The following is a 71,564-nucleotide window of genomic DNA, read 5'->3' as shown; positions in this document are numbered from 1 at the left end:
ACAAGTGTTTAGGAAGAGACCTAATTTGCAAAACCAAAAGTTGAGCCAACATTGCTTAGCTTGACTACAATATATGAATATGTCAATTGTATCAACATAACAATGCACATAAGCAACTGATAAATAAATAACGAAATATACTAGATGTTTTGACCTACAATAGATAATATTGTACTTATGATAAACAAAACTCCAATACACATATTCCAAGACAAATTTGATTATAGATTTCATTTCTTTCACATAATTTTCACACATAAAAGTTTGAACATTATATCCACATGTGTCCCATGTATTCTTTGTTCGATGGATTTGGATAAACTTCCCGCACATGTTCTAAAATACAATCTGGCATCACTTCCCGTTTTGTCCATGTTGTGTTACGTTGACACTAAGACTAGGGTTCGTTTGAGTATGATTTATTAAACGGAGTTACATGCGTCAGCCAGCATGTTGTCCACTCGAGTCCCCACACAAATCATGACATCCCCTCATGACGTAATACGCAAACATAGGGGAGCTAACTCTAACCTAGACTGGGTTTTTAACCTGAACAGCAATAACGCTACAGTCCACACCAATCCTTCATCTGCTGCTACATTTAATATCCGTTTCTTCAAGTCAGAGTATCTACGATCTCTCCAAACACTTTGTCTATTTAGCTCAGTCCTGAAGTATCTGTAGCAATGTTTTCGATTCGACAAATTTCTGAAACATGGAGGCCGCACCATTTCTTAACTGCGATTGCCTGTGCTGTGTAACGCATGGTCGACAAAAGCAGTGTGAACAGACATATTCGGCTTCATCTGGTTCCACAATGAAATCTGGCCATGACACTGATACACTAATCCCAAGAATCGGCACTGAATTTGTCAAAGTTTCTGTTGCACTTGCAGGGTGGGAAGAGAGGCGCCATCTTGTTGGTTCGAGTTAGCAGTCGGAATGATGTCATCTTGAACTGGAACTTTCTCAACGATAAAGTCATTTATGTCAAAATCGAAATGACCAAATGCTCCCCTGATCAAATTAAGCGTCACACGAAAATGTTTTGTTGCTCATACTGAAGACAAGTGAACTTGCAAAGTTCTTGACATTTGTAATCAGCAATCCAACTCGGATGCGCTCATGAGGTGTGGTTGTTAGGACTTCGCTTGGTCAGAAAGGTTTTAGAAAGTAATTAGAAGAAATCTGCAGTGCAATCTAAAAATACCATGTACAGCATGTTTTTACATAAAAGTATTCACGAAAACATTTCTCTCCTAAAAATGCAAATTAATTTATTTATTCATCCCAAGGTTATAATCCTGAACACGTGGGTTGGTATTTCGAAGGAATCTTGTGATGACGCCGTGAGTGAGGCTGTGTGTATTACATTGTTGAAATGACCAGGAAGATTGTGGAGGCATTGACATTGACAGATGCTCATGGTTGATGGAAAAAAAAGGGCATCTGAGAGCAACATTGTTGCCTTATGAAAATCACACTTGGTATGCCAATCAATAGAGAATCTGGGTCACTGGGACCTGCAAAGTTTTATTGATTTGTGTCCAATACCAAGGTTCTCACAATGACATTTCCAGGTGAAGGCAAGACGAACACAACGTAAAAAAAACACACTGTTGAAATCACGATTGCTATTTATATTGTGAGAAAAGCTTTTCATAAACTGCAGATAAAACGTACACCACGATTGGTGCCGTGATACATATTATGTTTTTTTGCTCTTATTCATCACGATAAACATATTGTGTTCCCATCCAGAAAATAGCGCAGAACTAATTTGTGTTGGACTGGAATAAAAACATAAATTGTGGGCATTCCACAGTATCATTTTTTAAAGATGTGAAGTGACATGGCAGGTAGATTTTGAAACAAAGACCTACGCTTTTCTTGAAAAGTCTTGGAATCATTTGATGTTTATATTACCATGAAAACTAATGTCCTTGTTATCAAATGGCCCATGTGGATGAGTGTTTACATGACGTCCCCCGTTTACATATTAAAACAATGAAGTTTGTGTGTTAGCGTGACGTCATACTGACCTGTCACATCACTCGTACAAGCATGGAGTAATGGACAAAACAAGTTTTACTTTAAAGTAAAGGTTAAATCAAGGTCCAAATTTACAAATCTAAAGCAAATGGAACACACATGTTGAGCCCCACTACTAGCTACATTTTGAGGAAAGGTGACTGAGAAATGGTCATAAGAAGTTTCAGCTTTCAGTAATGGTCGTACAGTATTTTTCAATATGACTACTGTGGACACTGAATGTCAGATTTGAACCTCTTGAACAAATTGGGGTGTCATCATTGGTGGGAACAAGTATGTCAACATTCAGCTTCACTGGTCCAGTGGTTTCTGAGGAGGAGATGTTTACAACAGACGACGCATGACAAACAGACCGTGACATGACATTGATCAGTAGTATGCCAGACATCAATATTACTCTAGACTTGTGAGTATACACCATCATGAACGTCATTCATTCATCATTATTGTGTTTCCCTATGATAGGTATGAAATGACCTTGGTCCAAACCATTGAAAGTATCTCCGTCTTGGGCCAGTTCTCGTCATGGTCAAAGGACCACTGATCTCAAACTGACCAAACTGACTTGCGCTCAGTTGGATGGCTTCAGATGAGGGAGCATCCACAGATGAAATGGTGTCAAGGAGGACAAGGGGGATGCTGCACCAGTAAATACTCCTGGTCTCATAACCAGGGCCTGAAATAACTAACCGCCTGCCCGACTGCCTGCCTGCCTATCCACCCGCCTGCCAACCTGCCGCCTGCCGCCTGCCCGCCCAACTTCTTCCAAACTTGGTACATGTATGAACCAGAGGTTGAAGTGGTGCCTTTTGCTATTGTCATCTTCTGATGACTCTTGTTATTTTTAAGTAGTTGTTTGCATTATTTCAACTGAATCAAAATACGATTTGTCTCTTATTTTTTGTGAAGTTTTCAATATTATTAATGTCTGAATGCGGGTACGTAACTTTAAAGATGGGCATGCAACACTGATGCATCACCTGCCCTACTGCCTTGATGGGTTGTAAAACTATTTCAAACACTGCTCACTACAGATGTGTGTCCTGCTACAGTTTACAGCCAAGTACATCACTCTGTTAACATAGGAACAGTAACAGAAAACATGTTATATTTCTCACCTGGAGTTTCTGGTACTGGTCTGTAGCCGATCTCATTCTCATCGACAGGGACGACGATGCCTGCACCGTGGAAGCTGTCACAGACCACCTTCTTCTGTCGGCTCTTCATTGCCTTGGTACGTGTGTCCAGAGAGAGTTCCAGCACCCCGGCCTGCTCCCCCAACCTCTGGGACACACCCTCCAGCCACTTACGGTCCCCTCCACCCAGCTCCTTCCCCTTCAGTCTCTCCTTCATGTAGAAGCTGAACAGAGCACAAACATCAGCTGAATAGAGCACAAACATCAGCTGAACAGAGCACAAACATCAGCTGAACAGAGCACAAACATCAGCTGAACAGACCACTAACATCAGCTGAACAGACCACTAACATCAGCTGAACAGAGCACAAACATCAGCTGAACAGAGCACAAACATTAGCTGAACAGAGCACAAACATTAGCTGAACAGAGCACAAACATCAGCTGAACAGACCACTAACATCAGCTGAACAGACCACTAACATCAGCTGAACAGAGCACAAACATCAGCTGAACAGAGCACAAACATCAGCTGAACAGACCACAAACATTAGCTGAACAGAGCACAAACATCAGCTGAACAGAGCACAAACATTAGCTGAACAGAGCACAAACATTAGCTGAACAGAGCACAAACATCAGCTGAACAGAGCACAAACATCAGCTGAACAGACCACTAACATCAGCTGAATAGAGCACAAACATCAGCTGAACAGAGCACAAACATTAGCTGAACAGAGCACAAACATCAGCTGAATAGAGCACAAACATCAGCTGAACAGAGCACAAACATCAGCTGAACAGAGCACAAACATCAGCTGAATAGAGCACAAACATCAGCTGAACAGACCACTAACATCAGCTGAACAGACCACAAACATCAGCTGAACAGAGCACAAACATTAGCTGAACAGAGCACAAAAATCAGCTGAATAGAGCACAAACATCAGCTGAACAGAGCACAAACATCAGCTGAACAGACCACTAACATCAGCTGAATAGAGCACAAACATAAGCTGAACAGACCACAAACATCAGCTGAACAGAGCACAAACATCAGCTGAACAGAGCACAAACATTAGCTGAACAGAGCACAAACATCAGCTGAACAGACCACAAACATCAGCTGAACAGAGCACAAACATCAGCTGAACAGAGCACAAACATTAGCTGAACAGAGCACAAACATCAGCTGAATAGAGCACAAACATCAGCTGAATAGAGCACAAACATCAGCTGAACAGACCACTAACATCAGCTGAATAGAGCACAAACATCAGCTGAACAGAGCACAAACATTAGCTGAACAGAGCACAAACATCAGCTGAACAGAGCACAAACATCAGCTGAACAGACCACTAACATCAGCTGAATAGAGCACAAACATCAGCTGAACAGAGCACAAACATTAGCTGAACAGAGCACAAACATCAGCTGAATAGAGCACAAACATCAGCTGAACAGAGCACAAACATCAGCTGAATAGAGCACAAACATCAGCTGAACACACCACTAACATCAGCTGAACAGACCACAAACATCAGCTGAACAGAGCACAAACATTAGCTGAACAGAGCACAAACATCAGCTGAATAGAGCACAAACATCAGCTGAACAGAGCACAAACATCAGCTGAACAGACCACTAACATCAGCTGAATAGAGCACAAACATAAGCTGAACAGACCACTAACATCAGCTGAACAGAGCACAAACATCAGCTGAACAGAGCACAAACATTAGCTGAACAGAGCACAAACATCAGCTGAACAGACCACAAACATCAGCTGAACAGACCACTAACATCAGCTGAACAGAGCACAAACATCAGCTGAATAGAGCACAAACATCAGCTGAACAGACCACTAACATCAGCTGAACAGAGCACAAACATCAGCTGAACAGAGCACAAACATCAGCTGAACAGAGCACAAACATTAGCTGAAAAGAGCACAAACATCAGCTGAATAGAGCACAAACATCAGCTGAACAGACCACTAACATCAGCTGAATAGAGCACAAACATCAGCTGAACAGAGCACAAACATTAGCTGAACAGAGCACAAACATCAGCTGAATAGAGCACAAACATCAGCTGAACAGAGCACAAACATCAGCTGAACAGAGCACAAACATCAGCTGAATAGAGCACTAACATCAGCTGAACAGAGCACAAACATCAGCTGAACAGAGCACAAACATCAGCTGAACAGAGCACAAACATCAGCTGAACAGAGAACAATTTCAAATACTAATACTTAAGTCAAATTGAGCATCATAAGTTTTATAGGTGATAAGTAATCTGAAAATAATACTGCGTATAAAAAAGTGGAAATTTGGATTATTTTACTTCTTCCAAGTTTGAAGAAAATGGGGTCTTTGGATCCATGATGCAAAAAACAAAAACCCTGACCTTCCATGGGATTTATCCACCTCTTTTGAGTGACTGATATTTGGATTTGTCTGAATTAAGGACAAAAAAGAGCTGCCACTGGCCTTCATCACTTTCTGTAACCTGCAAGAAGTCTCGTCCCCCTATCAATGAATGGCATGTGCTAAAATAAGACAAACCAATCAGTGTTCGCATTTGACTTCAAGTACTATGGTCAAAGAATCCCTCAGGAATAATTTTTTATCTTACATATGTCTTGCATTTAAAAAAATACCCAAAATAAAGTTAAGTGTGCTCAATCATACTGTATCATGCCTTAAGTCCTGATGTGTTTTCAAAAGCATCTGGACTATATATGACATATGACAGAAATGTGAATCGTTATGCAACAAGGTGACAATTCTTTTAGCAATGCCCGTTTGTGCTTATATGGAACCCAGTCGCAAAAACAGCTAAGAGAGGGGCATGGGTCGCTGTTCGGTGTGACTGAGAATTACCCGAGTTGGTCACGAGTGGGTTAAATCCATGTTTGTCTGGATGAGTAATCAAGTAACATACCTGACAGCAGCAAACAGGTTGTCTCCCCTTGGTGTGAGGGTAAAGCTTGTCTTGGCAGCATTTGCTGCCAGAAACACTGGCATCTCCTTGGGGTCATCCCTGCAAACAACAACACACACATCATCCCTGCAAACAACAACACACACATCATCCCTGCAAACAACACACATGTCATCCCTGCAAACAACACACATGTCATCCCTGCAAACAACAACACACACATCATCCCTGCAAACAACACACACATCATCCCTGCAAACAACAACACACATCTCATCCCTGCAAACAACACACATGTCATCCCTGCAAACAACAACACACACATCATCCCTGCAAACAACAACACACACGTTATCCCTGCAAACAACAACACACACATCATCCCTGCAAACAACACACATGTCATCCTTGCAAACAACAACACACATCTCATCCCTGCAAACAACACACACGTCATCCCTGCAAACAACAACACACATCTCATCCCTGCAAACAACACACATGTCATCCCTGCAAACAACAACACACACATCATCCCTGCAAACAACAACACACACATCATCCCTGCAAACAACAACACACACATCATCCCTGCAAACAACAACACACACATCATCCCTGCAAACAACAACACACACATCATCCCTGCAAACAACAACACACACATCATCCCTGCAAACAACAACACACACATCATCCCTGCAAACAACAACACACACATCATCCCTGCAAACAACAACACACACATCATCCCTGCAAACAACAACACACACATCATCCCTGCAAACAACAACACACACATCATCCCTGCAAACAACAACACACACATCATCCCTGCAAACAACAACACACACATCATCCCTGCAAACAACACACATGTCATCCCTGCAAACAACAACACACACATCATCCCTGCAAACAACACACACATCATCCCTGCAAACAACAACACACATCTCATCCCTGCAAACAACACACATGTCATCCCTGCAAACAACAACACACACATCATCCCTGCAAACAACAACACACACGTTATCCCTGCAAACAACAACACACACATCATCCCTGCAAACAACACACATGTCATCCTTGCAAACAACAACACACATCTCATCCCTGCAAACAACACACACGTCATCCCTGCAAACAACAACACACATCTCATCCCTGCAAACAACACACGTCATCCCTGCAAACAACAACACACACATCATCCCTGCAAACAACAACACACACGTTATCCCTGCAAACAACAACACACACATCATCCCTGCAAACAACACACATGTCATCCTTGCAAACAACAACACACATCTCATCCCTGCAAACAACACACACGTCATCCCTGCAAACAACAACACACACATCATCCCTGCAAACAACAACACACACGTTATCCCTGCAAACAACAACACACATCTCATCCCTGCAAACAACACACATGTCATCCCTGCAAACAACAACACACACATCATCCCTGCAAACAACAACACACACGTTATCCCTGCAAACAACAACACACACATCATCCCTGCAAACAACACACATGTCATCCGTGCAAACAACAACACACACATCATCCCTGCAAACAACACACACGTCATCCCTGCAAACAACAACACACACGTCATCCCTGCAAACAACACACACATCATCCCTGCAAACAACAACACACACGTCATCCCTGCAAACAACACACACATCATCCCTGCAAACAACAACACACATGTCATCCCTGCAAACAACACACACATCATCCCTGCAAACAACACACACGTCATCCCTGCAAACAACAACACACACATCATCCCTGCAAACAACACACACGTCATCCCTGCAAACAACACACATGTCATCCCTGCAAACAACAACACACACATCATCCCTGCAAACAACACACACATCATCCCTGCAAACAACAACACACACGTCATCCCTGCAAACAACAACACACACGTCATCCCTGCAAACAACAACACACATCTCATCCCTGCAAACAACACACATATCATCCCTGCAAACAACAACACACATGTCATCCCTGCAAACAACAACACACACATCATCCCTGCAAACAACACACACATCATCCCTGCAAACAACAACACACACGTCATCCCTGCAAACAACACACACGTCATCCCTGCAAACAACAACACACACGTCATCCCTGCAAACAACAACACACACGTCATCCCTGCAAACAACAACACACATCTCATCCCTGCAAACAACACACATGTCATCCCTGCAAACAACAACACACATGTCATCCCTGCAAACAACACACACATCATCCCTGCAAACAACAACACACACGTCATCCCTGCAAACAACAACACACATCTCATCCCTGCAAACAACAACACACACATCATCCCTGCAAACAACAACACACACATCATCCCTGCAAACAACAACACACACATCATCCCTGCAAACAACACACATCTCATCCCTGCAAACAACAACACACATGTCATCCCTGCAAACAACACACGTCATCCCTGCAAACAACAACACACACGTCATCCCTGCAAACAACAACACACATGTCATCCCTGCAAACAACAACACACATGTCATCCCTGCAAACAACACACATGTCATCCCTGCAAACAACAACACACATGTCATCCCTGCAAACAACAACACACACATCATCCCTGCAAACAACAACACACATGTCATCCCTGCAAACAACACACACATCATCCCTGCAAACAACAACACAAACGTCATCCCTGCAAACAACACACACATCATCCCTGCAAACAACACACATGTCATCCCTGCAAACAACAACACACATGTCATCCCTGCAAACAACAACACACACGTCATCCCTGCAAACAACACACACATCATCCCTGCAAACAACACACATGTCATCCCTGCAAACAACAACACACACATCATCCCTGCAAACAACAACACACACATCATCCCTGCAAACAACAACACACACATCATCCCTGCAAACAACAACACACATGTCATCCCTGCAAACAACAACACACACATCATCCCTGCAAACAACAACACACATGTCATCCCTGCAAACAACACACATGTCATCCCTGCAAACAACAACACACATGTCATCCCTGCAAACAACACACATGTCATCCCTGCAAACAACAACACACATGTCATCCCTGCAAAAAACAACACACACGTCATCCCTGCAAACAACAACACACACGTTATCCCTGCAAACAACAACACACACATCATCCCTGCAAACAACACACATGTCATCCTTGCAAACAACAACACACATCTCATCCCTGCAAACAACACACACGTCATCCCTGCAAACAACAACACACACATCATCCCTGCAAACAACAACACACACGTTATCCCTGCAAACAACAACACACATCTCATCCCTGCAAACAACACACATGTCATCCCTGCAAACAACAACACACACATCATCCCTGCAAACAACAACACACACGTTATCCCTGCAAACAACAACACACACATCATCCCTGCAAACAACACACATGTCATCCGTGCAAACAACAACACACACATCATCCCTGCAAACAACACACACGTCATCCCTGCAAACAACAACACACACATCATCCCTGCAAACAACAACACACACGTTATCCCTGCAAACAACAACACACACATCATCCCTGCAAACAACACACATGTCATCCCTGCAAACAACAACACACACATCATCCCTGCAAACAACACACACGTCATCCCTGCAAACAACACACATGTCATCCCTGCAAACAACAACACACACATCATCCCTGCAAACAACACACACATCATCCCTGCAAACAACAACACACACGTCATCCCTGCAAACAACAACACACACGTCATCCCTGCAAACAACAACACACATCTCATCCCTGCAAACAACACACACATCATCCCTGCAAACAACAACACACACGTCATCCCTGCAAACAACAACACACACATCATCCCTGCAAACAACAACACACACATCATCCCTGCAAACAACAACACACACATCATCCCTGCAAACAACACACATGTCATCCCTGCAAACAACAACACACACATCATCCCTGCAAACAACACACACATCATCCCTGCAAACAACAACACACATCTCATCCCTGCAAACAACACACATGTCATCCCTGCAAACAACAACACACACATCATCCCTGCAAACAACAACACACACGTTATCCCTGCAAACAACAACACACACATCATCCCTGCAAACAACACACATGTCATCCTTGCAAACAACAACACACATCTCATCCCTGCAAACAACACACACGTCATCCCTGCAAACAACAACACACATCTCATCCCTGCAAACAACACACATGTCATCCCTGCAAACAACAACACACACATCATCCCTGCAAACAACAACACACACGTTATCCCTGCAAACAACAACACACACATCATCCCTGCAAACAACACACATGTCATCCTTGCAAACAACAACACACATCTCATCCCTGCAAACAACACACACGTCATCCCTGCAAACAACAACACACACATCATCCCTGCAAACAACAACACACACGTTATCCCTGCAAACAACAACACACATCTCATCCCTGCAAACAACACACATGTCATCCCTGCAAACAACAACACACACATCATCCCTGCAAACAACAACACACACGTTATCCCTGCAAACAACAACACACACATCATCCCTGCAAACAACACACATGTCATCCGTGCAAACAACAACACACACATCATCCCTGCAAACAACACACACGTCATCCCTGCAAACAACAACACACACGTCATCCCTGCAAACAACACACACATCATCCCTGCAAACAACAACACACACGTCATCCCTGCAAACAACACACACATCATCCCTGCAAACAACAACACACACGTTATCCCTGCAAACAACAACACACATCTCATCCCTGCAAACAACACACATGTCATCCCTGCAAACAACAACACACACATCATCCCTGCAAACAACAACACACACGTTATCCCTGCAAACAACAACACACACATCATCCCTGCAAACAACACACATGTCATCCGTGCAAACAACAACACACACATCATCCCTGCAAACAACACACACGTCATCCCTGCAAACAACAACACACACGTCATCCCTGCAAACAACACACACATCATCCCTGCAAACAACAACACACACGTCATCCCTGCAAACAACAAACACATCATCCCTGCAAACAACAACACACATGTCATCCCTGCAAACAACACACACATCATCCCTGCAAACAACACACACGTCATCCCTGCAAACAACAACACACACATCATCCCTGCAAACAACACACACGTCATCCCTGCAAACAACACACATGTCATCCCTGCAAACAACAACACACACATCATCCCTGCAAACAACACACACATCATCCCTGCAAACAACAACACACACGTCATCCCTGCAAACAACAACACACACGTCATCCCTGCAAACAACAACACACATCTCATCCCTGCAAACAACACACATATCATCCCTGCAAACAACAACACACATGTCATCCCTGCAAACAACAACACACACATCATCCCTGCAAACAACACACACATCATCCCTGCAAACAACAACACACACGTCATCCCTGCAAACAACACACACGTCATCCCTGCAAACAACAACACACACGTCATCCCTGCAAACAACAACACACACGTCATCCCTGCAAACAACAACACACATCTCATCCCTGCAAACAACACACATGTCATCCCTGCAAACAACAACACACATGTCATCCCTGCAAACAACACACACATCATCCCTGCAAACAACAACACACACGTCATCCCTGCAAACAACAACACACATCTCATCCCTGCAAACAACACACGTCATCCCTGCAAACAACAACACACACGTCATCCCTGCAAACAACAACACACATGTCATCCCTGCAAACAACAACACACATGTCATCCCTGCAAACAACACACATGTCATCCCTGCAAACAACAACACACATGTCATCCCTGCAAACAACAACACACACATCATCCCTGCAAACAACAACACACATGTCATCCCTGCAAACAACACACACATCATCCCTGCAAACAACAACACAAACGTCATCCCTGCAAACAACACACACATCATCCCTGCAAACAACACACATGTCATCCCTGCAAACAACAACACACATGTCATCCCTGCAAACAACAACACACACGTCATCCCTGCAAACAACACACACATCATCCCTGCAAACAACACACATGTCATCCCTGCAAACAACAACACACACATCATCCCTGCAAACAACAACACACACATCATCCCTGCAAACAACAACACACATGTCATCCCTGCAAACAACAACACACACATCATCCCTGCAAACAACAACACACATGTCATCCCTGCAAACAACACACATGTCATCCCTGCAAACAACAACACACATGTCATCCCTGCAAACAACACACATGTCATCCCTGCAAACAACAACACACATGTCATCCCTGCAAAAAACAACACACACGTCATCCCTGCAAACAACAACACACACGTTATCCCTGCAAACAACAACACACACATCATCCCTGCAAACAACACACATGTCATCCTTGCAAACAACAACACACATCTCATCCCTGCAAACAACACACACATCATCCCTGCAAACAACAACACACACATCATCCCTGCAAACAACAACACACACGTTATCCCTGCAAACAACAACACACATCTCATCCCTGCAAACAACACACATGTCATCCCTGCAAACAACAACACACACATCATCCCTGCAAACAACAACACACACGTTATCCCTGCAAACAACAACACACACATCATCCCTGCAAACAACACACATGTCATCCGTGCAAACAACAACACACACATCATCCCTGCAAACAACACACACGTCATCCCTGCAAACAACAACACACACATCATCCCTGCAAACAACAACACACACGTTATCCCTGCAAACAACAACACACACATCATCCCTGCAAACAACACACATGTCATCCCTGCAAACAACAACACACACATCATCCCTGCAAACAACACACACGTCATCCCTGCAAACAACACACATGTCATCCCTGCAAACAACAACACACACATCATCCCTGCAAACAACACACACATCATCCCTGCAAACAACAACACACACGTCATCCCTGCAAACAACAACACACACGTCATCCCTGCAAACAACAACACACATCTCATCCCTGCAAACAACACACATGTCATCCCTGCAAACAACAACACACATGTCATCCCTGCAAACAACAACACACACATCATCCCTGCAAACAACACACACATCATCCCTGCAAACAACAACACACACGTCATCCCTGCAAACAACACACACGTCATCCCTGCAAACAACAACACACACGTCATCCCTGCAAACAACAACACACACGTCATCCCTGCAAACAACAACACACATCTCATCCCTGCAAACAACACACATGTCATCCCTGCAAACAACAACACACATGTCATCCCTGCAAACAACACACACATCATCCCTGCAAACAACAACACGCACGTCATCCCTGCAAACAACAACACACATCTCATCCCTGCAAACAACAACACACACATCATCCCTGCAAACAACAACACACACATCATCCCTGCAAACAACAACACACACGTCATCCCTGCAAACAACAACACACACATCATCCCTGCAAACAACAACACACATCTCATCCCTGCAAACAACACACATGTCATCCCTGCAAACAACAACACACATGTCATCCCTGCAAACAACACACATGTCATCCCTGCAAAAAACAACACACATGTCATCCCTGCAAAAAACAACACACACGTCATCCCTGCAAACAACACACACATCATCCCTGCAAACAACACACATGTCATCCCTGCAAACAACAACACACATGTCATCCCTGCAAACAACAACACACACGTCATCCCTGCAAACAACACACACATCATCCCTGCAAACAACACACATCTCATCCCTGCAAACAACAACACACACATCATCCCTGCAAACAACAACACACACGTTATCCCTGCAAACAACAACACACACATCATCCCTGCAAACAACACACATGTCATCCCTGCAAACAACAACACACATCTGATCCCTGCAAACAACACACACGTCATCCCTGCAAACAACAACACACACGTTATCCCTGCAAACAACAACACACACATCATCCCTGCAAACAACACACATGTCATCCCTGCAAACAACAACACACATCTGATCCCTGCAAACAACAACACACACGTCATCCCTGCAAACAACACACACGTCATCCCTGCAAACAACAACACACACATCATCCCTGCAAACAACAACACACACGTTATCCCTGCAAACAACAACACACATCTCATCCCTGCAAACAACACACATGTCATCCCTGCAAACAACAACACACACATCATCCCTGCAAACAACAACACACACGTTATCCCTGCAAACAACAACACACACATCATCCCTGCAAACAACACACATGTCATCCGTGCAAACAACAACACACACATCATCCCTGCAAACAACACACACGTCATCCCTGCAAACAACAACACACACATCATCCCTGCAAACAACAACTCACACGTTATCCCTGCAAACAACAACACACACATCATCCCTGCAAACAACACACACGTCATCCCTGCAAACAACAACACACACATCATCCCTGCAAACAACACACACGTCATCCCTGCAAACAACACACATGTCATCCCTGCAAACAACAACACACACATCATCCCTGCAAACAACACACACATCATCCCTGCAAACAACAACACACACGTCATCCCTGCAAACAACAACACACACGTCATCCCTGCAAACAACAACACACATCTCATCCCTGCAAACAACACACGTCATTCCTGCAAACAACAACACACATGTCATCCCTGCAAACAACAACACACACATCATCCCTGCAAACAACACACACATCATCCCTGCAAACAACAACACACACGTCATCCCTGCAAACAACACACACGTCATCCCTGCAAACAACAACACACACGTCATCCCTGCAAACAACAACACACACGTCATCCCTGCAAACAACAACACACATCTCATCCCTGCAAACAACACACATGTCATCCCTGCAAACAACAACACACATGTCATCCCTGCAAACAACACACACGTCATCCCTGCAAACAACAACACACACGTCATCCCTGCAAACAACACACACATCATCCCTGCAAACAACAACACACATGTCATCCCTGCAAACAACACACATGTCATCCCTGCAAACAACAACACACATGTCATCCCTGCAAACAACAACACACACATCATCCCTGCAAACAACACACACGTCATCCCTGCAAACAACACACATGTCATCCCTGCAAACAACACACGTCATCCCTGCAAACAACACACACATCATCCCTGCAAACAACACACACATCATCCCTGCAAACAACAACACACACATCATCCCTGCAAACAACACACATGTCATCCCTGCAAACAACACACGTCATCCCTGCAAACAACAACACACATCATCCCTGCAAACAACAACACACACATCATCCCTGCAAACAACAACACACACATCATCCCTGCAAACAACAACACACACATCATCCCTGCAAACAACACACATGTCATCCCTGCAAACAACAACACACATGTCATCCCAGCAAACTACACACACATCATCCCTGCAAACAACACACATGTCATCCCTGCAAACAACATCACACACACGTCATCCCTGCAAACAACACACACATCATCCCTGCAAACAACACACATGTCATCCCTGCAAACAACACACATGTCATCCCTGCAAACAACACACACGTCATCCCTGCAAACAACACACACATCATCCCTGCAAACAACACACATGTCATCCCTGCAAACAACATCACACACACGTCATCCCTGCAAACAACACACACATCATCCCTGCAAACAACAACACACACATCATCCCTGCAAACAACAACACACATCATCCCTGCAAACAACACACATGTCATCCCTGCAAACAACACACACATCATCCCTGCAAACAACACACACATCATCCCTGCAAACAACACACACGTCATCCCTGCAAACAACAACACACACATCATCCCTGCAAACAACAACACACACGTTATCCCTGCAAACAACAACACACATCTCATCCCTGCAAACAACACACATGTCATCCCTGCAAACAACAACACACACATCATCCCTGCAAACAACAACACACACGTTATCCCTGCAAACAACAACACACACATCATCCCTGCAAACAACACACATGTCATCCGTGCAAACAACAACACACACATCATCCCTGCAAACAACACACACGTCATCCCTGCAAACAACAACACACACATCATCCCTGCAAACAACAACTCACACGTTATCCCTGCAAACAACAACACACACATCATCCCTGCAAACAACACACACGTCATCCCTGCAAACAACAACACACACATCATCCCTGCAAACAACACACACGTCATCCCTGCAAACAACACACATGTCATCCCTGCAAACAACAACACACACATCATCCCTGCAAACAACACACACATCATCCCTGCAAACAACAACACACACGTCATCCCTGCAAACAACAACACACACGTCATCCCTGCAAACAACAACACACATCTCATCCCTGCAAACAACACACGTCATTCCTGCAAACAACAACACACATGTCATCCCTGCAAACAACAACACACACATCATCCCTGCAAACAACACACACATCATCCCTGCAAACAACAACACACACGTCATCCCTGCAAACAACACACACGTCATCCCTGCAAACAACAACACACACGTCATCCCTGCAAACAACAACACACACGTCATCCCTGCAAACAACAACACACATCTCATCCCTGCAAACAACACACATGTCATCCCTGCAAACAACAACACACATGTCATCCCTGCAAACAACACACACGTCATCCCTGCAAACAACAACACACACGTCATCCCTGCAAACAACACACACATCATCCCTGCAAACAACAACACACATGTCATCCCTGCAAACAAAACACATGTCATCCCTGCAAACAACAACACACATGTCATCCCTGCAAACAACAACACACACATCATCCCTGCAAACAACACACACGTCATCCCTGCAAACAACACACATGTCATCCCTGCAAACAACACACGTCATCCCTGCAAACAACACACACATCATCCCTGCAAACAACACACACATCATCCCTGCAAACAACAACACACACATCATCCCTGCAAACAACACACATGTCATCCCTGCAAACAACACACGTCATCCCTGCAAACAACAACACACATCATCCCTGCAAACAACAACACACACATCATCCCTGCAAACAACAACACACACATCATCCCTGCAAACAACAACACACACATCATCCCTGCAAACAACACACATGTCATCCCTGCAAACAACAACACACATGTCATCCCAGCAAACTACACACACATCATCCCTGCAAACAACACACATGTCATCCCTGCAAACAACATCACACACACGTCATCCCTGCAAACAACACACACATCATCCCTGCAAACAACACACATGTCATCCCTGCAAACAACACACATGTCATCCCTGCAAACAACACACACGTCATCCCTGCAAACAACACACACATCATCCCTGCAAACAACACACATGTCATCCCTGCAAACAACATCACACACACGTCATCCCTGCAAACAACACACACATCATCCCTGCAAACAACAACACACACATCATCCCTGCAAACAACAACACACATCATCCCTGCAAACAACACACATGTCATCCCTGCAAACAACACACACATCATCCCTGCAAACAACACACACATCATCCCTGCAAACAACACACATGTCATCCCTGCAAACAACACACACATCATCCCTGCAAACAACACACACGTCATCCCTGCAAACAACACACATGTCATCCCTGCAAACAACATCACACACACGTCATCCCTGCAAACAACACACACGTCATCCCTGCAAACAACCACACACACGTCACCTGTTGTAGCCATTGTGGTACACTACTAGAAAGTCTCACCTGTTGTAGCTGATGTGGAACTGTGTGTCTCACCTGTAGTAGACGATGTGGAACTGTGTGTCTCACCTGTTGTAGCTAATGTGGAACTGTGTGTCTCACCTGTAGTAGCCGATGTGGAACTGTGTGTCTCACCTGTAGTAGCCGATGTGGAACTGTGTGTCTCACCTGTAGTAGCCTATGTGGAACTGTGTGTCTCACCTGTAGTAGCCGATGTGGAACTGTGTGTCTCACCTGTAGTAGCCGATGTGGAACTGTGTGTCTCACCTGTAGTAGACGATGTGGAACTGTGTGTCTCACCTGTTGTATACAATGTGGAACTGTGTGTCTCACCTGTAGTAGCCGATGTGGAACTGTGTGTCTCACCTGTAGTAGCCTATGTGGAACTGTGTGTCTCACCTGTAGTAGCCGATGTGGAACTGTGTGTCTCACCTGTAGTAGCAGATGTGGAACTGTGTGTCTCACCTGTTGTATACAATGTGGAACTGTGTGTCTCACCTGTAGTAGCAGATGTGGAACTGTGTGTCTCACCTGTAGTAGCCAATGTGGAACTGTGTGTCTCACCTGTAGTAGCCGATGTGGAACTATGTGTCTCACCTGTTGTATACAATGTGGAACTGTGTGTCTCACCTGTAGTAGCAGATGTGGAACTGTGTGTCTCACCTGTTGTATACAATGTGGAACTGTGTGTCTCACCTGTAGTAGCCGATGTGGAACTGTGTGTCTCACCTGTAGTAGCCAATGTGGAACTGTGTGTCTCACCTGTAGTAGCCGATGTGGAACTGTGTGTCTCACCTGTAGTAGCCGATGTGGAACTGTGTGTCTCACCTGTAGTAGCCGATGTGGGACTGTGTGTCTCACCTGTAGTAGCGGATGTGGAACTGTGTGTCTCACCTGTAGTAGCCGATGTGGAACTGTGTGTCTCACCTGTAGTAGCCGATGTGGGACTGTGTCTCACCTGTAGTAGCCGATGTGGAACTGTGTGTCTCACCTGTAGTAGCCGATGTGGAACTGTGTGTCATCGTCTCCCCTGATGACAGTGAGGAACTCTGGAGGGTCGTAGTAGTATCGCCAGTGTCGTAGGTAGTTGGGCTTCTTTCCCCGAGAGTTGTGAGTGACGCCTTCATGCTTCCCTGCCATGATGTCGAATGGACCGACCAGCTGGAATCCGAGCACCCTCTTGAACACATCTGTGGTAGAACAGCCTTCACAGTCAATAGCTTTCAATAGTCCTAACTATTCCACTGTTTGTTAGGACCTGTATACACCAGTGCTCCCTCTTGCTTGCCCCCGTGCCCTGGTTGTCTACATCTAATTGAAATATTTCACCCCCTGGGTGCCGTTATACAAAACAGCCTTCATGCTTCAAATGCCGTAAGTCTGCATTAGGCTATGGGAGTTATGATAACTTAAGTGCTAAGATCACCTTGTACGACGCCCTGGTCAATGACAGAGATGAGACACTGGAATTCCTGTGTCATCCTCTCACCTGTGGGAGCAGCAGAGTCTTCAGCCTTACAGAATTCCCAGAAATCATAGAAGTCCTGCGGCATCTCGACCAGGTACTTGTGTTGGATGTACTGCTTCAGGTTCATGGGCGAGGCGTCCACATCTTCCTCATCACTCTCACTCACTGGGGGCAAACAAACCATCCATCATCTCGGGTGTTCTTGTTATTATGTTTGTTTGTTTGTTGTTTAATGCCGCACTCAGCAATATTCGAGCTATATGACGGCGGTCTGTAAATAATCGAGTCTGGACCAGACAATCCAGTGATTAATATCATGAGCATCGATCCATGCAATTGGGATCGATGACATGCATCAACCAAGTCAGCGAGCCTGACCACCCGATCCAGTAAGTCGCTTTTTACGACAAGCAGAATCACCTTTTACGGCAATCTTGTTATGAAGTTTCATGGTTCCTTTGCTCCCCAAAATAACCCACCAGCCCTGTCATGATCTGTGATGAGATCAAGGGAGGCATGATGCACTAGACAATTCAAGACAGTACGCCTACCCAAGTTTCGATTCAAGTTTTAATTCTACAGTAAAGTACGTTTATAATGATGGTAATGAATTGACGGATATAATGAACTGACTTATTTTTGTCCTAGCCATTTTCAAAACACACTCCTTCAGTTGCTGGATCGGCCACATGTACCAGTATTGTACCCGACACCTGTATCCTACAAGGAGTCTGTACACCCAGGGAAACAAGGCTGCAATTCTGAAATTATTCAGAAGTCTTTTCCTGAGAAAAGTCTATATGTTCCTGTGGCTTATCACGACCATACCTTTCTGAAAATGATCCCTTTTTCATTACTGGTGCAGGGAAGGATATTTGCTCTATTCTGCAGCCCAAACCAGTTTTGTTACTGTTAAAGGTATCCTAAGGCTTGTAGAATTCAAAACATTTTGGGGTGTTACTATATGTTATGACTATTCGAGGGGGCTAGCAGACACGTGTGCAAAGTGCCTTACTATCTCTGCAGTATGTGACTTCAGCCACTTGTCCAAAACCCTAATCTAGAAAACTATTTTTGGGTCTAATATGTTCAGCCAAGAAAGTCCATACATTAATACCAAATCTACTGAAAATGACGCCAAGAGACAATTTTGGGCCAGTAAACTCAAAAGCTTTTGGCATAGGCTATTTCTGCAGCTAGAGTTTACACTGATCTTTTCTGCTAATTTGGTCCTACCATCCTCTTCATCCGCATTGTCCTCATCTGTTTTTTCTTCAGGGACTCCCTTGCTTGTGGTGTCTGGGTCGACATCCGACTTTGTTGGCTTGTCCTTGTTCGGGGTGTCTGGGGCAGCTCTTATCTTCTTTGGCTGATCCTGAATTAGCAAGTCAAACCAAATATACTCAAACAATCACAGCAATGTTCTCTGGGGGGAGTCTTGAATCCAGGAGGGATAAATATAGTTTGCATGTTTCTAGTTTTATTTAAAAAAGTACATATATTATACACATAGGAATGGGTTAATACATGGTGATTACTAGGTCACTTGGTTGGCACGGAGTGGAGACAAAAGGGGAGTCCCCATGCACAGATGAGCCCACTAGGTAGCTCATCATGGTATGTAATAGGGCTGCAACGATACAGGAAGGTCATGATACGATACGCATCTCAATATTCTGGTCACGATACGATACGTATCTCGATACGCAATGATAAAAAAACAAGACTTAAAGCATGTCAAGATTGAACCTTTCATGATTTTGGAACAATCAAAATTATTTTATAATAACAAGTTTACTTAAGTTGTTCAACTTTCTTTCAAAACAATTCAAAGTTCAAACACCAGAAAATAATTAATGTACTCCACCAGTGATACAACTTCAAAGAATTTTGATGCAATTGTCGAAGAAATTGTATCTGAAATTATTGTTTTATCAGGAATAATTTATTCCAATATCGCTTTTACTATATATATATTTATAATTATAAGAACCACAAGTGTAGCATTTTGGTACTGGTGATTGCTGTTGCAGAATATTTTTACGTATGGAACAATTTGACCAGTCACCCTAGGGACTTCCCGTGCTACATGTATTTCGATTGCGATAACAATATGTTGACATATATTAGCCAAATTGCCACAAATATGTCTTTTAACAAGTCAAAGTATGGCATTTTTAATATATGTATCCATTCTCTAGCAACTAAAATTCGTTTCAATGCGTCAAAAGTGGTAATCTGACCGTGGTTGCTGTATCTCTTCACACACGATTTCACATAACTTAATGAAAACAATATTAAATGAAATTTTGAATAAAATTAATAAAATATATTACAAACACAAGTCCAGATATACAATGAACACGTTTTAATAACAAGATAGTGTAATAATGGTATTGAATTGCGTACTTCAGTTCGGATTTGCTGACTGGTATTTTCGGTGTTATGTGCTTGCGGTGATAAGCTGATGTTTTATGAGATGGGGAAAAACATCTGTCGGTGTAAAACCTGAGCTTATTAAAAATGTAAGTACGTTTTTAGGAGCCATGCGTTATCGCGCGCTATAACCAAGTTAGCGGTTTATTGAAAGGCACAATAGCGAGGAAACGCTGTACTTGTGATTTGCGTTCCGTATCGTGGCGTATCGATAAATGGGCCCACGTTTACCATATATCGTATTGTGGGTCAAGTATCGCGATGCATCGGAATATCGGTGTATCGTTTCACCCTTAGTATGTAACCTTGTGGTGTGATGCAAGGAAACTGTACTTTAATTCATTGGTCAGTCAGACACAGGATGAAAATGAATACTACCGTATACTACGTAATAAGCGGACAGAGCACTCTCAAAATTAGAAATAGGGGACTCTTATTAGAATATTATTTTGCTGGAAGAAACAGAGTTGAAAGATAAATTTCGTGGTTTATGCTGACAGCCTGAAATCTTAAATACGACAGATATATTTTTCCAGAATTTAATTGCCCATAATTAAGGGTGCATATAACACACGAGTGCATATTATACGCGAATAAATAAGTCTTGTAAACATTGATCAATCGGAGGGGGTGCTAATTGGGATTGTTCAATAGCCAATATATAAGCAATTATCGCTGTGGGCGCTTATTAGAGCGGGATGCTTATTACGTCGAATACGGTATATCAGAAAGATGAATGTTATATCAGATTAGTAGGCAATCTAGCAGTAATTCCTTAATCAATAATCCCTTAATCCTGGCAATATTTGGACATTACAAGACTGATCATTTATTCCATCTTTTCATTTGCTCTCTGGTACTTCTGTCACAAGACCACATCTTGGTAATCACTTCTACACATGCATACATATTTCTATTCCCAAGAGAAAAGGAATCAATAATCTTTGATCTCATAGGTCGACACATTATCTCAGTAGTCAAGCACCCTTCTTATTTCCATTTCATATTTTAACCTAAAACTTTGTAGAATTTCGTACAAAATATTAAGTTTATATGATTTGCATTTGTGCATATATACGATTTTTAAGAACTCGGTTATTTCTAATACTCAGGAAATAGTTAAGTGCATTTTGCTTTGAGCTGCCGACTGTGACCCTCCTTTACTGATCGCGCGTTCCTCTTCGATCATTTGGGGTATTCGTGTTAGGGTAAGGGTAGGTTACCCCCCAAATTTATCCTTAGCCCTTGGATCCCCTTTACTGATCGTTAGGGTTAGGTACAATACTCTGTGTGTTTGAAGGGTAAAGCGTTGGGGGAGTGGCAGGGGGGACGTCCATGCAGCGTTCAGCTCGTAGTGTGCGACTGACAATTGCACGAAAACTAGATTTAGGTATGAGACAACCCACCCCGCCCCCAGTCTGAGAATCTGGAGTGTCTTCCTCGTCGTCTGCTTTCCTCTTGGGATGACTGTAGGCTTTGATGTGGTCAGCATTCCTTCTGTAGCACTTAGCTCCATATTTACACTTTGGCTTCAACTCTGTCTGCTTTGTTGCCATTTTCGCGGTTTCGCAATCAAATACAGGAAGTGGCTGCCTTTGTACCGCACAGTCTCCGGCGTCGGGAAAACACCGAATCGGATTGGCCGAATCCGGATGGCTTCTTTCAGAATCCGCTGTCTGTTCCTAGGCTCGCCAGCAAGTTTAATATCAACCCGCTGGATGCCGAGGTTTTTTTCTGACGCACATTTTCCTAAGATCGGAAAAGTGAAGCATGTGCGAGAACTACGCTCACGCGGCATTGGATATACTCCTGGCTATAAAATAACGCGGAGATGTAGAATATTAAATTTCCTGTCTGATGGTGTAAATGTAACTGCAAATATTAAACCAGTTTGAAAAATAGACACTGCTGTTGTCCGAGAAATTAACCTGATTTGAAAAACAAGAAATTTCTCCGCTTTTTATCGAACACCGATAAAAGTACTGTGCGACGATTTCTTTTTTTTTAGCAGCTTTACGGAAACTGTCAGCGAACAAAATACTGACTAATATCTAAAGATAAATATATATCAAATGAAGTTATATGCGTATGTATAACGATATAACTTCGATGCAAAAAATAGCCAGCCGTAAATGACGAAAAACTGATTTTCCTCTATGACGTCGGGGCAGAGGTTACACACGTACAAAGAAAAGGGGGCATAACTCCGCTATGCTTAGCACTAGTTTATTGTAACTCAGGTCAATTGGTGAGAATTAGCTGTGGGTAAGGACAATACATTTTCGTGGTGTTTTGTTCACAAGGAACCAAAATATTCCAACACAAAAATCGATATTGAAACTGTATTAGTTTAGGTATAAAACAAACAAATTATGAAATCGTACTTCATAAAAAACGAAGTAATAGCGAAATGGATGGCCCTGTCTAACCTATAAATTAGTCCTAAGATTCCAACATTCTCCTGATTGTTCATGTGTAATTTGACTAATGTTGCACCATTATTAATGAAGCACTATCCTTATCTTCAAATGTAATGAATTACTTTTACAAATGACACCCTTCTATTTGACGTCATAGCTGGTTTTATATCTTTCACAACGTCGGAGGAAGACGACACTGGTATTTTGATTAATAGATATCTCCCCTAATTTTGGTTAATGGTATGGAATTGCGGTCGGGTAGTCTAGTGGTTAAAGCGATCGCTCGTCACGCCGAAGACCCGGGCTCGATTTCCGACATGGGTACCATGTGTGAAGCCCATTTCTGGTGTCCCCCGCCATGATATTGCTGGAATATTGCTAAAAGCTGCTTAAAACCATACTCACTCACTCACTCACTCACTCACTCACTCATGGTATGGAAAATGCCGATGTGTTTAAACGGAATCTGACGCTTTTTCGACATAACATAAAATGACTGCTTTTACCATGTAAATATTGCCTTGAATAGATAAACAACTAGCTAGTTTACCGTGTATCTTTGGACTAGACACGCACCTGTTTGGCATCAATTTTACGTTATCAAATACTAAAAAGAATATTTCAAAACAAACAATGTATATTCAATATTGGACATGTATTTGTTCATTATTATGTGATTGTTTCCCTTCATCTTGTCTCAGAATTATACAATAAAAGATGCGAAGAAAGCTCTATTGGAATAGAATTATCAGGATAATCGTATAAGGTTCGACCAACGAGGTACATGGCACGGGTTATATTTTTATACTTTTTACAATACTTAGAGAAATAAAGTGAACAGTTTAATATCCTGTGTTCACAATATTTAGAAAAAGATGACCCCATTGATTATATAATGCAAAACGATAGGAATAATACGTTAATCGTTTAACTAACGCGCACCTGGAGAATCGTTAGACATCTCTGTTCTGAATATCAAACGACATTAAAAAAACAATTCAAAGACCAAGACAATTCTTCTAGAAATGTGTGCATGTATTTTAACGAAAAATATTATCATATAATTTTGTTTAAGTAATACAGATCTATTCAGATTTAGTAATAAAATAAAATGAAACGGTTATTCATGGGCATTGTTGAAATGAACGTATAATATTGACTATGAATTTCCCGAGAAATACGTACATGTTGCAGTTACATTTACATTTCATCTTGTAACACTTGTCCAAATTAAAGAAATATCGTATACGACACTATAAACTACGCGGATTCATACAGTTTGCTCATCGGTTTTTCGATTCATACCTCAATGAACCAACAAAAATACACAGTCAATCCTTAAATGAATCTTCATAGAGTGAGGGCCATACAAAAATTGAATGTTTGACCCTCACCTTATGAAGGTTCATGCTCCAATGATTACATTTTCGTTGTGTTCATTGAAATTCCTGCATTCTGATTAGCGGAATTGGTTACCCGTTATTGCATTAATTTCCCAATGAATGTAAAAAATTAAGCCACGCCCACCGAGGCGGACTACTTTTATTACTACGGAATGTCGGGGAATCCCAATATTACAGTCGAGGGAATTCCCTTTCTGTTCAATATGAAAACGAAATTTGTTATAGCGTTTATGACAATAAGTAGATACAGACAATAACAATCAACATGTCATCAAAGAGATAATTATTGATATTTGCTGGTTATGTTGGATTTATGCAAATGATTGAGTATTCTACACGCATCCTTGGGTCTACCCCAATGTAGAAGTTCAAATCACTCAAATATGACCAACAGTGTATTGATATTCTACGTCTAGCCATCAAACTCTTGGCAGCCATCTTGGAATTTTGGGCCATCAGGGGTTTCTGGTGACGGAGTTTCTTATCTAAAAGTGTTAACTAAACTTCAGTGAATTAGTGTGCCAAGTTATATGCATATAAGTCCTCGCACACTGTTTTAGAGTTAAAAGATTCAACAGTGTAAACACACATTTAGGAAACTTGTCGACCATCTTGAATTTTTGTAGATTTGTCAATAGTCGAAAACATTCAGTAGGTGTGAATATCTTTTTAGAAACATAATATGGCTATTTCGCAAAACAATACATGTTTTGGTGTTTTTTTTACACGCCAACAATGTCAGTAGCCAATCAACGGAAAGTAGGATCAAAACAAAGTTCATAGGACCTGTCAGTCAAGGCAAGAGGCGAGGAGAACTGCAACTGTCGGAATATAACGAGCCGGAACAAATATGCCCTGGAGAAGGCGGCTGATTCAAATGACATGATCAGTTACCGCCAGATTCAAACATAACTTCCCTTAGAACGGGAAGATGCAGTTGGAAAAGTGCAAGTCAGAAATGAAACCGGAAGACATGAAAGTTAAACCGAGGCGAGCGGGGAAAAAAGGGCGAGCGAGCCTGCACGTTTGCTGTTTCATTCCTCCTCGGCCTTCGGTCTCAAAGGGTTGTTTAGAAAATGAATATGTATGAACTTAGCTAAATGCCCTGTGCATGACGATATACGTAAGGAAAGGGAAAGGGAATTCCTTCGACTGTAATATTTGGATTCCATGAAATTCCGTAGTAATAAAAGTAGTCGGCTTCGGGGGGCGTGGCTTAATGCAATAACACGTGACCAATTCAGCTAATAAGAATTTCAATGAACACAAGGACAATTTAATTATACACTTATGAACGTCAATTTCGCGGTCAGGTGACCGACCTCTCGTCCAATTGAAAAAACGTGTATCGTGCAAACTTCAAATTAAAAAAGTTATACGATAATGGACAGATCTAACCTGTCAATCAAAACTGGCGCATGCGTGCGGTAGGCTTCACGATCAACCTGTCGCCACAATCTTCCACAAGACCTACGTCTGCTCAAAGGTGAGAATTTGCACGAATTTCAGCAGGTGATATTGCTGAAAGGGGACACACGAGACAGCCGTCACACGCTGAAAACCTATCACAGTGATCTGATTTCTGTCTAATATTCTTAATCTAGTGAATCCAAGAGTGTCCAGCTACCTTAGAAATGCAATTGTAATTTCAAGTTTATAAATCAAACTTGCATGTGGTTTCTGATGCAGTTAAACAATTATTACTTCCTAGTCATTAACTGTCATGATGGCAACATGTCGTTTTTTTTATAAAAGCTTTGAACTTAAGAGATATTTGTACCTAATTTACATGTAAAGTATACTCAACAACAAAAGTTCCTGTGACACCAATATTTTAGTGTATTTTTCAAACAAGTAAAGTTGGAGGTGTATGGAATCAAGTCACAAAAACAAACTGCTACAGAAAAGCATGCATTCCATGCAAAAGTATTCCATGCAATACTTTTATGCAAGCCCCATGCATTTCACTACCCAAGAATGGGTATAAAAACATGTGCGTTAACGGGATTCCATATGCATTGTTTAGTATCGTGCTGACAACAACCACTCAGAAAAAGAACAAAATTAAGCAATTATTCAACATTACGAAATGTCACGCCTGTCGGAAAATGAGCGTCTGCGAGCCATTGGTATGCTTGAAGCAGGATCGAGTCAACATGATGTTGCAAGACAATTTAACGTCCACAGAAACACCATTTGGTGTTTATGGCAACGTTTGCAACAGACGAATGCAGTCAGAGACCATCCTCGGAGTGACAGGCCACGCGTAACCAATAATCGACAAGACAACCAGATTCGAACAACACACCTACGGAATCGATTCCAGCCAGCAACAGTGACTGCAAGAAGCATTCCTGGCCTTCGATGAATATCTTCACAAACCGTACTTCGTCGCCTCAGATGTGCAGGGATTGTCGCCAGAAGACCCGCCAGACGTCCCATTTTGACAGGAAACCATCCCCAAGCACGTCTACAGTGGTGCAGACAGCATCTACGCTGGACGGCCATGCAGTGCACGTGGGGACAAGTTCTTTTCACTGACGAGTCTCGTTTTCACCTCAGCCACAGCGATGGACGGATTCGAGTGTACCGACGTCGAGGTGAACGTTACGTCAAACATTGTGTCATGGAAGAAGATCGGTTAGGGGGGCGGCAGCGTTATGGTATGGGGTGGGATTACAGCAAGGACCGGTTTGATAGTGGTAGAGGGAAATCGACAGCGCTACCGCGACAAGATCATCGGCCCTGTTGTTCTACCGTATTTTGCGTCGTCATGGCCCAGGCATTACCTTTCAACATGACAACGCCCGGCCTCATATTGCTCGACTTGTTCAGGATTCTCGTCAACAAAACAACGTGAATGTCATCACCTGGCCGGCTCGCTCCCCTGATCTCTCACCAATTGAGCACATATGGTATGAGATGGATCGGCGCCTTCGACGTCAAACACGTGTTCCACAGACACTCCAGGAACTTCGAAACATGATCCATGCAGATATGGACAGATATCCCACAGAACTTTGTGCGACGCCTGGTCCATTCCATGAGACGAAGATGTGTTGCTTGCATCGCAACCAGAGGTGGACACACACACTATTGATTTGTAAATTGACATATTGGCATATTCATATTATTTTTTTTTATGAAATCAGGCATTTTCTGAAGTCAGTATGGCAAATTAAACCATTTGAACACTTACAGGAGTGTTTTATCTGTTGCAAACCAAAATTGTTTCAGATTTGGTAAAAAACATAACGTTGCATTAAATCTTATTCAATGTCACAGGAACTTTTGTTGTTCAGTATACATGTTAATTTTGATATATTAAACTTTCCTAAATTTAGAGGTATTATAACATTGTATACACATATTGAAACTTTTGGAACAAGAAATGGGAAATTTACTGTCGATTGCTGCGGATTTGAAGCTGCTGTTGAAGAGGTTTAGAAACATCTCTGGTAGCATAGAGTGAAAAAGCCAAATCTCATGCTCCAGATTCTCAAACCAAAGAATAGTTCATGTTATGATTCATTTATTTAAAGAAAAAATGTTAATGAAAAAAATGTAACAGGGACAGGGAAAGATTCACTGTTTTTATTTTAGTAACAGTTCTTTAATTTATATTGATTAAAACCACTAACTCTATGCCTTTCAGATTCTTGGTTTTAATGCTTGCATCATATAAATGTTCATAACGTAGGCAAAGACTGTTGACATTCTACTTATATATATATATATCAAAATGATTTGTAACGGGCACGCGTACACGTGTTTGCAGTTTCCGTCACATAACGATGGACAGGAAAAGTCAAAATACAATTACCCTGTCCACGGATGTGTAATAAATTATTGCCTAAACAACCGCCGGTATCAAAATAGGTTAGTTCCCACGAAGTAGACAATTTGAGGGGTTTAAAAATAGAGTGGCCGTACAAGCAAGGGAATGCGTTCAAGGTCACGTGATCTCCGACAACAGGCAGTCAGTGTCATTACAAGCACTTGTGTTGTGTTAAAACACGAAGTAGTAGAACATTGAAATGAGTAAATGATGATTTAAGCAATTTTATTCCTATAACCGGGATTGGCAATACAACAATCAATACAGGAGCTGGCAATACACGTTAGTGCTACACATAAATGTGCAATACATAATAAAGTCCATAACCGGAAGGTTAAAACTCAATATTCTCTCCTAAGTTATGTTTCAATACAAGCAGAAACATTGGTTACCATAACAAGTTTGAGTTTTGAGTTTTGAGAAAGAACTTGTACACGACCTATGAAGAGAACAAACGAGTCTTGCCACGTACAGAAGAGCACAGCACAATCATAGGCGAGATATTAAAAGCCACGGCTGCTTGAAAGAGTCCCCTTACCAGCACTATCTTCTGAAGGAAAACGAAATACTTTGACGTGCCGTGAAGGACAGAAACTTATGAGACAACGCCTACAAAAGCAGGTTACTTTAAAGAGACATTTGACGTCATCAGGAGAGAGCATGTTGTTACTGGTGGGGGGGACAAGGCGGTCAATGAGGTCAACAAGAAGTGTGCAAACACACGACTCCCTAACTCTGTACAAATCTGTTTGTACCGAGCGCCATGCCAGCAACAGAGCCAAACAACAAGAGGACAACAAGTAAACCATATTGTCAGCGTCGAGCTGTGGAGCTCGGGTAACCTTATAGATACACCTCACTGTATAGATACACCTTACTGTATAGATACACCTTACTGTATAGATACACCTTACTGTATAGATACACCTGACTGTATAGATACACCTCACTGTATAGATACACCTGACTGTATAGATACACCTTACTGTATAGATACACCTTACTGTATAGATACACCTTACTGTACTGTATAGATACACCTGCCTGTATAGATACACCTCACTGTATAGATACACCTTACTGTATAGATACACCTTACTGTATAGATACACCTTACTGTATAGAGACACCTTACTGTATAGATACACCTTACTGTACTGTATAGATACACCTGACTGTATAGATACACCTCACTGTATAGATACACCTTACTGTACTGTATAGATACACCTTACTGTACTGTATAGATACACCTTACTGTATAGATACACCTTACTGTACTGTATAGATACACCTTACTGTATAGATACACCTCACTGTATAGATACACCTTACTGTACTGTATAGATACACCTGACTGTATAGATACACCTGACTGTATAGATACACCTTACTGTATAGAGACACCTGACTGTATAGATACACCTTACTGTATAGATACACCTTACTGTACTGTATAGATACACCTTACTGTACTGTATAGATACACCTTACTGTACTGTATAGATACACCTGACTGTATAGATACACCTGACTGTATAGATACACCTTACTGTATAGAGACACCTTACTGTATAGATACACCTTACTGTATAGATACACCTTACTGTATAGATACACCTTACTGTACTGTATAGATACACCTCACTGTACTGTATAGATACACCTCACTGTATAGATACACCTTACTGTATAGATACACCTCAATGTATAGATACACCTTACTGTATAGATACACCTCAATGTATAGATATACCTCACTGTATAGATACACCTTACTGTATAGATACACCTTACTGTATAGATACACCTTACTGTATAGATACACCTCACTGTATAGATACACCTTACTGTATAGATACACCTTACTGTACTGTATAGATACACCTTACTGTACTGTATAGATACACCTGACTGTATAGATACACCTTACTGTATAGATACACCTTACTGTATAGAGACACCTTACTGTATAGAGACACCTCACTGTATAGATACACCTTACTGTATAGATACACCTTACTGTACTGTACAGATACACCTTACTGTACTGTATAGATACACCTCACTGTATAGATACACCTTACTGTATAGATACACCTCAATGTATAGATATACCTCACTGTATAGATACACCTTACTGTATAGATACACCTTACTGTATAGATACACCTTACTGTATAGATACACCTCACTGTATAGATACACCTTACTGTATAGAGACACCTTACTGTATAGATACACCTTACTGTATAGATACACCTCACTGTATAGATACACCTTACTGTATAGAGACACCTTACTGTATAGATACACCTCACTGTATAGATACACCTTACTGTATAGATACACCTCACTGTTTAGATACACCTCACTGTATAGATACACCCTACTGTACTGTATAGATACACCTCACTGTATAGAGACACCTTACAGTATAGATACACCTTTATGTATAGATACACTTTACTTTTTAGATACACCTTACTGTATAGATACACCTCACTGTATAGATACACCTTACTGTATAGACACACCTTACTGTATAGATACACCTCACTGTATAGATACACCTTACTGTATAGATACACCTCACAGTATAGAGACACCTTACTGTATAGATACACCTCACTGTATAGATACACCTTACTGTATAGATACATCTCACTGTATAGATACACCTCACTGTATAGATACACCTTAATGTACTGTATAGATACACCTTACTGTATAGATACACCTTACTGTATAGATACACCTTACTGTATAGATACACCTCACTGTATAGATACACCTTACTGTATAGATACACCTTTCTGTATAGATACACCTAACTGTATAGATACACCTCACTGTATAGATACACCTTGCTCTACTTTATAGATACACCTCACTGTATAGATACACCTTACTGTATAGATACACCTTACTGTATAGATACACCTTACTGTACTGTATAGATACACCTTACTGTACTGTATAGATACACCTGACTGTATAGATACACCTTACTGTACTGTATAGATACACCTGACTGTATAGATACACCTCACTGTATAGATACACCAGTCTGTATAGATACACCTGACTGTATAGATACACCTGACTGTATAGATACACCTCACTGTATAGATACACATTACTGTATAGATACACCTCACTGTATAGATACACCTTACTGTATAGCTACACCTCACTGTATAGATACACCTTACTGTATAGATACACCTTGCTGTGTAGATACACCTCACTGGAAAGATACACCTTACTGTATAGATACACCTTACTGTATAGATACACCTTACTGTACTGTATAGATACACCTCACTGTATAGATACACCTTACTGTATAGATACACTTCACTGTATAGATACATATCACTGTATAGATACACCTCAATGTATAGATATACCTCACTGTATAGATACACCTTACTGTATAGATACACCTTACTGTATAGAGACACCTTACTGTATAGATACACCTTACTGTATAGATACACCTTACTGTATAGATACACCTTACTGTACTGTATAGATACACCTCACTGTACTGTATAGATACACCTCACTGTATAGATACACCTTACTGTATAGATACACCTCAATGTATAGATACACCTTACTGTATAGATACACCTCAATGTATAGATATACCTCACTGTATAGATACACCTTACTGTATAGATACACCTTACTGTATAGATACACCTTACTGTATAGATACACCTCACTGTATAGATACACCTTACTGTATAGATACACCTTACTGTACTGTATAGATACACCTTACTGTACTGTATAGATACACCTGACTGTATAGATACACCTTACTGTATAGATACACCTTACTGTATAGAGACACCTTACTGTATAGAGACACCTCACTGTATAGATACACCTTACTGTATAGATACACCTTACTGTACTGTACAGATACACCTTACTGTACTGTATAGATACACCTCACTGTATAGATACACCTTACTGTATAGATACACCTCAATGTATAGATATACCTCACTGTATAGATACACCTTACTGTATAGATACACCTTACTGTATAGATACACCTTACTGTATAGATACACCTCACTGTATAGATACACCTTACTGTATAGAGACACCTTACTGTATAGATACACCTTACTGTATAGATACACCTCACTGTATAGATACACCTTACTGTATAGAGACACCTTACTGTATAGATACACCTCACTGTATAGATACACCTTACTGTATAGATACACCTCACTGTTTAGATACACCTCACTGTATAGATACACCCTACTGTACTGTATAGATACACCTCACTGTATAGAGACACCTTACAGTATAGATACACCTTTATGTATAGATACACTTTACTTTTTAGATACACCTTACTGTATAGATACACCTCACTGTATAGATACACCTTACTGTATAGACACACCTTACTGTATAGATACACCTCACTGTATAGATACACCTTACTGTATAGATACACCTCACAGTATAGAGACACCTTACTGTATAGATACACCTCACTGTATAGATACACCTTACTGTATAGATACATCTCACTGTATAGATACACCTCACTGTATAGATACACCTTAATGTACTGTATAGATACACCTTACTGTATAGATACACCTTACTGTATAGATACACCTTACTGTATAGATACACCTTACTGTATAGATACACCTCACTGTATAGATACACCTTACTGTATAGATACACCTTTCTGTATAGATACACCTAACTGTATAGATACACCTCACTGTATAGATACACCTTGCTCTACTTTATAGATACACCTCACTGTATAGATACACCTTACTGTATAGATACACCTTACTGTATAGATACACCTTACTGTACTGTATAGATACACCTTACTGTACTGTATAGATACACCTGACTGTATAGATACACCTTACTGTACTGTATAGATACACCTGACTGTATAGATACACCTCACTGTATAGATACACCAGTCTGTATAGATACACCTGACTGTATAGATACACCTGACTGTATAGATACACCTCACTGTATAGATACACATTACTGTATAGATACACCTCACTGTATAGATACACCTTACTGTATAGCTACACCTCACTGTATAGATACACCTTACTGTATAGATACACCTTGCTGTGTAGATACACCTCACTGGAAAGATACACCTTACTGTATAGATACACCTTACTGTATAGATACACCTTACTGTACTGTATAGATACACCTCACTGTATAGATACACCTTACTGTATAGATACACTTCACTGTATAGATACATATCACTGTATAGATACACCTCAATGTATAGATATACCTCACTGTATAGATACACCTTACTGTATAGATACACCTTACTGTATAGATACACCTAACTGTATAGATACCCCTCACTGTATAGATACACCTTACTGTATAGAGACACCTTACTGTATAGATACACCTTACTGTATAGATACACCTCACTGTATAGATACACCTTACTGTACAGAGACACCTTACTGTATAGATACACCTCACTGTATAGATACACCTTACTGTATAGATACACCTCACTGTTTAGATACACCTCACTGTATAGATACACCCTACTGTACTGTATAGATACACCTCACTGTATAGAGACACCTTACAGTATAGATACACCTTTATGTATAGATACACCTTACTTTTTAGATACACCTTACTGTATAGATACACCTCACTGTATAGATACACCTTACTGTATAGACACACCTTACTGTATAGATACACCTCACTGTATAGATACACCTTACTGTATAGATACACCTCACAGTATAGAGACACCTTACTGTATAGATACACCTCACTGTATAGATACACCTTACTGTATAGATACATCTCACTGTATAGATACACCTCACTGTATAGATACACCTTAATGTACTGTATAGATACACCTTACTGTATAGATACACCTTACTGTATAGATACACCTTACTGTATAGATACACCTTACTGTATAGATACACCTCACTGTATAGATACACCTCACTGTATAGATACACCTTACTGTATAGATACACCTTACTGTATAGATACACCTCACTGTATAGATACACCTCACTGTATAGATACACCTTGCTCTACTTTATAGATACACCTCACTGTATAGATACACCTTACTGTATAGATACACCTTGCTGTGTAGATACACCTTACTGTATAGATACACCTCACTGTATAGATACACCTCACTGTATAGATACACCTCGCTGTATAGATACACCTTACTGTATAGATACACCTCACTGTATAAAGACACCTTACTGTATAGATACACCTCACTGTATAGATACACCTCACTGTATAGATACACCTCACTGTACAGATACACCTTACTGTATAGATACACCTTACTGTATAGATACACCTCACTGTATAGATACACCTTACTGTATAGATACACCTCACTGTATAGAGACACCTCACTGTATAGATACACCTCACTGTATAGATACACCTTACTGTATAGATACACCTTACTGTACTGTATAGATACACCTTACTGTACTGTATAGATACACCTGACTGTATAGATACACCTTACTGTACTGTATAGATACACCTGACTGTATAGATACACCTCACTGTATAGATACACCAGTCTGTATAGATACACCTGACTGTATAGATACACCTGACTTTATAGATACACCAGACTGTATAGATACACCTCACTGTATAGATACACCTTACTGTATAGATACACCTTACTGTATAGATACACCTCACTGTATAGATACACCTTACTGTATAGCTACACCTCACTGTATAGATACACCTTACTGTATAGATACACCTTGCTGTGTAGATACACCTCACTGGAAAGATACACCTTACTGTATAGATACACCTTACTGTATAGATACACCTTACTGGCCTATATAGATACACCTCACTGTATAGATACACCTTACTGTATAGATACACTTCACTGTATAGATACATATCACTGTATAGATACACCTTACTGTATAGATACACTTCACTGTATAGATACATATCACTGTATAGATACACCTGACTGTATAGATACGCCTCACTGTATAGATACACCTCACTGGAAAGATACACCTCGCTGTATAGGTTGGTGCACATGTCGCCCAGTCATCTAAGGCGCCGCGATTCGCTGTGCAGGGTTGCGTCCCTTGGGTTTGCCAGAAACCTATGATTTTTGGTTTGTCAGCACCATAACCGTGCTCGTGGGTTTCACCGAAGTGGTAAACGTCTGAGACCTGCATCACTTCGGGCTTTCCTCCCTCATTAAGCTGACACGCCGTTATACAACTGGAATACTGTTAAAAGCGGCGTTAAACCCAACTCACTCACTCACTGTATAGATACACCTTACGAAGAGGGGAATGTCCAAGTAACTTTCCATTCCTTAGAAATAATGGAGCAGAGGACACACATTTTTAAAGAATGGAGAGTTAGGAGGTTATTCCCCCAATTAAAGGACATCACTACTTTTACACTTTTCTCATGGAAAATATTTGAATATTAAACTAGAACTCTTTGAAGACTGTATTTATACTGTGTGAGTCGCCCTTGCGTGATGCACGAGAAATGCGTTCTCTGTCGCTGTTGCACGTGCACCAAGCTCCGTTGCGAGCTGGTATTAACAATGCATGGTACACGGCTCTTCATAATTTCGTAGGGTCCAAGACGAGAAGTTTATCAATCGCTTGCACATTGTAAATATATATGCTGACGGGGATTATAGGAAATATCGAGCAAGGGATATATATATATACACCCTAAGGGTAAGGGATATATATATTAACCTGAAGGTTGATCTAATTGCTATTAATATGAACATTGCAATAGTTAACCTGCTCTAGTGAGTGAGTATGGTTTTACGCCGCTTTTAGCAATATTCCAGCAATATCACGGCGGGGGACACCGGAAATGGGCTTCACACATTGTACCCATGTCGGGAATCGAACCCGGGTCTTCAGCGTGACGAGCCAACGCTTTAACCACTAGGCTACCCGACCGCCCCTAACCTGCTCTAACACAACGTTATATACATAATGCATATTATTATAGGGATATTAAGCATTTTTGCAAAATTATGAAAATATCTAATAGTTAATTTCACACCATACTTTCATGTGTCGCCGTAGCTGAGGTCGACAACCACACGACCACAAATCACACCATGCGGGTTCGAACCCCGCTGGGGCGGTCGGGTTGCCTAGTGGTTAAAGCGTTCGCTCGGCACGCCGAAGACCCGGGTTCGATTGCCGACATGGGTACAATATGTGAAGCCCATTTCTGGTGTCCCCCGCCGTGATATTGCTGGAATATTACTAAAAGCGGCGTAAAACCATACTCACTCACTCAAACCCCGCTGACGACACGTTTTCCGAAATCATTCACTAGTCGAAATAATTCAAAAATAGTTCCGTCAATTCCAAGTGCAAATTGACTGAAATGGTGATTCAAGATAGTGTATACGTGACAAACCATTCTCCATTCGTGAAAAATACTGGAGCGTTTAAACAATACCATAACGTCACAGATGTGTTTTAATGTATAGATACACTTTACGGCTGGACTGGCACAGTCGGTTGTTTATGAAGTGTGCTGGTTTTATGTGTTATCACAATGTCAAATAAACTTGTCTTCACATGTATTATTACAAATTTGTTGTTTGCCAAAGCCCCCCCCCCCCCCCCCCCCCCCCCCCCCCCCCCCCCTCTCTAAAAACTTGTTGGACCAGGACAATGTATTACACACAAACATTGTTGGGGTCATTTACAGTGACGGAGTACATGAGACATGACACACATTCCCTGAAAGTCTTGTAGATTGTGCATGTTCCCTGTGAGATACTCACCCTGTAACGTGCACACCGGTGTCATGTAACACCCGAACATGACATTTAGATTATGATTATGAATACACAAGTCTTGAAATACTACTTAATGTCTCTTTGTTTAGGAATGAACGACTCTTTTTGCATATTATAGATTCACCTGTCGTCCTTGTAAATTGCAATGTAAAAGTAAATTATTGCATAAATCATTATTCGCCCAAAACACTGTTAAATAGACACGATTCTCACATTTTTACTTTTCCCCTATAAACATCGTTTCCGCCTCTGTATAACCTATATTTAAAAGAAGCACGGCAATAAGTCTCAGGTATTCTGAGACGGCAGCTGTCACTCAACTGTCACACTGACGTATGTGCCACAATACACCGCTCGCCGTCCTCGGACTTCGCTGTGCGTACAGCGGCAGTCACTCACACAGATCCTGAAGTTGACCTATCCGAAATGTCCCAGTTAAGTCTGCATTCCTTACATTCTGAAAAAGAGGAGATTATCTGGGTCTCTTAATCATCTTTAGTATCTTAAGACAATTTACAAAAACAAAATCCTAAAACACTACAGTGGTAAAACGGCATTATAACTTAATTGTTTTAATAAGAAACGTTTCCTGACCAAGTCAAAACACATTTCACACTTTCGAAGCGTGTGTGTCTGTGTGTGTGAGCGCGTGCGCCCGTGCGTGTGTGGATATCTGTTTCAGTGCGCGTGTCAGTGTGTGTGTGTGTGTGGAAGTGCATGTGGGTATGTGTGTGTTGGTGCCTGTCTTGTGTGGATGTGTGTGTTGGTGCCTGTCTTGTATGTATGTGTCATGTGTGTTTGTGTGTGTGGATGTGTGTGTTGGTGCCTGTCTTGTGTGTATGTGTGTTTGTATGTGCGCATGTGCGTCCACATTGCGGTGAAACAGGTACAAAACGCCGTTGCCATTTGAGTCGAAACACCGGTACATTGTTTCTGTGCAGGAAATAGTGAAACCTGATGTATAATATTTCAGGAAATTTTGGGCCGGTGTACATAATGCTTAAACTTATTAATGCCAAACCCCGTCAGTTTTAATGAGACATGGTTGTACCTCTTTATGGCGCGTGACAAGCATGAGGCATATACTACCCTCATTTGACAGATACATCAATCACATACATTTAAGTACAGTAACAAAAAATAGTTTTTAAATCCTTCTGAAAACGTATGTTCATGTACGTGTTTATTTCCTCTAAAGAAGCGTTTTGTTATACGAACTATATGCGGCGGGATCTGGCGTTACACGGTTTACAGTGGATTCATGCAATATCACTACTCCACTATAGTAGGAAGCCGAGTGAACGCGATGGGACTACTTATTGCATACATTGTCACAGGAAACAAGGAGTATAAACATTATTATCACAGTTGCAAAATACATCGTTACAGGTTCTGCAAGACGCACCTCACATTCAATGTATCAGTCTTGTGTGTAGATCTGACACCGGAGTCTGACATCTGCCCTGTTTTGCAAGACGCACCTTATATTCAATACAACAGTCTTGTTGCTAAAATACTTTGCGGAAATATAACATGCAGGTATCCGGTTTCAGCGACACGCCCTGCAGCTTTTCTTTCAGAGTGTTGTGGCATTTGGGATTTCGATACGGCTCTTGTACACTGGGGTTTGGGAACTGTTCTTTAACTACAAGTTGGTTGCATGTATTGATTTGACAATCTAGTTTCGAGCGACTGAACCGGAAGCTGTTTGGGGATATACGAACTATATACTTCGTTTCGATACCTGTAAGTTTTTAAGTTTGAAACCTCAATCTATCGCGTTCGGATTCGAATAATATTTTCAGTTATGGAATCTACGTTTGAAACCTCTAAATTGTTCTTCTCCTAAATGAATGAAGAATCTTGCATGACGAACTTTATACAGAGGGAGGATAGGAATAGAGAATCTGACCCGAGTGTCCTATGATATGAAGTATTATACATCAACACAACTCGATAAGAGTTTAAAACTCCCGGGCTTGCAAACATCTTTCAGTCGTCGGTTCCAAATGAGATTTCTGGATCTCAATTAATGAATGTTTAATAAAACCTTCAAAATTTATCTGAAATAATATTTGTTTTCTCAGATTCATGTTATTTGGAAATACCCTACATGCCACTATGAGATTTTCTGCTCCAAGCTTTTTAAGAGATTTAATATTGTAAGTTCAGAGCCTAAAGAATATGTGAAAACGTGGATTTCCCGATGTCAACCAGAGACATCATCGGCGTTAGTCTATTGTTAGAAAGACATTACATAACCATCTATGAGCAATATAATTTGCAATGATTTGAAACAATGCGTTCATAGGACGTCACGTTGCTTTGGGCCTTTTCGCAAACAATGAAAACAATCGAACCATTAGAATGAACTAGCCAATCAGTGTGAAGCGAAAATGAGGCAAAACTTTTAATGCTTAGTGAGAAATACTGAAACTAAGACTACCTTTCCTAGTGCCCCTTAAATACTATATCTGTTATCAAGGTGTCGGGAAGTCAGTACATATGTTCGTAGTTTCGTTTAAGCGTTCAGCTCTTGAATAATATATAGACTCTGCTGTGGATAAGTTGATGTTTTTTTATTACTTACAGGCCGACGTCAGATAGCTGCTGGACCTTTGCGGCTTCAAACAACAGACAAATGAAACAACATAAAGAGTAATAGTATTCAGCTTTGACAGATACAATGAGCATTACATTACCGAGTGACAATAGCGAGATTCCGAGTGTCGAATGAATTGTGTTTGTCAAACCCAAATAAACCTTGTGTTTTGAACTTCCGACCTTTTGTCACTTTTCGTCAATAAGAGGCCTCAGAGGTTACTGCTTGGGGTAACCTATTGGTTTGCTCGTTACTCCGAGACCTTGGTTGGATGTTCAACCTAGGTCACTGTTAAAAGCTCTGATGTGGCTGGAATATTGCTAAATTCTGACCTTCTGTCATACGCTGTGCATGTGTCAATGAGTGAACTGTCTGTTATGCTCGTTACTCCGAGACCTTCTGTCATACGCTGTGCATGTGTCAATGAGTGAACTGTCTGTTATGCTCGTTACTCCGAGACCTTCTGTCATACGCTGTGCATGTGTCAATGAGTGAACTGTCTGTTATGCTCGTTACTCCGAGACCTTCTGTCATACGCTGTGCATGTGTCAATGAGTGAACTGTCTGTTATGCTCAGCACACCTTCTTAGTCCTACTCGCATTCTATGAAAAAATCGACCACTTGCTGTTCTGAATTATTCACGTACAAACCTCATAATACACAGAACTTCTTACTCTGCTGCACAATGTATCCCCACCAACAGGGTAGGAATTTCAAAATCTTTTAAAAGGAATTGTACAGTTTTTCACATTTACTAATCTATCTGCGTTACATAATTTTAATAAGCAAGTCGATTACAAAAACTAGAATGAAGATATTTCTTTACAATTATAGCTTCTGGTGGAGACGCCGGTAACTGACGGAATGTTTACCCTCGTTGAGGTAAATTGAGCAATAAGATATACCCCTTCTAGGGATATCGTTCGCAAGGGTATTCTATGGGCAACACAGGTCTTCCCCAGTATTAACTGCGTATTTCGAGAACTTTCTAACGAGAATCAGCTGGTCACAATGAGTGACTTGTCAGGTTGCGTGCATCTCTCTCCGACGGTGCCGGACGTTGCTGCCAACAACTGTTCTTTCTGGAGTTATTGATGGACCGCCCGGATGTAGCTGGAATATTGCCGACTGGGGTGTTAAACAAATATTTCACTCTCTGGAGATTTCTGGGTAATACGTTCAAGCTTGTCGGAAGAGCCAAACAGAATGGTCATTGGTTGGAAGTATGTCGTGCCAGATCGTGTTATTGCACTCCGACTGTGTAGACTGCAACAATCAACTCTCGGATACCTGACAGTAATATAGCTGCAGTGATACAGACCTCAATGACCCCCCACCCAAACCCCCCACCCCACCCCGTGTCGACCCGGGTCAGAATGTGTCATCAGCACCCCACACATCGAGCACGAATTGGGCTACCCGTGAATTGGTCTTCAGCAACCCTGCGTAGATAGATGCTCATGATGCCAATTACTCTATTGACTGGTCCAGACTCGATTATCAATAGTATTTAAAGACCGCCGTCATATAGCTGGGATATTGCCCATATGTAAATAAAATAGGTTACCGACCGGAAGGGCAAACCATACATGACATAATTTGTCATAAGCCCCAGCATTGTTTACACAATAACGCTAGCGTGAGCCGAGAGCAGGGGACGGGGGGATGAAGGACTGGAATATATCAACAAGCTGACGTTTACTTCAAGAAAGGACATAAACACGTGGCTTTATAAATGAGAGGCGAGCTGACAGGAATTCCCATAAAAGCCACCAAAGCCATCATCTAGAACACCAACCGTCGTCCGGACCACAACAAAATTATTGCGCAGCCATTTTGAAATTTTGAAATTTGAACCGGACTGAAGTCGGTTGTGTTCATTCGCTGCTGCGGAATGTTCTTATTGCTGTTTTCTCTTGTGACGCTGATTCATGTTGTTGTGCCCCATGGGAGGATAATAGACCCCCCGGGGAGATCGACCATGTGGAGGTATGGCTTCGACACACCCCAAAACTACGACGACAATGCCCTTTTCTGCGGTGGTCGCGCGGTAAGTAGACAGTCAACCGTTGACAAACACATGTATGTATACATACAGCAGGGATGATGCAAACTGACGCCTCTACAGTATTGATTTCCTATTTGTAGGAAGATATTCATGAGGCTGCCAACCCTCTTTTTGGTACGCGGTATTCGGAGTGTATTTAGAGGGTATTCAAGACGCGGGACGCAAATACAATCGTAGTGAGTACGCAGATACAACATTAAAACATGAATAATGATGTACACTCTTCAAAAAGAGAAACGCAAAGGTAGTATGTTGTTCAGTGAACCTGACTTCACAAAAAAACGTATATAATATGGATATATGTTAATTGAAAATATTGGTTGCCTGATATTAGAGAAACGGTGCGTCAAAACGCAGCCATTGTCGATTTGCAATGTCTTAATTGTTACACACTTGTTAAAAAATGCCATGAAGGAAAACAGTAAAGCAAAATTCACGTGCAAGTTATGGCATTCGTAAGTCGTGATAGTGGCTATAAAAAGGCAAGCATAAGCTAATAATTTGTCATTCAATTGTCAACATGTTTGAAGTTCGAAAATGCGGAGACTCAGCGCTGCCGATCGGAACATCGCCATAGGACGTATCCAAAGAGGGGAATCGCAGTCTTCTGTTGCATGCCACTTCAATGTCCATCTTAGTACCATTTGCCGCCGTTGTGACCGATACACACAGTTCAATACTACTGCAGACCGTCCGAAAACTGGCCGAGAGTTACCACCCCTGCACAGGATCGCTACATTGGACTGTTCTACCTACGTCATCGCAATGCCACAGATAGGGAGGCTGCAGGACGCAACCCTGGTTTGAGGAGGATATCGGACCAGACTGTCAGGAACCATCTCCGCGAGACTTGAATCCGAGCATCGACAGCGACGCTTGCGTTGGTGCCATACCGTACAGCCTTGGAATTTGAGAAACTGGAGACGAGTGTGGTTTAGCGACGAATCACGATTTCTGGAAGACAACATGTTTATCGTCGTCGAAATGAGCGTTTTGCCCCACATTGTGTACGTGAATTGGGGGGGGGGGGGGGGGGGGGGGGGGGGGTCCCACACCACGAGATCTGACTTGGTTGTGGTTCAGGGAAATCTGAGAGCAAATTGCTACATCGCTACATGAATCAAATTCTTCAACCTCACCTTCTTCCAATCATTGACCACCAGAGGAAGCTGTTTTAACAGGACAACGATCCATCGCACACAGTTCGTGTCACCGTAAACTACCTTCATAATGCCAACATCAACGTTTTGCCCTCCGGATCAAACGAACACCTCTGGGATTTACTCAATCGACATGTACGTCAACGTCAGAACACGCCGCAGGCACTCCCACAAACTGATCAACGCGTGACAAGCAGAATTCAGCAGAATTCAGCAGGACAGAATTCGTGTACTTATCCAGTCAGTGCCGAGGAGATGCAGAGCCGCGATTGCTGCCCGGGGCGGTCACACGAGATACTGAGTTCAGCACAACCCTGTGGCCGTATGTGACATGACAATGAACAGTTTTCAATGCCTTTGTACAATGACAACATGTGACTATCGAACTCCAAAAGTTCATATTTGTATCTATGATATTAAATAAAATATATCGACTTTATTAGGTACAATAGATTTACTAAAAATCATTCTGTGAGTTTCTTTTTTTTTAAAGTGTACGTTACAATGTCTTTTATATATCATTTTTTTTTTTTTTTCGATAAATGTTTTTAGAAATTCATCTTTAAATTGCACCCTTTACTCAATGCTTTTGAGCTTTGTGTTAAACAGTATTCGGGATTACAGGGGTGAGCAATGAGGATCAGAGTGCAAACTTAGATGGTATTGGGGATCAGGGTTGAATGATGAGGATCAGAGTGCAAACTTTGATGGTATTGGGGATCAGGGTTGAATGATGAGGATCAGAGTGCAAACTTTGATGGTATTGGGAGTCAGTGTTGAATGATGAGATTCAGAGTGCAAACTTTGATGGTATTGGGAATCAGGGTTGAATGATGAGATTCAGAGTGCAAACTTTGATGGTATTGGGAATCAGGGTTGAATGATGAGATTCAGAGTGCAAACTTTGATGGTATTGGGAATCAGGGTTGAATGATGAGATTCAGAGTGCAAACTTTGATGGTATTGGGGATCAGGGTTGAGAGATGAGAAACACCACCGCATGCATATATTTAACGTATTTGTTGACATTACCATGTTTTCAGAATGCACACAATCTCCCATGCTGATGGAGTTCTTAATATTGTTTCATGTTTTTAAAAATAACATTTTCCCTAATCGTCACAGTTGTGCAGTAATTGAGAAGCGATATAATCCCTGTACATCACCAGGTGAACAAAGAGAAATATGTTTCGACAAAAACTAACAAGCAAATCCAGAAGAAAGAAAATACGAGTTCAGGTTTCAGGCTCGGCTATACGTGTTTTACTTCTAACAGTGAATATTCATGGTATCGGGGCAATGTGTATATTCTGACAGGTGGGGCTTTATTAGCTATTCTTTATTAACCTGTCCCTCACCTGTACGTTTCCTCACACGCAGTATAAGCCATTTAACCATCTGTCTTTCCATAAAAGACATCCACCATCTTGGTCCGCAACTCGAACATCCTGTCAGAATAACAAAAATGAAACTAGCCCTTGACATGTTGGCTTCAGAATGTTTCGTACATTCATGTACTGTGTTAGTGGAAGAAAGCAACATACGTCGGTATTTCGGTATAACGATGTGTTTGTTGCTTTGTTGTTTAACGCCGCACTCAGGAATATTCCAGCCATATGACGGCGGTCTGTATAATAATCGAATCTGGGCCAGACAATCCTGTGATTGACATCATGAGCATGGATCCTGGCAATTGGGATACGATGACATGCATCAACCAAGTCAGCGAGCCTGACCACCCGATCCCGTTCGTCGCCTCTTTAAACAAGCATAGTCGCCTTTTATGGCAAGCATGGGTTGCTGAACTTCTATTCTACCCCGGATCTTCTCGGGTCTTAATAATGCTGTGTTTCCAAAGAGAGTTTACATTATCAAAAAGAATCTCTCGGCCCCTGATTGACACGCGAGTCTTTCGTGTTGCACGTTCGACAAGTGCCGGACGAGCCTATATTTGCATATGGGGTTAATAAATAAGTTGGCCGTTTTTGTCGATGATGTTCCGTTTCTTAAGATTGGCAAGGTAGTCTTTCGGTCGTTGTGTCGGAAAATGTAATACATTTACGACAACCTCATAAACCTGTACTTACCTGATAGAGGTTCGGTTTTTGTTTTGTTCAATCCCATTTATAAGCCGCCGTGACGTAGTTGAAATATTACTGACTACAGCGTCAAACGACACTCACTCGATCCCTGATGTGTAAAGACTTACAATATTTCTACACACACGAGATAGATCTTATTTACCACAGTTCTCTATTAAATGTTTCTTTAAAGCAAACAACAATTCATTCAAATACAAGTCCCATGTTTATAAGGTGAGTTCTGTTTGAGGTGGAGACTGACCGACATGTATGTTAACAATGCCCATGACTGGTGCTCGTTCCACACCTATTTTTACAATAGGCACCTCCTAACTAAAACTGGAAGTTTGTATATAATGTTGGAGGCGAAGTCAGTGTAACAACTATTTAGGTGTAGGTGGGTTTGTTTGGGTGTGTGGACAGAATGATGTAAAGCGTTGGCAGGTAACGCAGTCTAACTGATTATATTTTGGATAACCTGAAAGCAAATCACCACAATCAAGTATATTGTTTTTGTCTCTATCAGCTCATCTATTTGGAGTTTGTTCATATATATCGTACGAATTTCCGCTGGCTCCATCAAATTTGTGAAAGTCTATAATTTATGTCCCCATGCCTTCCACGTTGAGCCGACATAGCGCCCAACCCGTAGTTTGACGCGGTGTATTCAACTATTCAACTGATCAATATTACACCTTGCCCACCGTCATGCAAACTTATACAAGGTGACCTGTCTCATAGTGTTTTCATTTTTCTTTCGAAAGCGTTGTTAATAAAACCATCTCTTATATTAAAGTATATTTAAGAAAGAAATACTTCAGCCATGATATGAAAAAAGGTTGACATTTACGATGCATGCTAAATACATTTCTGTACGGCCTCCATTGTGGACTGATGACACGGATGGCCCAGTCGTTTAAGGCACCGTAATTCACTGTGCAGAGTTGCGTCCCTTGGGCACATCAGACATCTATGATCCTGGGTTCGAATCCCGTTTCGCCACATTTACGTAACTAGGTTTATCAGCACCGTGGGTTTCACCAAAGCGGTAAACGTCTGAGACCTGCATCACTTCTGGCTTTCCCCCACATAAAGCTGACATGCCGTGATATAACTGGAATAATGTTCAAAGCGGCGTTAGACCAAACTCACCCGACTATTGCAGATTTAAAGAGAGACACGGTTACATGCATCAGGCGAGGGGTGCAGGGGATTTAACGAATGGAAAGGTCTTCTTCACTACGCGTGTACATTACGCGTGTACATGCTACAGGACCTTTTTTCGGCGAAATATTTGTGCTTGACAATATGACCTGTCCGGCCGGCATCCTTTAACTCGAATTGCAAACAGGTCAGTTGTGTCTCATCAAACATTATGACGTCAAGACTCGATTAATTACAGACCTCCGCCACATAGTTGGAATATTGCTGAGTGCGGAGTTAAACAACACACAACAAACAACAAACAAATTCTGTTTCGTAACGTATCAACGCGTTGTTTCAGCACCAGTGGGAGCATATGAACGGCCTGTGTGGGCTCTGTGGTGACCCCTATGACCAACGACCTCGACCTCACGAAGCTGGCGGCAAATACGCCAAGGGCATCGTGACCGAGACCTTTCTCCAAGGGCAGATAATCAACGTAAAGATCGAGGTGACTGCTAATCACGGTGGCGTCTTTGCGTTCCGCCTGTGTCCCCTACTCTGGTACATGGGCGAGGCCAATGAGCCGTGCTTTGAGCGGAACCAACTTCGACTTGTTGACGGGAGCAGCAAGTTCATCATCCCTCCCCCAGCTGTAGCCCGGGTGTACTCCATCCCCCTAGTGCTCCCACAGGGCGTCATCTGTACCAGGTGCGTCATCCAGTGGACGTGGACGACAGGTGAGGAGCAACAATAGATAATTACCATCACTTTGGGCTTCATTGGTCACATTACAAAGTGTTTTGATTTAAACATATTTTATTCAGATTGAAATGGATTGGGAACAAGTTATCCAACTTAGGACTCCCTCTCCATGGTATTTACAAAGCTTGTACAGTAAATCATATACAAGGAAAACAGAAAAGAAGATTAGTGTAAAGATAACAAGAAATGTTCAAAAGAGAGAGACTAGTATATGTAAATTAAAGTGTTACCCAAATCTCTTTGTATGACTTATAAACATTTGCACTGCTTTAAAGATGTGTTGATTTTCGATAATGGACAAACATTCATTTCTGTTTAACATCAAATTTAAATCTAATTTAGCATTTTTGTTCACGGCGTTCTGTAAAATGTCCCGAATTATTATTAACATAGTTTTTCTTTGGTGGACGTACAATGGACAATTTAATAAATAATGATATGCGTTTTCACATGGATCACCACATTGACATATTGGATCACATTTTACCTCTATTCTGTATAAATCATAATTTAACTGGCTTTTCATGTATCTTAATCGAGTATGATAAATATTCAACTTTCTAACACCATAGGAAAAATATGGAGGTGCAATGACTTGCTCTTTTTGTATGTATGTCTTGAATTGGGATGTAGATGTACAATTTCTACCTGCTGCAGGAATAGTGTTCCATAACCTTACAGTTGATGGAATAAAAGAACACGTTGAGTGTTTTAATCTAGTATATGGAATCCCAATATTGTCTGAATTTCTTAAATAATGTGATATATTTGAACCTACAGTGGTTGGTACAATGTCTTTAAGATAAGTTGGGGCAATATTACTTTGTATTTTGTAGAACAAACATAGCTTGCGTTTCCTTCTTCGTTCTATTAACGTTTCCCATCCTGTTACATAATACAGATGTGTGTGCGAAGTATACTTTGGGAGCCCAGTAACTACTCTGGCAGCTTCTAGTTGGAGATTTTCTAACTGAGTTGATAATTCTATATTACACCCATCCCACACTTCACACGCATATTCGAAATGGGGTCTTATGAAGATTGTATATACTTTATTTAGTGTATTTCTGTTCAATATGAATTTTAATTTTCTCATTGAATTTATCATTTTTGATGTTGACTTAATTATGTTATCTACGTGACAGGACCATTTACCGTTTGATGCAAACGTTATACCCAAATGTTTATGATTTTGAACATTCTTAACTTTACATTCATCAAAGTACAAGGTAATGAGGTCTGATTCATCTTTTAAGGAAAATATAACCGCTTTTGTTTTATCTGGGTTGTATTTAATTAACCAGCGTTTTGCCCAGTTACACAGCTTGCTCAGATTTAAATTTAGAGTTGATTCAACAAGTTGATTGTCTGGTGAAGAAAAGCCGAGTGCTGTATCGTCAGCAAAGAGTCTTGTTATGCAATCTAATTCATCAGCAATGTCGTTAACAAACACAATGAATAAAAAAGGGACCTAACACCGACCCCTGTGGAACGCCAGCCTTCAAAATCCTTGGCTTGGATAAAGCGCCGCTTACAAACACTGATTGAGTACGATTGCTTATGTAACTGGACAGCCATTCAAGTAAATTCCCTTTTATACCATACATTTCTAATTTGTACATAAGCCCTCTATGCCAGACACGATCAAATGCTTTTGACACATCGCAAAAAAACATGCAATATTTTTCTCTATTATCTAAAGATATACAAATTTGATTATACAATTCATTTAATTGATGGACAGTGGAATGGCCTTTTTGAAAGCCCGACTGGTATTTATATAACAATTTATTGTCATGAAAGTAGTTATAAAGATGCTTAAATACAACTCTTTCAAATACTTTACCTATACAACTAATGAGTGATATTGGTCTGTAATTTGTCACAACTGAATGATCTCCTATCTTATACAATGGCATGACATGCGCTCTTTTCCATTCTGTTGGATATGCATTTAAAGCCAATGAATGATTGAATAACATACATAAAACAATACTAATGCTGTTTACTGTTTTCTTTAATAGGTTGTTACTTATTCTGTCTGGACCAGATGCCTTGTTAATTTGAAGACATTTTATAACGTCAGATATTTCATTTTCTGAGACAGTTAATTTGTCAAAAATACTCTTAGTGCGTTGATTGAAATATGGTAATTCTTCCCGTTCTTCTGTTAGGGTAGATATGGATTGGAAATATTCATTTAATCTCTCTGATTTTTCTAAATCTGAAAATATAGTGGGACAGTCATCGGTATCTTGTTTCCTTAACGGGGGGATGCTCGTAGATCATCGTACAAAGTGTTCCAGATACAAGTTCCAGAAATCACCAGAAACAACCCCCTTCAGAAAATGGATTTTATGGAAATTATCCACCCCTAAACACGTGATGTGCTCTCCAATCATTAACATCTTTAGACTACCACCTAATTAACTGAAGTCCTTTGCTCTACGACCAGTCTTCAAATCAGCGCCCGCCTTAAGGAATGATCCTCCATACATAATGAAATACACTGACGATGTGGACACATTCAAATCCAGACTTAAAACACATGTATTTTGATCTGTATAAGTCCCTGTTTTCACTCACTTGTATACATCAAGTATGTACGTTTCACTTATATTCACCTTGTAACGACTTGAGCATATCCCACGGCGTTGAATAACGCATATATACAAAAACATTATCATTATAATAATGTTCTGAAAAAGGTGTGTTGGATTAAGAATAAAAGTTTGTGAAGAGAAAAAAACATGTTTTGAAGCAATGACCGAAAACATATCCTGTCTGTAACAAAAGGTTACTCCTCCCTATGTGTGTGTGAATGTGTCGTTGCTGGGAACACTTACTGCTGCAAGATGTCTCACGGATTTATTTCTCTCAGTATTTATAACGACTGTTTCAGCCAACTCGTGGGGTTGTGACGACAACACAGAGTGCTGCATTGGGTGTGGTCCCCAGGAGCAGTTTGTCAACTGTGCAGACATCGCAATCATCCCCGTCAGACAGGGCCAACGATTCCGACCGCCGATGCCAGTAAAGCCAACCCCTACCCGTGTGGTTCAGAGGGACAAGAAGATCGTGGTATACGGCTCCGACGGTAAACCTGTGCCCACCCCAGGGCCCGCAAGACGACCAATCGACACCAAGCCAGCCCCAGTCAACAGTCAGTACCAGCAATGGCAAAATCCTAGTTCAGGGCCTCAGCCTTACAGACCTCCGAGGCCTGCTCTACCGCACGTGTATAACTCGTATATCCCCAAACAGCCTCAGATACAAGCGTTTCAAACTGGTTTGTCAAATCAATACATGGAACCATCTTACAGTTCAAGAACAGTCCCCAAACCCAAGCCTCAGCCCCGCCCTCAGCCTGTCTCACCCCAAGTGTACAATGCATACATCCCCAAACCGCAAACAGTTACGTCGCGTCAAACCGGTTCAAATCCTCACGTGGGGCAACCTTATAGTTCACGAGCCGTATCGAACCGCCAAATGTCTCCACCCCCTGCAAGAAGAGCCCCAACGGGACCTGTCGCTGAAAGTGGATACGGAAGTCCGAAGGCAGCATCCTTGTCCGATGTGCCTAGTACCCTTTTAAGCCAACTTGCATCTCTCATGAAGAGTGGAAAACCGCCAAGCTGCCATCCTAAATTCCAATCTCTCAACGTTGATTGCAACAGAAACTGTGCGCCGAGTGGGAATCACTGTCTCGCTAGGAAACCCTCCGAGTCTCTCAACACTGCCTGCATGTTACTGTGCTCCGTCGCCATGTGACACCTGCAGTGTACCAGTACAATTATAGTTGTGTGTTTATGACAATGATGGATCAAGTACGTCAGCATTTGTCGTGTGATGAATGTTAACCACTGTTCGTATATGTGTATGTGTATATTTCCGGAAAGTATTTTAGCAGCAAGACTGATGCATTGAGCGTGAGCGTGTCAGATCGACACACAAGACTGATGTGTGGAATGTGAGGAGCGTCTTGCGGGACAGAACATATGACAGACTCCGGTGTCAGATCTACACACAAGACTGATGTGTGGAATATGAGGTGCGTCTTGCAGAACAGAACATAGGTCAGACTCCTGTGTCAGATCTACACACAAGACTGATGTGTGGAATGTGAGGTGCGTCTTGCAGAACAGAACATAGGTCAGACTCCTGTGCCAGATCTACACACAAGACTGATGTGTGGAATGTGATGAGCCTCTTGCAGAACAGAACATAGGTCAGACTCCTGTGCCAGATCTACACACAAGACTGATGTGTGGAATGTGAGGAGCGTCTTGCAGAACAGAACATATGTCAGACTCTTGTGCCAGATCTACACACAAGACTGATGTGTGGAATGTGAGGAGCGTCTTGCAGAACAGAACATATGTCAGACTCTTGTGCCAGATCTACACACAATACTGATGTGTGGAATGTGATGAGCCTCTTACAGAACAGAACATAGGTCAGACTCTTGTGCCAGATCTACACACAAGACTGATGTGTGGAATGTGAGGTGCGTCTTGCAGAACAGAACATAGGTCAGACTCCTGTGTCAGATCTACACACAAGACTGATGTGTGGAATGTGAGGTGCGTCTTGCAGAACAGAACATAGGTCAAACTCCTGTGTCAGATCTACACACAAGACTGATGTGTGGAATGTGATGAGCCTCTTGCAGAACAGAACATATGTCAGACTCCCGTGCCAGATCTACACACAAGACTGATGTGTGGAATGTGAGGTGCGTCTTGCAGAACAGAACATATGTCAGACTCCTGCGTCAGATCTACACACAAGACTGATGTGTGGAATGTGATGAGCCTCTTGCAGAACAGAACATATGTCAGACTCCCGTGCCAGATCTACACACAAGACTGATGTGTGGAATGTGAGGTGCGTCTTGCAGAACAGAATATAGGTCAGACTCCTGTGCCAGATCTACACACAAGACTGATGTGTGGAATGTGATGAGCCTCTTGCAGAACAGAACATTGGTCAGACTCCTGTGCCAGATCTACACAAAAGACTGATGTGTGGAATGTGAGGTGCGTCTTGCAGAACAGAACATAGGTCAGACTCCTGTGTCAGATCTACACACAAGACTGATGTGTGGAATGTGAGGTGCGTCTTGCAGAACAGAACATAGGTCAGACTCTTGTGTCAGATCTACACACAAGACTGATGTGTGGAATGTGATGAGCCTCTTGCAGAACAGAACATATGTCAGACTCCCGTGCCAGATCTACACACAAGACTGATGTGTGGAATGTGATGAGCCTCTTGCAGAACAGAACATAGGTCAGACTCCTGTGCCAGATCTACACACAAGACTGATGTGTGGAATGTGAGGTGCGTCTTGCAGAACAGAACATAGGTCAGACTCCTGTGCCAGATCTACACACAAGACTGATGTGTGGAATGTGATGAGCCTCTTGCAGAACAGAACATAGGTCAGACTCCTGTGCCAGATCTACACACAAGACTGATGTGTGGAATGTGAGGTGCGTCTTGCAGAACAGAATATAGGTCAGACTCCTGTGCCAGATCTACACACAAGACTGATGTGTGGAATGTGATGAGCCTCTTGCAGAACAGAACATAGGTCAGACTCCTGTGTCAGATCTACACACAAGACTGATGTGTGGAATGTGAGGTGCGTCTTGCAGAACAGAACATATGTCAGACTCCTGTGTCAGATCTACACACAAGACTGATGTGTGGAATGTGATGAGCCTCTTGCAGAACAGAACATAGGTCAGTCTCCTGTGCCAGATCTACACACAAGACTGATGTGTGGAATGTGAGGTGCGTCTTGCAGAACAGAACATAGGTCAAACTCCTGTGTCAGATCTACACACAAGACTGATGTGTGGAATGTGATGAGCCTCTTGCAGAACAGAACATATGTCAGACTCCTGTGCCAGATCTACACACAAGACTGATGTGTGGAATGTGAGGTGCGTCTTGCAGAACAGAACATAGGTCAGACTCCTGTGCCAGATCTACACACAAGACTGATGTGTGGAATGTGAGGTGCGTCTTGCAGAACAGAACATAGGTCAGACTCCTGTGTCAGATCTACACACAAGACTGATGTGTGGAATGTGATGAGCCTCTTGCAGAACAGAACATAGGTCAGACTCCTGTGCCAGATCTACACACAAGACTGAAGTGTGGAATGTGAGGTGCGTCTTGCAGAACAGAACATAGGTCAGACTCCTGCGTCAGATCTACACACAAGACTGATGTGTGGAATGTGAGGTGTGTCTTGCAGAACAGAACATAGGTCAGACTCCTGTGCCAGATCTACACACAAGACTGATGTGTGGAATGTGATGAGCCTCTTGCAGAACAGAACATAGGTCAGACTCCTGCGTCAGATCTACACACAAGACTGATGTGTGGAATGTGAGGTGCGTCTTGCAGAACAGAACATAGGTCAGACTCCTGTGCCAGATCTACACACAAGACTGATGTGTGGAATGTGTTGAGCCTCTTGCAGAACAGAACATATGTCAGACTCCTGTGCCAGATCTACACACAAGACTGATGTGTGGAATGTGAGGTGCGTCTTGCAGAACAGAACATAGGTCAGACTCCTGTGCCAGATCTACACACAAGACTGATGTGTGGAATGTGATGAGCCTCTTGCAGAACAGAACATAGGTCAGACTCCTGTGCCAGATCTACACACAAGACTGAAGTGTGGAATGTGATGAGCCTCTTGCAGAACAGAACATATGTCAGACTCTTGTGCCAGATCTACACACAAGACTGATGTGTGGAATGTGATGAGCCTCTTGCAGAACAGAACATATGTCAGACTCTTGTGCCAGATCTACACACAAGACTGATGTGTGGAATGTGAGGTGCGTCTTGCAGAACAGAACATATGTCAGACTCTTGTTCCAGATCTACACACAATACTGATGTGTGGAATGTGATGAGCCTCTTGCAGAACAGAACATAGGTCAGACTCCTGCGTCAGATCTACACACAAGACTGATGTGTGGAATGTGAGGTGCGTCTTGCAGAACAGAACATAGGTCAGACTCCTGTGCCAGATCTACACACAAGACTGATGTGTGGAATGTGATGAGCCTCTTGCAGAACAGAACATAGGTCAGACTCCTGTGCCAGATCTACACACAAGACTGATGTGTGGAATGTGAGGTGCGTCTTGCAGAACAGAACATAGGTCAGACTCCCGTGCCAGATCTACACACAAGACTGATGTGTGGAATGTGATGAGCCTCTTGCAGAACAGAACATAGGTCAGACTCCTGTGCCAGATCTACACACAAGACTGATGTGTGGAATGTGATGAGCCTCTTGCAGAACAGAACATAGGTCAGACTCCTGCGTCAGATCTACACACAAGACTGATGTGTGGAATGTGATGAGCCTCTTGCAGAACAGAACATATGTCAGACTCCTGTGCCAGATCTACACACAAGACTGATGTGTGGAATGTGAGGTGCGTCTTGCAGAACAGAACATATGTCAGACTCCTGCGTCAGATCTACACACAAGACTGATGTGTGGAATGTGATGAGCCTCTTGCAGAACAGAACATATGTCAGACTCCCGTGTCAGATCTACACACAAGACTGATGTGTGGAATCTGAGGTGCGTCTTGCAGAACAGAATATAGGTCAGACTCCTGTGTCAGATCTACACACAAGACTGATGTGTGGAATGTGATGAGCCTCTTGCAGAACAGAACATTGGTCAGACTCCTGTGCCAGATCTACACAAAAGACTGATGTGTGGAATGTGAGGTGCGTCTTGCAGAACAGAACATAGGTCAGACTCCTGTGTCAGATCTACACACAAGACTGATGTGTGGAATGTGAGGTGCGTCTTGCAGAACAGAACATAGGTCAGACTCCTGTGTCAGATCTACACACAAGACTGATGTGTGGAATGTGATGAGCCTCTTGCAGAACAGAACATATGTCAGACTCTTGTGCCAGATCTACACACAAGACTGATGTGTGGAATGTGATGAGCCTCTTGCAGAACAGAACATAGGTCAGACTCCTGTGCCAGATCTACACACAAGACTGATGTGTGGAATGTGAGGTGCGTCTTGCAGAACAGAATATAGGTCAGACTCCTGTGCCAGATCTACACACAAGACTGATGTGTGGAATGTGATGAGCCTCTTGCAGAACAGAACATAGGTCAGACTCCTGTGTCAGATCTACACACAAGAGTGATGTGTGGAATGTGAGGTGCGTCTTGCAGAACAGAACATAGGTCAGACTCCTGTGTCAGATCTACACACAAGACTGATGTGTGGAATGTGATGAGCCTCTTGCAGAACAGAACATAGGTCAGACTCCTGTGCCAGATCTACACACAAGACTGATGTGTGGAATGTGAGGTGCGTCTTGCAGAACAGAACATAGGTCAAACTCCTGTGTCAGATCTACACACAAGACTGATGTGTGGAATGTGATGAGCCTCTTGCAGAACAGAACATAGGTCAGACTCCTGTGCCAGATCTACACACAAGACTGATGTGTGGAATGTGAGGTGCGTCTTGCAGAACAGAACATAGGTCAGACTCCCGTGCCAGATCTACACACAAGACTGATGTGTGGAATGTGAGGTGCGTCTTGCAGAACAGAACATAGGTCAGACTCCTGTGTCAGATCTACACACAAGACTGATGTGTGGAATGTGATGAGCCTCTTGCAGAACAGAACATAGGTCAGACTCCCGTGCCAGATCTACACACAAGAGTGATGTGTGGAATGTGAGGTGCGTCTTGCAGAACAGAACATAGGTCAGACTCCTGTGTCAGATCTACACAAAAGACTGATGTGTGGAATGTGATGAGCCTCTTGCAGAACAGAACATATGTCAGACTCTTGTGCCAGATCTACACACAAGACTGATGTGTGGAATGTGAGGTGCGTCTTGCAGAACAGAACATATGTCAGACTCTTGTGCCAGATCTACACACAAGACTGATGTGTGGAATGTGAGGTGCGTCTTGCAGAACAGAACATATGTCAGACTCTTGTGCCAGATCTACACACAATACTGATGTGTGGAATGTGATGAGCCTCTTGCAGAACAAAACATATGTCAGACTCCTGCGTCAGATCTACACACAAGAGTGATGTGTGGAATGTGAGGTGCGTCTTGCAGAACAGAACATAGGTCAGACTCCTGTGCCAGATCTACACACAAGACTGATGTGTGGAATGTGATGAGCCTCTTGCAGAACAGAACATAGGTCAGACTCCCGTGCCAGATCTACACACAAGACTGAAGTGTGGAATGTGAGGTGCGTCTTGCAGAACAGAACATAGGTCAGACTCCTGTGCCAGATCTACACACAAGACTGATGTGTGGAATGTGATGAGCCTCTTGCAGAACAGAACATATGTCAGACTCTAGTGCCAGATTTACACACAAGACTGATGTGTGGAATGTGAGGTGCGTCTTGCAGAACAGAACATATGTCAGACTCTTGTGCCAGATCTACACACAAGACTGATGTGTGGAATGTGAGGTGCGTCTTGCAGAACAGAACATATGTCAGACTCTTGTGCCAGATCTACACACAAGACTGATGTGTGGAATGTGATGAGCCTCTTGCAGAACAGAACATAGGTCAGACTCCTGCGTCAGATCTACACACAAGAGTGATGTGTGGAATTTGAGGTGCGTCTTGCAGAACAGAACATAGGTCAGACTCCTGTGCCAGATCTACACACAAGACTGATGTGTGGAATGTGATGAGCCTCTTGTAGAACAGAACATAGGTCAGACTCCTGTGCCAGATCTACACACAAGACTGATGTGTGGAATGTGAGGTGCGTCTTGCAGAACAGAACATAGGTCAGACTCCCGTGCCAGATCTACACACAAGACTGATGTGTGGAATGTGATGAGCCTCTTGCAGAACAGAACATAGGTCAGACTCCTGTGCCAGATCTACACACAAGACTGATGTGTGGAATGTGATGAGCCTCTTGCAGAACAGAACATAGGTCAGACTCCTGCGTCAGATCTACACACAAGACTGATGTGTGGAATGTGATGAGCCTCTTGCAGAACAGAACATATGTCAGACTCCTGTGTCAGATCTACACACAAGACTGATGTGTGGAATGTGAGGTGCGTCTTGCAGAACAGAACATCGGAGGACAGCTGGCTGGAACAGAATGGATTTGTTCCATGTCTGTTTCCTCTTTTTCAGTTTGTGCATTCTACCAATTACTATTAAAGACATTCAACGGGTTTTTCATGTCCTTAATAAGCCCATTTAGTGGAGTATGCTTCGACATCGGCATCCGTAATGATTTTAAAGCTGTGATCCCAATTGGCAGGAGGTTGCTCGGGATATTTTGGTCCATATTTGAATAAATGACGATGGCTGTTTTTGTCAACAATATGTGATTATGGTTGGTAGTAGTATGAGAAGTCTTGGCAGACACAAGTAGTGGAATTTACATCATGAGCGGCCAAGTCCACGTTCCGCAACACTTTCCTTGATTGAACAACCTGGATGAAATGGTTGGTGGTTCCTAAAATGTTTTGGAAAACTGATTTTGGTATGAGAATGTAACTTAAATTTAAGGCATCAATTTAATTATCAATTCCAAACCATGTTGAGATGTATTTAACAACTAATAATTATGTTGGCAATCCTTGTTTCATGTGACAATTTATGCGGCATGTAGTCCAAACGTCTTCACTCGGACAACGCACTGCCAGGTGATACAGTGGGGAAGTGACACTACATTAATCCACAAATTGCTTTGTATCTAACAGGAATTAAAGTAGTCATGGAAACATGAGACGTTTGGCACTTAATCACGTTAACACTTCTTTATTAACTCTGTGTTAATACTGGACAATATCAGTTCATGTCATTAGGCCTTAGCCAACTCATGGCACAAATATAGTGCTGTTGAGAATTTTGGAGGTGTGGAAAATATGGAAAATACGACTTAAAATGAAATACGAATAACAACAAATTCGAAACAGACTGTAACATTTTCTCCCTATTACCTGTCCTACTGTATGCATGTTAGGCTAGTAACACCAGGAAAGGACTGTAACATTCTCTCCCTATTACCTGACCACCTGTATGCATGTTAGGCTAGTAACACCAGGAAAGGACTGTAACATTCTCTCCCTATTACCTGACCACCTGTATGCATGTTAGGCTAGTAACACCAGGAAAGGACTGTAACATTCTCTCCCTATTACCTGACCACCTGTATGCATGTTAGGCTAGTAACACCAGGAAAGGACTGTAACATTCTCTCCCTATAACCTGTCCACCTGTATGCATGTTAGGCTAGTAACACCAGGAAAGGACTGTAACATTCTCTCCCTATAACCTGTCCACCTGTATGCATGTTAGGCTAGTAACACCAGGAAAGGACTGTAACATTCTCTCCCTATTACCTGTCCACCTGTATGCATGTTAGGCTAGTAACACCAGGAAAGGACTGTAACATTCTCTCCCTATTACCTGTCCACCTGTATGCATCTTAGGCTAGTAACACCAGGAAAAGACTGTAACATTCTCTCCCTATTACCTGACCACCTGTATGCATGTTAGGCTAGTAACACCAGGAAAGGACTGTAATATTCTCTCCCTATAACCTGTCCACCTGTATGCATGTTAGGCTAGTAACACCAGGAAAGGACTGTAACATTCTCTCCCTATAACCTGTCCACCTGTATGCATGTTAGGCTAGTAACACCAGGAAAGGACTGTAACATTCTCTCCCTATTACCTGTCCACCTGTATGCATGTTAGGCTAGTAACACCAGGAAAGGACTGTAACATTCTCTCCCTATAACCTGTCCACCTGTATGCATGTTAGGCTAGTAACACCAGGAAAGAACTGTAACATTCTCTCCCTATTACCTGACCACCTGTATGCATGTTAGGCTAGTAACACCAGGAAAGGACTGTAACATTCTCTCCCTATTACCTGTCCACCTGTATGCATGTTAGGCTAGTAACACCAGGAAAGGACTGTAACATTCTCTCCCTATTACCTGACCACCTGTATGCATCTTAGGCTAGTAACACCAGGAAAAGACTGTAACATTCTCTCCCTATTACCTGACCACCTGTATGCATGTTAGGCTAGTAACACCAGGAAAGGACTGTAACATTCTCTCCCTATAACCTGTCCACCTGTATGCATGTTAGGCTAGTAACACCAGGAAAGGACTGTAACATTCTCTCCCTATAACCTGTCCACCTGTATGCATGTTAGGCTAGTAACACCAGGAAAGGACTGTAACATTCTCTCCCTATTACCTGTCCACCTGTATGCATGTTAGGCTAGTAACACCAGGAAAGGACTGTAACATTCTCTCCCTATTACCTGTCCACCTGTATGCATCTTAGGCTAGTAACACCAGGAAAAGACTGTAACATTCTCTCCCTATTACCTGACCACCTGTATGCATGTTAGGCTAGTAACACCAGGAAAGGACTGTAATATTCTCTCCCTATAACCTGTCCACCTGTATGCATGTTAGGCTAGTAACACCAGGAAAGGACTGTAACATTCTCTCCCTATAACCTGTCCACCTGTATGCATGTTAGGCTAGTAACACCAGGAAAGGACTGTAACATTCTCTCCCTATTACCTGTCCACCTGTATGCATGTTAGGCTAGTAACACCAGGAAAGGACTGTAACATTCTCTCCCTATAACCTGTCCACCTGTATGCATGTTAGGCTAGTAACACCAGGAAAGAACTGTAACATTCTCTCCCTATTACCTGACCACCTGTATGCATGTTAGGCTAGTAACACCAGGAAAGGACTGTAACATTCTCTCCCTATTACCTGTCCACCTGTATGCATCTTAGGCTAGTAACACCAGGAAAAGACTGTAACATTCTCTCCCTATTACCTGACCACCTGTATGCATGTTAGGCTAGTAACACCAGGAAAGGACTGTAACATTCTTTCCTATTGCCTGTCCACCTGTATGCATGTTAGGCTAGTAACACCGGGAAAGGACTGTAATATTCACCGATTTGCACATTGCAGGATGTATCAGTTACAGGGGATATGTAACGATCAATCGATGTCCAGTTCTCTACTTCATGATCAATCGATGTCTAGGTCTCTACTTCATGATCAACCTATGTACAGGTCTATTGTTTCATGATCAGTCGATGTCCAGTTCTCTACTTCATGATCAATCGATGTCCAGTTCTCTACTTCATGATCAATCGATGTCCAGTTCTCTACTTCATGATCAATCGATGTCTAGGTCTCTACTTCATGATCAATCGATGTCTAGGTCTCTACTTCATGATCAACCTATGTACAGGTCTTTTGTTTCATGATCAACAGATGTCCAGTTCTCTACTTCATGATCAATCGATGTCCAGTTCTCTACTTCATGATCAATCGATGTCTAGGTCTCTACTTCATGATCAACCTATGTACAGGTCTATTGTTTCATGATCAACAGATGTCCAGTTCTCTACTTCATGATCAATCGATGTCTAGATCTCTACTTCATGATCAACAGATGTCTAGGTCTCTACTTCATGATCAACAGATGTCCAGTTCTCTACTTCATGATCAACAGATGTCTAGGTCTCTACTTCATGATCAACCGATGTCTAGGTCTCTACTTCAAGATCAACCTATGTCTAGGTCTTTACTTCATGATCAACCGATGTCCAGTTCTCTACTTCATGATCAACAGATGTCTAGGTCTCTACTTCATGATCAACAGATGTCTAGGTCTCTACTTCATGATCAACCTATGTCTAGGTCTCTACTTCATGATCAACAGATGTCTAGGTCTCTACTTAATGATCAACCGATGTCTAGGTCTCTACTTCATGATCAACAGATGTCCAGTTCTCTACTTCATGATCAACAGATGTCTAGGTCTCTACTTCATGATCAACAGATGTCCAGTTCTCTACTTCATGATCAACAGATGTCTAGTTCTCTACTTCATGATCAACCTATGTCTAGGTCTCTACTTCATGATCAACCGATGTCTAGGTCTCTACTTCATGATCAACCTATGTCTAGGTCTCTACTTCATGATCAACCGATGTCTAGGTCTCTACTTCATGATCAATCGATGTCTAGGTCTCTACTTCATGATCAACAGATGTCTAGGTCTCTACTTCATGATCAACAGATGTCCAGTTCTCTACTTCATGATCAACCTATGTCTAGGTCTCTACTTCATGATCAACCGATGTCCAGTTCTCTACTTCATGATCAACCGATGTCTAGGTCTCTACTTCATGATCAACCGATGTCTAGGTCTCTACTTCATGATCAACAGATGTCCAGTTCTCTACTTCATGATCAACCTATGTCTAGGTCTCTACTTCATGATCAATCGATGTACATGTTTTTTTGTTTCATTATCAACAGATGTCCAGTTCTCTACTTCATGATCAACAGATGTCCAGTTCTCTACTTCATGATCAATCGATGTCTAGGTCTCTACTTCATGATCAACCGATGTCCAGTTCTCTACTTCATGATCAACATATGTCTAGGTCTCTACTTCATGATCAATCGATGTCTAGGTCTCTACTTCATGATCAATCGATGTCTAGGTCTCTACTTCATGATCAACAGATGTCTAGGTCTCTACTTCATGATCAACCTATGTACAGGTCTTTTGTTTCATGATCAACAGATGTCCAGTTCTCTACTTCATGATCAATCGATGTCTAGGTCTCTACTTCATGATCAACCGATGTCTAGGTCTCTACTTCATGATCAACCTATGTCTAGGTCTCTACTTCATGATCAACCGATGTCTAGGTCTCTACTTCAATATCAACCTATGTATAGGTCTTTTGTTTCATGATCAACAGATGTCCAGTTCTCTACTTCATGATCAATCGATGTCTAGGTCTCTACTTCATGATCAACCGATGTCTAGGTCTCTACTTCATGATGAACAGATGTCCAGTTCTCTACTTCATGATCAATCGATATCCAGTTCTCTACTTCATGATCAATCGATGTCTAGGTCTCTACTTCATGATCAACCTATGTACAGGTCTCTACTTCATGACCAATCGATGTCTAGGTCTCTACTTCATGATCAACCGATGTACAGGTCTTTTGTTTCATTATCACCAGATGTCTAGTTCTCTACTTCATGATCAACCTATGTCTAGGTCTCTACTTCATGATCAACCGATGTCTAGGTCTCTACTTCATGATCAACCTATGTCTAGGTCTCTACTTCATGATCAACCGATGTCTAGGTCTCTACTTCATGATCAATCGATGTCTAGGTCTCTACTTCATGATCAACAGATGTCTAGGTCTCTACTTCATGATCAACAGATGTCCAGTTCTCTACTTCATGATCAACCTATGTCTAGGTCTCTACTTCATGATCAACCGATGTCCAGTTCTCTACTTCATGATCAACCGATGTCTAGGTCTCTACTTCATGATCAACCGATGTCTAGGTCTCTACTTCATGATCAACAGATGTCCAGTTCTCTACTTCATGATCAACCTATGTCTAGGTCTCTACTTCATGATCAATCGATGTACATGTTTTTTTGTTTCATTATCAACAGATGTCCAGTTCTCTACTTCATGATCAACAGATGTCCAGTTCTCTACTTCATGATCAATCGATGTCTAGGTCTCTACTTCATGATCAACCGATGTCCAGTTCTCTACTTCATGATCAACATATGTCTAGGTCTCTACTTCATGATCAATCGATGTCTAGGTCTCTACTTCATGATCAATCGATGTCTAGGTCTCTACTTCATGATCAACAGATGTCTAGGTCTCTACTTCATGATCAACCTATGTACAGGTCTTTTGTTTCATGATCAACAGATGTCCAGTTCTCTACTTCATGATCAATCGATGTCTAGGTCTCTACTTCATGATCAACCGATGTCTAGGTCTCTACTTCATGATCAACCTATGTCTAGGTCTCTACTTCATGATCAACCGATGTCTAGGTCTCTACTTCAATATCAACCTATGTATAGGTCTTTTGTTTCATGATCAACAGATGTCCAGTTCTCTACTTCATGATCAATCGATGTCTAGGTCTCTACTTCATGATCAACCGATGTCTAGGTCTCTACTTCATGATGAACAGATGTCCAGTTCTCTACTTCATGATCAATCGATATCCAGTTCTCTACTTCATGATCAATCGATGTCTAGGTCTCTACTTCATGATCAACCTATGTACAGGTCTCTACTTCATGACCAATCGATGTCTAGGTCTCTACTTCATGATCAACCGATGTACAGGTCTTTTGTTTCATTATCACCAGATGTCCAGTTCTCTACTTCATGATCAATCGATGTCTAGGTCTCTACTTCATGATCAACAGATGTCCAGTTCTCTACTTCATGATCAATCGATGTCTAGGTCTTTACTTCATGATCAACCGATGTCTAGGTCTCTACTTCATGATCAACCGATGTCCAGTTCTCTACTTCATGATCAACCTATGAACAGGTCTTTTGTTTCATGATCAACAGATGTCCAGTTCTCTACTTCATGATCAATCGATGTCTAGGTCTCTACTTCATGATCAACCGATGTACAGGTCTTTTGTTTCATGATCAACAGATGTCCAGATCTCTACTTCATTATCAACCGATGTCTAGGTCTCTACTTCATTATCAACCGATGTCTAGGTCTCTACTTCATGATCAACAGATGTCTAGGTCTCTACTTCATGATCAACCTATGTACAGGTCTATTGTTTCATGATCAACAGATGTCTAGTTCTCTACTTCATGATCAACCTATGTACAGGTCTATTGTTTCATGATCAACAGATGTCTAGTTCTCTACTTCATGATCAACATATGTCTAGGTCTCTACTTCATGATCAACCGATGTCTAGGTCTCTACTTCATGATCAACCGATGTCTAGGTCTCTACTTCATGATCAACCGATGTCTAGGTCTCTACTTCATGATCAACAGATGTCTAGGTCTCTACTTCATGATCAACCGATGTCTAAGTCTCTACTTCATGATCAACCGATGTCTAGGTCTCTACTTCATGATCAACAGATGTCTAGGTCTCTACTTCATGATCAACCGATGTCTAGGTCTCTACTTCATGATCAACGGATGTCCAGGTCTTTTGTTTCATTATCAGTGCCATGAGAAGAGGACATTTAGGACACTATTACATAAACTGAAACATTTAAGAATAGATTTCAATATATAAATATATATATGAAGTGCTCACATATGTGTTTACGTTTACGCCTCCATAAACGTAAAGTAATTTTGAAGTTAATTCCTGTGAATAAATAAGTCAACAATAATTACTTCACAGACTGTTTATTTAATCATTTACATAGTAAACCTGTAGACGACACGATATCGGTGACTTTGTTCATCGCAATAATGCAACATAAACCCTGTCCTCGCTGTTATCAGCCAATCAGAAAAGAGTTCTTATCTATTTTAGGTTTATGGTAACGTAAACGCAAAACAAAATTACTTGGTTACCAAATCCAATTACACTGAATCACATGCAGTTATATAGTTCAGGAAGTTCCTCCCCCTCTCGCTGTTCCTGTCAACCAGTTTCAGTAATACAGTAACATCGAGACATTAAGTACGAGAGGTTGGTAGCCCTTCTTTTAATGCAGGCTTCTGTAGTTCACCTTACTGAAACATTTGAGCATTAACCATTCAGCCAAGTGATTAAAATACAGCCCTCGCTGCAACACCATGTCGGGCCCTGTGCTTGTAGTAAAACTACTGGGAAGCCGGGATACGTTGAGTTGGGACCTGACTATTAACCTCGTACTGGCGCGTACCATTGTGAAGAATCGGTAGCGGGTGGTCCGCTGCAAGTAGTACGATGGATCTGTGCGTGCCCTGTCTTGGCTAACATCGAGTTCTAGTGGGAGTTCAGTAGCACATAATAGTACGTGCTGATGTCAGGTACCCGATTACTGCGAAAACGGTGACAGTAAATGTTGTTTGTTTGTTGTTCAACGCCGCACTCAGCAATATTCCAGCTATGTTAACGGCGGTCTGTAAGTAATCGAGTCTGGACCTGACAATCCAGTGATTGACAACATGAACACCGATCAACGCAATTTGGATCGATGACATGCATCAACCAAGTCAGCGAGTCTGACCACCCGATCCCATTAGTCGCCTTTTACGGCAAGCATGGGTTACTGAAGACCTATTCTACCCCCGGATCTTCACGGGCCGGTGACTATGTCCATATATAACAAAGTTGACAAGTATCGTGATAATGAAGGGAATTCATTTGCTGTAAAAAGGGAACACTTTTTTTACCCTAAAGAGCAATAATGATGTCATGCCATTCCTCAACTGATTGTGAAGGTAGAGACCTTGACGAAGAGTTGACTCCGTGACATATTCTTAAATTAACCCAATGTGATTTGTCTGTTTGTTTGATTGTTTGTTGATTAACGCCGCACTCAGCAATATTCCAGCTATATGACGGCGGTCCGTAAACTATCGAGTCTGGACCAGCCACTCCAGTGATTGCCGTCATGAACATCGATCCATGCAATTGGGATGCATCAAGACAGACCACCGGATTCCGTTAGTCGCGCCTTACAAGCATAGTCGGTTCTTTCGGCAAGCATTGGTTCATGAAGACCTATTCTAACCAAGATCTTCACGAGGTTGTTCCCATGTGGATGTTTAGGGGTCTTCAGTATACCGTCAACGTAATAGTGCTAGCTGGATGTATAAGATAACTGAATAATCATTGCACTAGCCCAAGTATTGCATAATATCTAGATACAGAAACCGCATCAGAATGTGAACACTTATGGCCTCCTAATAATCTTATGAGCAACACATCCACGGGGGCATAGTAAATTTCATCGTCATGACCTGCACGTGTACAACATGCGTACACCCTCTCTACCTGTAACAAACCAAGTATGTTTCCCAACTTCTGTGCACCGCCTACTTGTGTTTGTTGGTTGGTTCAACTCATCCTGGCTTACCAGTAGTAACCTGGCGGATGTTTAGAACAATAAAGAAAGGACAAGGCTGCAGCTTGAACATACATATACAATGTGACAACTGGTGCTCAAGCAGCACCAGACAGTGATACACCTTGCACAGGGTAACAACATGCATGGCACAAAACATATGCTATTTATACAATAGCCTTCAAACTGCCGGGAATTACACATTATCCGTCCCCAGTGAATTATCTTTGTAAGTTTCCGAGTTTTTCTTCTTCCAGATCACAACTTGAGACATCGGCTCAGTTACTCTGTTGTTGGGGCGACGCCGCATAAAGAACATTGTGTCATGAACAATGGCGCGCGCGATGTTCAATTATTTGCGACGATGATGCGTTCATGTGACGTCATGTCGCTATGGAACAGTTTTCATAGTGCTAATTATAGTAACTGACGGTAACCTTGCAACATATCCCCGCACGATGAGTCATACATATCAACAGCCGAGCAAAAGAAAGTATAAACCCATGTTTGATGGTGGCTAAGAATGAAACAAAGAGGAAATGTTTTGTCGAAGTGATATATTTGATACGGATATCATAGGTGGCACTGCGAGCACATAAAGATTCAAGGCACATGGGAGACGCAGTTTCAGCAACTGTTTTCGAGTGTAAACTCTCTTTTGCCCGGCAGTTTCTAGGCGTTGTCAGGGAACCTACTTTGGGCAAGAATCTGCCTGGAATCAGCGAGTATCTTTATATGACCGAATCCTGTCTTCGTGAAATGACGAAGACACTGACGGACTATTTCCATATACCTGGAACGAAGGAAAACGAAGAAATGCACATCTAACAATCAATCCGTCCACAGACAGACAGTGACATTCTACTGCAATCTATTTGACGCATTTCTATAATCACCTTTCAATAATCGGTCAGTTGATCAGTGATGACTATGACTAACACATGTAATCGCTACAGCTTAATTTACAACTTCGGATATATCTCCCGTCACGTTTATCACGTGGGCCATTTTGACGTCCTGGGCCCCATTCCACAAAGCGATCCTAGTGGTAAGTCGTACTGTAGCAGTGATATTCTACCGACAAAAGAATAGGGAACTAATGATTTAGCTATCGTTGAGGTGTACATTTGCATTACCCTGGCATTGCATCTGAACGCCACATACAATCATGTATGAGCAGCAGGTCCCAAACTGCATGCGCCTATTTAGGAACACATCAGTAATGCAGTTCAGATACCTGGGCGTGGCAGGCCTAAAACCCCACACCTAGACTTGATCGTCCTGTTACATTAATTGCAACATCTACTGTTAAAAACATATATGTGCAGCGCACCTGAAAGCAGGGCGTTCAGAAACCCTAATAGCTTACTACAAGCGGCAAAGGCTGATGGCGTTACACAATGTTTACAGACGATTCAAGATTTTGCCTCCGATTCTCAGATGGCAGAAAACGTTGTTGGCAACGTAGCGGCGAGCGGTATGCCAGGTCAACAATTCTTGACCATGATTGGTATAGGGGCGGTAGCGTTAAGTTATGGGAGTTCTATGACACATGAAAGGCTAACTGATTTGGTTATCGCGAATGGACTTTTGACGAAATGTTAAGTCATTGTTCAATTCGCTAGAATTGAACTGCATAATGACAATGACAACGTGCCCAGATCGTCACCGATAATCTCCGACGAGAAGGGACCCGGACATTGGCCTGGCCGGCTGAGTCCCATGACCTGTCCTCAACATAGCCTCTGTGGGATGTCCTCGGCTGGAGAGCGTACGCCAGAGACACAGGCCCCACCAACGTGGCCCAGCATGGGGGAGTTCTTCAAGCGAAATGGCGGGCAATACCAAGGGCAACCATACGCACGTTAATTAAAAGTATGTCATCAAGGTTTCGTGCAGTTATCGCCCAACATTGTGGACACACCAAATGTTGATCTACGCGCCCGAAATAAATTTTGCAGACATTTATCGTCATTACACCCTCACCATTATTTTATCAGTTCCCCAACTTTTGGTCGGTGGTATATACAGTTGAACCTCGCCGTATATACAACGGGAGCTGTAGTTCTGTACCAGTGTAGGAGATGGCTGCCCACATCATCACATCTTTCACGAATCGCAACATTCCTGCAAGATCCTGCCATGGCCATCCAGGTCTCCAGATTTAGACCAAATCGAACATTTATGGAATGCACTGGATCAACGACATCGAGCACGTCGTTAGCAACAGCCACACAACCCCCAACAGTTGGCACAAGTACTGCAGGCAGAGTAGGTGAACATTCCCCAGGCCCCAATTCGGGATCTGATTGCTTCCCAGGAACGACGATGCCAGTCAGTTTTGGACGCTAATAGTGGCCATAAAAGATATTGATAACAGATGACCTTGAAAATCTACTGTTTCATGTGTGCCATATGGAACCTGGGTCAATGACAATTTCTGACAATTTCTAAAAATCGATTAGCACCTGTTGACTATTTATATGATATATATTATATACATCTAAAATCACGTTTGCGTTTCTTTTTTTGCAGAGTATATGACAATATTGTCAGACCAACGTACACATTTCGCCTTCATACACCCGTTTCCTCTTTTCTTGTAGGATTGTATATATTACGCCGACATATAGGAGATGTTATGTTCGAAGTATCTTGTTGGGCGTTAGTGGATTTCCAACAAAACATACGCATAACATCTTTTCGAAATTTCTGTCCAGATGCACAGTATAGAAAAAAGTTGCTAGAGTGATTCAGATGCATCAGCAGCTCGGAGACTGTAAAAAAGAGCTGAAATTTGGACATCGCCGCGTTGTCGTGGCCCCTGCTGTTCCAAAACACTGATGCTATGATGCTGACGTTCATTGGAAGCTTGCACAACAATAAGGCGAAGGACACACTGAGGAGCATCCCTGTCAGGCAGGAGTAGGTGTGCACCGAAGATGCTTTCCGTCTTCTCAGGCAGATTTTTTGAAGAATGGCCCTTTGATTGGCTGTCCGTCGAACTTTTGAGATGATAAGTACATTGAAGATGCTGATGATTAAGAATGGGAGCAGGCAGTACGTGGCAGCGTCCACCCAGGGCCAAATCACGGTGATGAGATATTCATTGCCTGCCACGGCGCCACACACTGGGCGAGGGTAAGAGTCTTGTTCTTCTATCAGGCCAACCGTCCAAAGAAAGTGGATGTTTAAACTGAGAAACATGGCATACAATCCACCAATAATCCTTCTCGCACGGGCAACACTGTAAAGGCCTAGAACTTTCAGTGGATAGTACACTACAAGAAACCTCTCTATGGTGACAGCAACCACTATCCATGTAGATATATTGCTGCAAAAATAGCCCAACATAACCATGGTTTTACAAAGCCAGTTAGCCTGAAAACTTAAATCAAAGCCAGTTAGTTCATTGAACCACCTTGGTAGTAGTCCAACCCACAGGACCATAGTGTCTGCCACGGCCAGGGACTTGAGGAACGTGTAGGTGGATGAACGTGGGTTTCCCTTTTGACGCATGATGAAGAAGGACATGAAATTACCACAGATGCCGAGTATAAAGAGTACTGGCGGGATGTACAACATCAGTATCTTATGAGCACGGTATTCAGGGTATTTTAAAAGCGGTTGTAATGTTTCCCAACTGCCGGCAATGTCAAATAGTTCATCTTCACTTTTATTTCCAATGGCAGCAAGTAGAAGCAGTTTCTCATCTCGAGGCAGGTGTTCAATAATGCCAAACAGTGTTTGTGTCGAAATATTCAAGAAGGCTCCCATCCCGCTTGTCCAATCGAAATTGTCCCCCAAGCAGAATCTGCAAAACAAATAGTCAAATTAAAGGTATTATTTATGAATCAAAACAAACTTTACTGTCTGATATCTTCTTGCCCCGAATGTCAAGTCAAGTCCATATTTCGTATGAAGTCCACTGGCCCATTAACATGATTATTACAATACGAGTTTCTTTTAGCAGTTTTTCACAATAGAAGCATTTGAAACTTATTAAGGGTTGGATATTGACAGTACATTTTCGGTAAGTAGTA

General features: G+C 42.1%; 3 protein-coding genes across 11 annotated transcripts in view; 1 reads left to right on the top strand and 2 right to left on the bottom strand.

Annotated features, from left to right (window-relative positions):
• LOC124115117 (histone PARylation factor 1-like) overlaps positions 1-23,779 on the bottom strand; it is a 27,429-nt gene extending 3,650 nt beyond the window's left edge. Inside the window, exons 1-6 of the mRNA XM_046475938.2 lie at positions 23,565-23,779; positions 20,959-21,097; positions 19,744-19,887; positions 19,246-19,444; positions 6,138-6,236; positions 3,171-3,412 (exon numbers count right to left, since the gene is read on the bottom strand). Coding sequence (XP_046331894.2) covers positions 3,171-3,412; positions 6,138-6,236; positions 19,246-19,444; positions 19,744-19,887; positions 20,959-21,097; positions 23,565-23,714 — 973 coding nt within the window. The 5' untranslated portion in view covers positions 23,715-23,779. The remainder of the gene's footprint in view (positions 1-3,170; positions 3,413-6,137; positions 6,237-19,245; positions 19,445-19,743; positions 19,888-20,958; positions 21,098-23,564) is intronic.
• A 19,256-nt stretch (positions 23,780-43,035) lies between these two features.
• Positions 43,036-59,344, top strand: LOC124115133. 9 transcript variants are annotated; one of them, XM_048395151.1, is made up of 6 exons: positions 43,036-43,368; positions 48,132-48,510; positions 51,438-52,763; positions 53,068-54,663; positions 54,816-58,159; positions 58,388-59,344. In XM_048395151.1, the coding sequence occupies exons 1-3, from the start codon at positions 43,213-43,215 to the stop codon at positions 52,304-52,306; spliced, it is 1,404 nt and encodes a 467-aa protein (XP_048251108.1). In that variant the 5' UTR covers positions 43,036-43,212; the 3' UTR covers positions 52,307-52,763; positions 53,068-54,663; positions 54,816-58,159; positions 58,388-59,344. The 9 variants fall into 9 exon arrangements, with proteins under 9 accessions (XP_048251108.1, XP_048251105.1, XP_048251111.1 ...); XM_048395148.1 differs by having other exon boundaries at positions 51,438-53,067; positions 53,144-54,663; XM_048395154.1 differs by having other exon boundaries at positions 51,438-53,827; positions 53,904-54,663.
• Positions 59,345-70,098: 10,754 nt separating this feature from the next.
• On the bottom strand, positions 70,099-71,298 carry LOC124115112 (probable G-protein coupled receptor 139). Its single transcript, XM_046475933.2, has one exon. It carries the CDS (start codon positions 71,296-71,298, stop codon positions 70,099-70,101), a length of 1,200 nt encoding a protein of 399 aa, XP_046331889.2.
• Between the last annotated feature and the right edge of the window lie 266 nt (positions 71,299-71,564).

This window comes from Haliotis rufescens, unplaced genomic scaffold, assembly GCF_023055435.1.
Source record: "Haliotis rufescens isolate VD_foot unplaced genomic scaffold, xgHalRufe1.0.p SCAF_14, whole genome shotgun sequence".
Lineage (NCBI taxonomy): Eukaryota > Metazoa > Mollusca > Gastropoda > Lepetellida > Haliotidae > Haliotis > Haliotis rufescens.
Note: the sequence above shows the minus strand (reverse complement) of the source record. Positions and strands in the feature narration are given on the sequence as shown.

Excerpts from the sequence above, each read along its gene's own strand:
- LOC124115133 (XM_048395151.1), top strand. The coding sequence starts at position 43,213 with ATGTTCTTATTGCTGTTTTCTCTTGTGACGCTGATTCATGTTGTTGTG. Across the intron at positions 43,369-48,131 it reads TTTTCTGCGGTGGTCGCGCG|CACCAGTGGGAGCATATGAA; the intron begins GTAAGTAGACAG and ends GCGTTGTTTCAG. Across the intron at positions 48,511-51,437 it reads CCAGTGGACGTGGACGACAG|CCAACTCGTGGGGTTGTGAC; the intron begins GTGAGGAGCAAC and ends CGACTGTTTCAG.
- LOC124115112 (XM_046475933.2), bottom strand. The coding sequence starts at position 71,298 with ATGGGAGCCTTCTTGAATATTTCGACACAAACACTGTTTGGCATTATT.